Source organism: Urtica dioica, chromosome 3, assembly GCF_054948205.1.
Source record: "Urtica dioica subsp. dioica isolate 48M chromosome 3, U.dioica_male_clone48M_v1_H2, whole genome shotgun sequence".
Classification (NCBI taxonomy): domain Eukaryota; kingdom Viridiplantae; phylum Streptophyta; class Magnoliopsida; order Rosales; family Urticaceae; genus Urtica; species Urtica dioica.
Window position 1 is genome coordinate 34,456,784 of NC_142758.1, and position 72,089 is coordinate 34,528,872.

Consider the following 72,089-nt stretch of genomic DNA (forward strand, 5'->3'; position numbering starts at 1 on the left):
TCGATCATTGCTCAATGAGCTACGTCCGAGAGTGATGCAATGATGACAAGGCCTCCCCTTGGGGGATTGTTTTTCAAAGCTGATCTTTTGGACTAAGTGGTTGGTTGCACACTTAGGCTCAATCCCTAGTAATCCTCCCTTGAGGCTCTGCGAAAGGATGTGAGTGATCAAACCAATTTAAAAGGTGGCTAGTCAAAATAGATGTATTGACATCTTGGCTTAGCATTAATGATGAGTCATTTACTTATAAAAGGAGATTTTTTGCCGCCTTCTCTTGAGGGAGTAAATTATCGTTTGGTTTATAACATCTTTGGATTTTATAAAAGTCTTAATAAAACTTAAATCCTAAACCAAAGACTAATCATAAACTTGTTTCAACTTATATAGGCAATATGTCTCTCAACCATCTCTCTATCTTTCTTTCCTCGATCAAACTCGAAAACGAAAACTACATAGATTCGAAACGTAACCTCGACATAATACCTACCGTTAACAAGCACAAATGGGTACTCACCACCCCGTGTCCTCCTCTGACGAATGATGATTCAACTCAAGAGGACAATGACGCCTTAGCGACCAGGCTTCGATCCGATGAGATTGTGAGGTGCTATATCTTGGCATCTATGAACAATATGCTGAACGAGCAACATCGTGACATCGAGACTGCCGCTGACATGCTCTACAATCTCCTTGAGATGTTTGGAGGGCGAAGGCGTCAAACAAGGCTACAAGCAGTCCGACAGTTTATGAACTATCATATGCAGGCTAGGACTCCTGTTGGAGACTTCATGATACTGATCATTAGTTTTCTAAATAAAATGGAAATCCTAGGATCTGAGATTGATGGGAAGAATATCATAGATATGATCTTAGAAACTCTCCCCGCATCTCTTGATACCTCCAAGATGAACTACTTCATAGACAAGCTAGAGTACACTGTTACCAAGCTTATGAAGGGACTTCACACTGCTGTAGGTCTCACTAAGAGAAAGAGGAATCAAGGAGAGGCACATGCTACTGAGCAAAAAGCCTCCGCCTCTGGAACTAAGAACAGACCTTACAAAGCCGATAAAAAGAACTGTCCTGCCTATCTCAAAGCAAAGGAACATAGTATTCTACTAGTTACCGAAGCATGCTTAGTAGCTGATAATGTATCAACGTGGATTCTTGACTCCGCTGCTACTAACCATATTTGTTGTTCCTTGAATGGTTTCAAGAAAACCAAAAGCTTAGAGGAAGGCGAGTTCTGTTTCAAATGGGGTAATGGGAGCCTGGTGTCCGCGAAGGCTGTGGGATCCGTGACGCTGTCTTTTGAAGACCGCACTTTAAACTTGAATAATGTTTATTTTGTTCCTACCTTTGGGAAGAACTTAATATCCGTTGCTCGTCTTCGTGAGCAAGATTATTGTTTAAAGTTCATTAAGAATGGAATTCGTATTTCGTTTCTTGATAATTCTTTTGTCACTGATGCATGTATGAAGAATGGTCTTTTTTTACATCTATCCCACTCAACCTTCTCTTTCAGACACCGAAATAGATAACGATCTAATTAGGGAGCCAAAGAGGATCAAACTTTCTGAATCTTCGATCTAACAAAATCAACATACCTCTGGCACTTAAGACTTGGTCATATCAGTCTAGATAGGATTAAGAGACTTGTGAGGGATGGTCCACTCCAAGCCTCTGCAATAGGTTCACTACCTACTTGTGAATCCTGTATAGAAGGAAAGATGACTAAGCGACCTTTCTCCGATAAGGGTCGAAGAGCGACTGAGTTGCTGGAACTAATACATTCTGATGTATGTGGTCCGCTCAACCAACAGGCACGTGGAGGATACGAATACTTCGTTACCTTCACTGATGATTACTCAAGATATGGGTTTGTCTATTTGCTCAAACACAAATCCGAGACCTTTAACGTATTTAAGGTCTTTAGGGCTTTAGTGGAAAAGCAAACTGGCAAAGTGATCAAAACCCTTCGATCCGATCGAGGTGGTGAGTATATGTCTGGAGAGTTCGATGACTTTCTTAAAGAAGAAGGTATCGCTTCTCAGCTTACCGCACCTGGCACACCTCAACAAAACGGAGTGTCAGAGAGAAGGAACCGAACTCTAATGGAGATGGTTAGATCAATGATGAGTTACTCATCACTCCCTCCTTCCTTTTGGGGATATGCCCTCGAAACAGCCGCCTACATTCTGAACCAAGTTCCGTCCAAAACGGTTCCTGGTACTCCTTATGAACGATGGACTGGCCGTAAAGTGAATCTTGGCCGCATCCGAATTTGGGGTTGCCCTGCACACGTGCTGAGGCAAAAGACTAGCAAGTTGGCTAGTAGGTCAGAATTGTGCCTGTTTGTGGGATATCCAAAGGAAACCAAAGGTTTTACTTTCTATAGTCCCGAGGACGATAAGACTTTCGTTAGCACGAATGCTCGTTTCCTCGAGGAGGACTTTATGAAAGATGCAAAACCTAGAAGCATAATTGTGCTTGAAGAAAAGTTGGGTGAGGAAGCTTCTACCTCATCTGTAAGAACTGTTCTTACCCCAACTGAAACACAACCTAACTCATCAGAATCTCGTCAAGTAGTACTTAGACGTAGTGGGAGGGCTACTCAAAAGCCTGACAGGTACATGTCTTATGGAGACTCTCTTGTAGCCGTCTCCGACATGGATGACCCTGTTTCCTATAGCCAAGCGATGGCTTGTTCTGAATCAAACCTTTGGCTTGACGCCATGAAAGTTGAAATGCACTCGATGTATGTCAACAAAGTCTGGAAACTTGTAGACCTTCCTGAAGGGATTAAACCCGTAGGGTGTAAGTGGATATACAAGAAGAAAAGGGGTCCTGATGGGAACGTCGAGACATTCAAAGCATGACTTGTGGCGAAGGGTTATACCCAACAAGAAGGGATTGACTATGAAGAAACCTTCTCGCCAGTCGCAATGCTTAAATCCATCCGCATACTCCTATCCATAGCTGCAGCTCTCGACTATGAGATCTGGCAAATGGATGTCAAGACAGCCTTTCTGAATGGCAATCTTGACGAGCGCATTTACATGGCTCAACCAGACGGTTTCGTGGATAAAGGTCAAGAGACCAAGGTTTGTGAGTTGCTTAAATCCATTTATGGACTAAAGCAAGCATCTAGGTCATGGAATATTAGATTCGATGAAACTGTAAAGAGCTTCGGCTTTGAACAGTCAATAGATGAGCCTTGTGTTTACAAGTTAATACACGAAGGCAAAGTTGTGTTTCTGGTACTATATGTCGATGATATACTACTCATTGGTAATGACGTGGGTAAGTTATCTGAGGTTAAGGTCTGGCTAGCAAAGCAATTCGATATGAAGGATCTAGGAGAAGCCGCGTACATTCTGGGAATCCAAATCTTTCGAGATAGGAAAAACCGGACCCTGTCGCTCTCTCAAGCATCTTATATTGATAAGGTGATGGATCGCTTCTCGATGCAAGACTGCAGGAGGGGTCAAACACCCTTTAGGCATGGAGTTTCACTCTCTAAGGACCAGTCTCCCAAGACTGCACAAGAGATTGAAGACATGAGGAAGATTCCTTACGCCTCTGCCGTAGGAAGCCTCATGTATGCCATGCTTTGCACTAGACCTGATATATGTTTCGCCGTTGGTGTAGTTAGCCGTTTCCAATCGAACCCTGGACCCGAGCACTGGATTGTTGTTAAGCATGTTCTTAAGTATCTTCGAAGAACTAGGAACTTGATGCTTACATACTCAGGTACTGACCTGACTATGACGGGATATACCGACTCCGATTTTCAAGCGGATAAGGATTCCAGGAAATCCACTTCGGGATCTGTGTTCATCCTTAATGTGGAGCTGTTGTGTGGAGAAGTATTAAGCAATCTTGCATTGCTGACTCCACAATGGAAGCAAAATATGTGGCTGCTTGTGAAGCATCCAAAGAGGCTGTATGGCTTAGAAAATTCCTTAAGTATTTGGAAGTTGTTCCAAACGTCGACAAGCCCATGACCCTTTATTGTGATAATAGTGGGGCTGTCGCTAACTCAAAGGAACCTAGAAGCCATAAGCGCTCTAAGCATATTGAGAGGAAATACCATTCGATTCGAGAGATCGCGCAACGCGGAGACGTGGAGGTGAAGTAGATCTCTGGCAGATCTATTCACCAAGGCCCTAGCGAACATGGTCTTCGACCAACTTCGAGAGGGATTAGGCATGTAGGACTACTCACATCTTCTTTGAGTCAAGTGGGAGTTTGTTGTCAATGGTCCCCACAAGAAGAGTTGTAGTCTTTATTTTGTACATTTGATGTAATAAAGTCTCATGAAGACTCTTGCTTGTAATTGCCTATCTATTCATTAATAAAAGTTGAAACGTTCATTCAATCTTCCTTGTCTGAAGCTTTATGATAAAACCTTAGTCTTTTAGTCCATAAACAAACTAAACAACTTACGAAGAGACAAATGTAGATTTGCATGAACAAACTCTTCGTAGTTTGCTTAAAACGATATATTCGCAATCTTAGGGTCAAAGGACTATTGACCTCAGTATGATTGTTAGAAGAATCTATGATGTCTGGTTATGAGGCATTGAGAGTTGGGGACTCTATAGTTCTTCTAGGGATCTTCCGAAGGTACTGAATTGACCAGTGCACTTCTAGAGACAATATAAGAACAAACCATTTAACCTCTTATGTCTCGAAGTCACTATGTATGAATTGCATCATGCTTACCTTAATCCTGAAATGAGACATGCCATTTCACACCTTAGTATTCTCATTTGAGAAAGTCAAAGTTCGGACTCACTATGTGATTCCGAACAAGGCCTATTGGTGAAGTACTAAGTTGTGAGTCTGTCATGAGTAACTTTGTGAAGTTCTCATAGATATGGAATTCATGTACAAGATTGCTGAAATGCAATGTATGTCACCTCATGCTTTGTTCCTTGGAGTGTGAATAAATGAACTGGCCAGTGTCCAAATTGAGTCCTGACTCTTTTGGATGAAACAATGTGACTTGTTAGCTCCTCGTCAATACATTGTTTCTAACTTATTCACAAGCGACAAAGGAGTTGAGGAAATAACAGCTAGAAGGGTAAAATGGTAATTTAGTAAATCCCGACTAGCTGATGACATTCATGAAGGGTAAACATAGATAATATTCAGTGGATCCGCTCATCATAATTAGGTCGAATTCTTGAGTAGAAAATAAATTCATTTGAACCGAGAGATTTTCAGTGTCAGCTCTTTAGTGGAGTCAGTTGGCATTAAGCTAAACTTGGAAAAGGTTTGTGAACTTTTGAGACTAAGTGTTTAGCTCAAGCTTTGTTCATTTGGGTCCATGAGGTCACTGTCACGAATCACATCGATAGGAATAGTTAAACTGGAAGCTAAGTCAAAACAAGAACGAAAATTGTCAAAAGGGTATTTTTGTCTTTTGAGACATAGCATGAAATGAATGTCAATAAATTTTTTGACAAGTTCATTTGATGACTTAATGTCACTCGGCCATAATAAGATTAATTGGGCCTTGTGGATTAATTTCATTTCATAAGAATTTTATTGAAAATTCTTAATGGGCCTTTCTCATGTTGTTATGAACAAATGAAGAAGCTTCTAGAAGCTCCTTCTAGATGTGAAATGGGCGCCCAAATACCCAAGAGAAAGAGAGATTATTTTGTGCATAAATGTATCAAGATACTTGCCAAAAGAAAAAGAGGAAACAAATTTGCATGAGGATGCTTTAGGGTAATCGGCCAAGAGAGAGACAAGGCAAGGCAAGGAACAAAAATGGAAACAAATCCAAGCCTTCTAGAAGACATCCTTGGCCGAGCATCTCAAGTGGGAAAAGAGGTAATTGGCTCATGAATATGTGATATTCTATAGAAGAGGAAACTACCTTATAGAAGGTGAGACCTCTCCTATAAATAGGAGCCCCTTTTCCTCACAATTGATTCATCCAAAGTTTTAGAGATTGAGAGCTTCTCTCTCTAGACTTGGCCGCCCCTTCCTCTCTCTCTCTCTCTAGTTTATATTTTCGATTTTTCTTGTCTTGGCACCTAGGTCCTCACTCGACCTAGTGTTTAGCTCTGCGGCTTCAAGACTTGTTCTTAAGTCGTAGTGTTTAAAAGTGCCCACTCACTGATTCCTTTTATTTCGAGTGATTTAGTGATAGAAACTTTCGTGGTTGCTCGAGGTGCCGAGGAAAGAAAGAGAGACGTGCTGCGAGGGGAGACGAGCGTTGCAAACTTTCCAAAAGCTTCTTCAAAGTTCAAGCTTCAAGAAAGGTTAGTAAACTTCTAGCTCATATTAGTTTTTAATTACATGTACTTGCACTTGTCTAGGTTAGTAAAAACTGTTTTACTTGTAAAAGAAAATTTTTAAAATTCCGCCGCTTACCGAAGCGTTAATTATTTTCTCAAACCCTAGATCGATTCCAACATGCCCGTAGTTTACGAGCCCATTGAGGCTGAAGAAGAGGAACCTGTGATTTCTCTTGGCATTGGAAACAAGAGATCTGTGGGAGGTCAAAAACTTTCAAAGAATGTCCATGCTGCTCACATGGACAATGTCTCTTTTCACAAGGAAGATGGGGTTCTCAAGTGGAGATTCGTGTATCACCGTGCCATCTTTCCTGAGATGGAACTATCTCCTGAGGCTCAAAAGATTGATGTGGTCATGGAACTCCTGCATGATGCTGACTTTCTCAATACAGTCACCAACATCGGTGTGTACTACCCTTCTTTGGTAAGAGAGTTCATTATCAATCTATCCACGTCTTTTGATGCTCCTGATGACCCTGAGTATAGGAAGGTCTTTGTTAGAGGTCACTGTTTTTACTTCTCCTTTTCGTCGTTCGAGAACCTCTTCCCTCCTTCCACTCCGTTCCGAAGAGTAACTATGACCAATTCAGTCACGCCTTCATCTAGTTGGAATCTAGGCTCTTCTACTTCAACTTCCTCTGATGCAATCAACAACTATCTTGGGAGGGGAAATTAAGATAGTTACTGCAGACCGTGTTCCCTCCTTGGACACCATTGCCAAGGAAATTTCGGGGGATATGGAAAAGGTCTGGCCTTCCGAAGGGACAATGGCCTCATCAGATTTGACGGCTAAATACTCAGTGTTGTATCGAATTGGCATTGCAAATTCGGCTCCCTCCTCTCACGGCTCCAGTATCAAGTCTGAGCTCGCTTGTTTGATCTACCAAATAGGTACTGGCTCGTCTTTTGATTTCGAGGTTTTTTTTGTTGATCACTTGGTGAAACATGCCAAGTCATATGCCGCGCGTGAAGCTACCAATTGGGTTTCCCTCTCTCATCTCCGTGGTTCTGCTCAAGCAAAACCCAAATATCTTGTGTAGCACGGATGTGGCAGGGAAGCGGCCTAGTTTTCTTACCATCAGTCACAAGCTTTTTGAAGGGAAGCATGCTCGTGACCTTGTCAGACCATCTGTTGCGACATATGTCGCCTCTGGAAGCGCATTGAAGATGGGTTTTGTTTCTGAAGAAGTTTAAAGGAACATTTTGAAAGAGCTCAGTGAGGAGATTGACATCCTCAAGAAGACCATTGAGACTCTCTCTCGCAGGAAGTCCATATGCGAAGGTCTTATTCGCGACTTAACTGCTTCGCCTGGTAATGATGATGTGGCCACCACTCGGTCTGGTCAAAACAATGATGCTGCAGTTTTTGAAGGTGATGAAGACCGTGAAGGGAACGGCAACAGTGACTCAAATGGCCTAGGTAATGAGAGTGATGATGACTCCGCCCAAAATGTTGCCCATTAGTCCCTTTTGTCTATGGTCTGTAACCCTTACACTTTGTTTTTCCTGCTTGTTGATGTTGTGTGCTTTGGCTGGAACTCTTTTACAGCTTCTGTGTGTGTTTAGCTTCTGTTGCTTCTCTGGTTGTTCAAAGACTAAGTTCATACTATGATGATTATATCTCTGCTTGCTTCAGCACCCTTTTATCTCTTCAGTATATTTGTGTTCTCCTCCCTCTGGTGTTGATTGGTTCTTGCCTTTGGTATTTTTTTTTAGGTAATCAGGGGGAGAGGCGTCATGAAGGTCATTTATTTTGACATCTTTCTTTATTCATGACGTTCGGCTGAGAACTGCTCTGGAAGTGCTTGCCTAAAAGATAACCAAAGGGGGAGATTGTTGTTACGTTATGTTGTTGGCTTTATTTTTTAGTGCAAAGAAAGATGTCGCTCTTCATGCTCCAGCTTTTTGTAAGACATCCTTCAGTTTTTTATTTTTGGAAAGTTTCTGGTTTTAACAGATTGCCTCGCTTTTGACTCGCTGATATTTTTATTGCGCAATATTCTCGCGAGTACGGGTAAGAAACCCTAGATACACTTCCAGGATTGTACAGCTGCTATAAAATCTCGCGTTTCCCCTTAGCAGCCTTGACACTTTTTCAAAATACTTAGAGCTCCTAGACGTGCAAGACCGGCGGATTGGGAGGCTTTGTATTTTGATAAGAGCGGTGTTATTCACCAAATACTATTCGAGAAGATTAATTATTTGAGTGATTTGGTTCCTGTGTTTACGTGATTGAAGACTCACGTGCTTTTGAAGACTGAAGTCATCCGAGCATAGGTGTTTGCTCGAAGAGTGGAATTGAGGAGGATCTCAAATTCAGGGGGAGTCCCTGGTCTAGGTATACACTTGTGGTAATAGTTTCCAGGGCCTTGATTTTGTGTTGTAATCATATAAGACCTTGCTTGTACTATTGACTAATATATAGTCTTGTACTATTGACTAATATATAGTGAAATCCTTTCCACTAGCAGAGTGCCCCCAGACGTAAGTGATATTGCACCGAACTGGGTAACCATATTGTGTGTTGCTTATTTATCGCATTTTTTGTTGATTACCCATTATCTGTGTTCAAGCAAATTGTCGGACACATTGTGTGCGACATCTTGTCTTTGTGACTAATCAGAATTTCATTTAATATTTTATTTAATAATAATTTTATATTGTCCTATTTTTTAAAACTTTAATTTAAATAGCGGGCAATGTAGTTTTCTAACCCAAAACAAACTACAATTTTTTATCTAGCCAACGTTTGCAAACATTTAGGAAAATAACCAAACGGCACATATTGACAATTAATTATGCTTGAACTACCCTTTGCCTAGCAACAAATTTTTGTGTTAATTATTAAACAAAAAAAAGGGTAATTTATCAACGTAGCCAATTTCAAACATGGTTTTAAGGATGTAGCCAACGTTTGGTAAATTTTGTAATCTAGCCATTTAGAAAATATCGAAAATACCCTTATGTAACATAAATCATAGAAACCAAATACTAGTCAACGTTTCAGCCAGCCGAAGTTTATCGTGCGTAAAATAAACGAAAATTAACTGAAATTGACAAAGCAGCGGAGATTAACAAAAAATTAGAAAGAAATAAACGCTCAATAACCAACTTTGCCAAATATATAATTTTTTAAAAAAAATCTAAATATATACATGTGTATTAACTTCGAAAATTCGTATTGAAAATTTGATAGGCTTGTGAATAACACCGTATTAAAGGAAAGGAAAGAAATATCAATTGATAACACCATCGACCACTACATGCACATATGTAAATTTACTATAATTAACAGAAATTAACAAAGCAGCGGAGATTAACAAAAAATTAAAAAGAAATAAGAAAACGCTCAATAACAAACTTTACCAAATATAGAATTTTTTTAAAAATTCTAAATATATACACGTGTATTAACTTCGAAAATTTTGGTTGATCAAACGTGGGCTACAAGTTTTGTAAGCAAATTCTAGTAGAGGATATTATAGTAATTAACATCTTGCATAATTAAGACACGTCATCATTTTTTGCTAGAGTGAAAATTTGGACGAAACGTTGGCTAGATTACAATTTCAACGTTTCGGGTGGCTTAGTTCGACTAATTTTTCAAAAAAAAAACATCTACTACGTGTAATGAGTACGTATATCAAGCAGTAAACATTAAATATGCTAACATTATTTTAACGTTATGAATTTTTGAATTCCTTAAATTTCTCTAGCAATAATCATTTTTTCATTATTCCTCTCTCTGCAAAAAAAATAATAAAAAAAAAATAAAAAGGAAAGTCAATCACGAGGAATTTTGCTTTTATATCTTAACTATCAAGGGAAAGTGCAATTCTTTTCATGGATCAGAGGAAAATGATTTTTGTTTAAAGAAAAGTCCAATTTTCAAGTCTTTCCATTTGTCCGATCTTCAAGTGGTTTGATCTTCATGAGTTTAAAATAATATACAATTTTCAAGTCTTTTCATTTCGCACTCTTCAAGAAATGGCTCGCATGGAAAATTTCCATTTATTTTCATAAAATTTTCAAAAATTTTAGTTATTTCCACAAAATATATCTAGAATTTTAAGTTCTTCAGAGAGGTTTCTTCCTGAGCATAAATGATGAAAAACATCATTAATTAACGATAATTATTAGATATTTACAGACGATTCAAAGAAGAAGAAAAAATGAACCCATACAAAAAATTCCGAAGAAGAAGGAAAAGAGAGAAATTAGTTGATGCCTTTACTTGCCCAAATTGTAAACTTCATTTTTAGACCGATGCTGATCAAAAAACGTACCGATGAGCGAACTTCTTCTCTTGAGAAATTTCACAGCAGTAAACAGCAACTTTTATCTAACACCATGGGTATATTTTGGAAGATATTGTCACCACGAATCCATAGGACTTGAAATCACTGAATTTCAAATTTATATAAAGAAGATATTTATTTTTTTAATTTTGAAGTTTAAAAAATAAAAAAAGAAAGAGAGAGAGAGAGTACAGTTATATAATATTCATATATTAATTAATAACACTAAAGGATACATATGGTATTTTATAAATAAATTTAAATGTCAACTCATCACTCTGGTTATTTCCTACTTGTGAGACATAGGTTAGTGGCTAAAACTCTCGCTCCATTAGTGGTGGTCTCCCTCCTAAATTTCTTTATACACTGTGGCTAATCATTCGCGGGATGCTTGTTTCCTATTATATCATTTTGCTTGAATTGTGTTTTGTTTTGATCATTTTGTTTGTTTTCACCTCTAATGACGGAATAACCATCTTACAAAATTCTTTCATTCATGTCCTAATAAATACAGATTTATGTAAGTTTGAGGCCATCTTTCAAGGTCTATTGGTCATGGTACAGCAAACTGACTCTTCAACTATCGTTATTATTTGATAATTGTAGTGCATACCGTTATTATTTCACCACCAAAATTTAGTACCCGATTCTAACGCCGTGACTCGATATCAAAAGTCGATTATATTCAGGATTTCAAAACCACCATGCTAAAGAACATCACTACGTTTGCATTGTGGTAAAAAGAGATGAACAAACTGGACAGAAATTTCATCACTCTTTATCCCCTTGATTGAATTGCTGAATCTGCTCCCCAAAAAATAAAAATACTAAATATATATATAACGTCCTAGTAAAGTAAAACTAAGCCCATTTGGCCATCAATGCCATCCCACCAGCTCCCAAGAGAACAGAAGCATAAGACCAAAACTGAAGCTTCAAATTGGCTTGTAGATTTGGGCCCAAGAAATCAGCGGCAAGAAGCTCCACCAAGGCCATATAATTCAAAAGCCCAGCAGAGCAAGCGTTTAATAGGCCCACAACAATAAGCGCAGTTGGGCTATCGTCACTGTAGATGTTTGAAAGCCCAATTCCCAAAGCGATCCCGAACGGTGTTGTGAAGGCGAAGAAGAACACCATTATTGCCTTCACCTTCATCCCGTACTCAGCCTTTCATCATCCAGAAATATTTCATTATAATATCTTAAAATAAAATTCCACCAAGCCTACAAACTCGCTACGTTTGATGATAATCAACTAGGCACATTACAGATTGGTAATACTAGTTAAAAGGGAATATATCCCCCCATGAAATGTGCACACATTTATAACGACCTCTTGTTTAAACTGGTTAAAATAATTTGAGAAAAATTACATAAAAGTATTTTTAAAAATATAACATTGTTAAAAGAAAAAAGTATACAAAATAGCCATTTGATTAGTTAAATAATCAAATTTACGTTTTCAATTTTTTTTACACTCCATATTAAATTTTTTGACGATTATAATAAATAATTTATCACTTTCAAAAAAATTAATCCTAAGGTATGAAAAAATTTGAAATCAGATTATTTTATATTTTGATTATATCACTAATTTTTGACAAATATTGACTATTTTACAAATTCATAATTTTAAATAAACTATTTAGCTAAATCACATTTGTTGAAAGAATTTTTTAAACTCTTTCAAGAATCGTGGTTTTTTTAATTATATAGTTATTTTTCATATAAATAAAGATGTAACAATACACAAGTAAATGACGCACAAAATAATAAATAGTTATGAATGGTCATTATTTACGGCTTGAAAGAATATATTTTAAAGCTAAATACTCTATAGTTATATAGTACACGTTATTCTTGTAATTTTGTTTGTCAAATATAGCCCACAAACACATAATTGTAAACGCAAAGTCTAAATTTGATACGAAAGGCATCACCACTTTTTCGCATGCATATATACCATGCATAGAACGTTTTACTACTTTCGTGAATCAGTTTTCTTTTAATGGTAATCATATTCTGAGTTTGTAAATTACCTGTAATATGCAACCACCTAAGCCCATTCCTTCAAAGAGTTGATGAAAGCAGAGAGCAGCAATGAGTGGTCTAATTGTGCATGGATTGTCTGAGGCTCCAAGTGATAGACCAATCACCACTGAGTGGACCACTATTCCCAGCTCCAATACCTTAGAAATTGAAATACACTTTTAGTCAAACCATACACATATAAAACTATTATTACTTATTTTAATTAAGAATGCTCAAAATCTTAAACAACGAGAAAATATTGTGCGCTCAAAATCTTAAACAACTAGAAAATAAATTCACCTTCCCAGCTGCAGCACATCGAAACAGTACTTGTAATAATAGTAAACTGTAAAAATTAAATAAAAATAACTACGGCACGAAAAAAAAAAAAAAAAAAAAAAAAAAAAAAAAAACTCGTAATTAAATACCATATATCCTCCTTTGAAATAAAAGCTTCAATTCAATCAAACTCGTACGTAATCAAATCATGCGCAAAAAGAAATCATTACTTATGTAATAATCAAGAATACTCAATGTACGTGAAAGTCCTAATAAATTCATCGTGTATTCAAATACCAAACAAAATAGTTTTATTTTTCTACAATTATTTTATTACGCGGTCATAGTAATTAAACGACGTGAAAACATGACCTAGAGCTTTACGGTAACAAACACCAACGTAAATAATAATAATAATAATAATAATAATATTTTGGTACCACGAAAAAAAATTAAAAAAAAACCTGAGCCACAACGCGATATCGTAGCAAATCCAACGCTTTTCCTTTCTCATCACACTGATCACTGTCAATATTATTATCATTATTATCAATAATATTATTATGATTATGGTTATGGTTATTATTCTCCGCATCATAACTAGCACGCTGATCCCTAGGGATCTTTCTCCGATGAAGGCTCATGGCAACGGAGTCAACCATCAAAGTCGCCACGGCGGAGAGCATGGCGACGAACGCCGCGAAGGGGAACTTCCGCCATGGATTCTCCGGCAGACACGGCGAAGCGAAACAGTCGAAGGAGTCGGGAAGGACGTGCATGTACCCAGTCGCCAGAATCACTCCCGACGCGAAAGCCTTCACCATCGTGAACGCCGCCGTGCCGGGCTTCACCGCTGGCACCGACTTCGTCATCAGCGGCGCGGCAATTCCGGCGGCGCTCGCGGCGAGGATGGACGCCATGGCGATCAGCTTCAAGTTCAGAGAGCCGGCTCTGTCTCGGCACGTTCCGTCGCCTGAGCCGCATTTCTCCGGCGATTCCTGGGCCGACACGTGGCGGAGGAGAGTGAAGAAGATGGAGATGAGGAAAAGTAGGGGTTTTGGTTGAGACCCCATTTTTTTCTTTCCTTCTTTTTTTTTTTTTTTTTTGATAACTTGTCGTCTTCGGGGGACTTTTATTTATTTCGTCGATTTGAAAATGACGGAAATGGGCTTCTGGGTTTGTGTGGTGTTGTGAGGGGTTGGGGAGAGGATTGGGATTTAGGCGGTGGGGTGTGGAGAGAGCGTGTGGAGTGGTAGGCCACGTTTGGTTCGAGTTTGGCGTTTGTGTGACGAAAGTGGGCTGAATGATGACGTGGCTCGTTGACGTCTGCTTTCTAGGGAGTTGACTTGGACTGTACCAGGATTTCACGTGTTTTGCACGTGCCTTGTTTACTAAGTGAATGATAGGGAAACCAAAGATTAAAACATTAATACCACTCCCGATTGATATTCAAATTTTACTTGGATATTAATTACCGTCGAGTAATTTAAATATAATACAAAAATTTCATTATTCAAACAATATCTCCAAATAAAATATTATGAACTTATCGATATAAATATTGTGTTTCTATCAAAAATAAAAACAGATTGAAAAAATAAATATATGACGCCTATTTACCGTTATTAATAGATTCATGAATCTATTGCACGAATTCTTGAGATCAGAGAAAGAGAGAGATTCGTTTTAGAGAAATCAAAACTCGGTAAAACATGGTTTTATTGAAGATAAATTATCATATCTACCACCATTTCAATTACATTTTCCAATAATCCACTAAAACATAATTTTGGCCAAAAATACTACTTGACTTTGTGTGGAAAACTCAAAATATCTTTCACTTTAATATTCCTTACATTTTGACCAAAATCCAAAAAAATAATATTTATTTTTATTTTGAGAAATCGGTGGTTTTTGATAAAGATAAATATTAATTGAGTTTTGGTTTTTGATCAAAATGTAAGGAATATTAAAGTGAATTATATTTTGGTTTTCCACACAAAGTCGAATAGTAATTTTGGCCAAAATTAGTTTTTAGTGGATTATTGAAAAATGTTATTGAAATGGTAGTAGATGTGGCGATTTCTCTTTATTGAATTGTAATCAACCAAAAAGAATAACAGTACAAGAAGCAATATATATAGAACAAAACTAAAAGCCACGTAAGTGCCACATTGGCTTAAAAAAGAAAGAAAGAAAGCGGTGTAAACAAAACGCACGTTTTGTTCACTGCATTATTAGGATACTTGCAAGTCACATAAACTAAAACTCTCGCCTATGCTCGCTCTCGCTCAATACGCCCCCTCAAGATGGAAGGAAGATTTTTTTCAGTGAAATCTTGGACATGAGTGACTATAGAGCTTGCGAAGCTAAAGGCTCCGTGAACATGTCTGCCAATTGAAGTGCAGACCGAATCGGAAGCAGCTTGAAGACCCCAGCTCGAAGATCAGACAAAGTGACAGTCAATCTCGAGGTGTTTGGTGCGCTTGTGAAAGACCGGATTGTTGGTAATGTGGATTGCTGCTTGGTTGTCGCAGAACAGAGCAGCTGGTTGTGTTGTCGCGACAGCAAAATCCTTCAGCATTTGTTGGAGCCAAAGAATTTCTTATGTGACTACTCCAAGCGCTCGATATTCTGCTTCAACGGAAGAGCGAGACACCGTGGTTTGTGCTAGGTCACAATGGTAATCTTGTAGGTAACTTGGTGATCTTTGTGGTCTAGTTGATTTTCTGATGAGTTGTGGTGGTTGTGTTGAGTCAGGTTGGTCAGTTTGTGGTGTGGATGTTGGACTTTGCAGTGAGGTAGGGATTTCAGATGTGGATTGTTCAAGGTGATGTGTTCAGGCATGATGAGTTGAAGGTGTTGGGTCATCATATGAAAGGATATTGGGTAGGACAACTTCTGGAAAAGGGTCAGAGGGTTGAGCAGGATTGGTTAGGCCTGCAAGAGGGAAAAGATGCTCATGAAAAACTACATCTCTAGTCACAAACACCTCTTGACTGCGTAAGTCTAAGAGCTTATATATTTTTAATCCTTGTAGGTACCCAATGAAGGCACACTTGTGAGCCCTTGGTTGAAATTTATCACAGTTGGCCTTGAGGGTTGATGCAAAAGCCAGACATCCATAAGTCCTGAGGTGATTGTAGTTGGCTGGCTTGTTATGCAAGACTTCATAGGGAGTCTTGTTTGATAGAACTTCTATATGGAATTCTATTGATCAAATATATAGTTGTAACAACACAATCCCTCCAAAATTCGATAGGTAAGTGGGATTGAAAGAATAGGGCCCTAACAACATTTAAAATGTGCTAGTGTTTGCGTTCAACCATAGAGTTTTGTTGTGGTGTTTCCACGCAAGAATATTGGTGTACAATACCCTTTTTTCCAAATAATTATGAAAAGATCAGTTGTTTTGCATTATCCGACCTAAAACACTTGACCATGTTGCCGAATTTTGGAATAATGAAGTGTACATCAGACTTTTGTCTCATAAGGAACAACCAAGTATATCGACTATGATCATCAATGAGTGTCAGAAAAGATCTATTGTTGCAATGAGAAACAGTATGAAAGGATCCTCATACATCACAATGTATGAGATCAAGAAAAGAAGTAGACATACTAGAAGAATTAGGAAAGACAAGTCTGCGTTGCTTAGCAAGGGGATAAATACAACAAGGATTGGTATTATGAATAGATTGGAGATGGAGAACTTCTCTGAGGTGATTGAGTTTGGCAGTAGATGGATGGCCTAATCTGCTATGTCAGGTGGCTGCTGAGACTTGGTTGACATGAGCCCAAGGTGAGAATTCAGCTTCCTTCTCCAGCACGTATAGGCCTTCTACCTTCCTACCCTTCCCAATCATCATCTCCTTCTGGATATCCTGTATCACAAAACTAGAACTCTTGAAGTTGACCTCAATATTTGGCAATGATGTTAAGGCATTTACTGACATCAAATTGAATTTGGAGTTAGGACAAAAAGAACATCATGTAATAAGAATTGAGAATTGATCTTGATATCACCAAAGAAATTGACTGGTATGGTTGTGTGGTTTGGTAGTGTCACTGTTGCATTGGATATTTTCTTGAGTTGCAAGAAAAGAGAGCTTTGGTTACATATGTGCTTCAAAGCACCTGAATCTAGGATCCAATCTCCATTGAGATTGTTTATAGACTTCAAGGTTTCAACGAAGCAAATATAACCTATTTCACTCATGGTGAGGCTGACTTCAGTCATGTTGTTGGTTGTTGCCACGAGTCTGTTAGACAATTCATCGATCAGTTGGTGCAGCTGAGTTGGTGTGAGGTGTTGTCAATGGTACCCACAAGAAGAGTAGTAATCTTTACTTATGTACATTTTATGTAATAAAGTCTCACGAAGATTCTCACTTCTAACTGCTGAATCATTAATAAAAGTTGAAACGTTTATTCATTCTTCCATGTCTGTTTGAAGCTTTATGATAATCTATAGTCTTTAGTCCTTAAACAAACCTAACAACATATTAAGAGACAAATGTAGATTTCCATGAACAAACTCTTCATGGTTTGCTTAAAACAATATATTCGCAATCTAAGGATCAAAGGACTATTGATCTCAGTACGATTGTTAGGAGAATCTATGATGTCTGGTTATGGGGCATAGAGAGTTGGAGACTCTATAGTTCTTCTAGGTATCTTCTGAAGATACTGAATTGACAAGTGCACTTCTAGAGACAAAATAAGAACAAACCATTTAACCTCTTATGTCTCAAAGTCACTACGTATGAATTGCATCATGCTTACCTCAATCCTGAACTGATACATGACATTACATAGCTTACATATTCTCATTTGAGAAAGTCAGAGTTCGGATTCGCTATGTGATTCTGAACAGGACCTATTCGTGAAGTACTAAGTTATGAAGATTTCATGAGTAACTTTGTGAAGATCTCATGTTGCCAAATGGTGCCCACAAGCAGAGTAATAGTGTCTATTTATGTACATTTGATGTAATATAGTCTCACAAAGACTCTTGCTTATAACTACTGAATAATTAATAGAAGTTGAAACGTTTATTCATTCTTCCTTGTCTGTTTGAAGCCTTATGGTAATCTATAGTCTTTAGTCCTTAAACAAACCTAACAACATATGAAGAGACAAATGTAGATTTGCATGAACAAGCTCTTCATGGTTTGCTTAAAACTTCATATTCGCAATCTAAGGATCAAAGGACTATTGATCTCAGTTTATTGTTAGGAGAATCTATGATGTCTGGTTATTGGGCATAGAGAGTTGGAGACTCTATAGTTCTTCTAGGTATCTTCTGAAGGTACTGAATTGACCAGTGCACTTCTAGAGACAGAATAAGAACAAACACTACTACACAACGGGTCATTTACAGCGCTCAAAAAGTGATGCTATAGGAGATTTGCGTCACTTTTTGTGTGCCGTTATATCGGCCGACGCTCTTGCTCTAAAGCGTCACTTATTTAGAAGCGACGCTCCACGTGGATCCACGTTGGATTTGGCGCTAGATTGGGTAGGGCGTCGCTTGTTGAAAAGTGATGTTATAGAGTAGGACGTCACTTGTTTTTTAGGTGATGGCTTAGGTAATAAGAAGTGATGTTATAGAGTTGGGCGTCACTTGTTTTTCAGGTGATGGCTTAGGTAATAAAAAGTGCATTTAATTCTTTTTTTGGCATCACTTGTTTATCGAGTGACGCCCAATCTTTTTTTTTTTAAATTGATAAATAATTTCGATTTGCAAATAAAAAAACCTGTAGCAATTTATTCCAAATACGTACGCAAAAAAAAAAAAAAAACAGTAGCAATGAGTCTGGTTTCAAGCCAAAAAAAAAAGAAAGAAACAGCTTTAGATTCACACCGCACTCGAAGAAGCAAATTCTAACGCAGCCTTGCTGTCCTACATTTTGCAACTATCTACAATCAGAAAAATCATATTATTCTTTTATAGGATGGAAACTAGAGTACCTTTTGCACTTCCCCATTAACACGGAAATCTCCGTCTATCGGAACTATTTTACATACATAACTTCCAACCATGAACGCTTCTCCAAATGTCCCTTCTCCAATTTTCACAATCTTCTCTGGGTCGATGAATATGAAATTCCTTTTCAATCAAGCAGGATCCGCAGTAAAAATAAAAAATAAATAAATAAAAATAAAAAATAAAAAAAGCAAACTTGGGCAGAGAGAAAAAACGTGCAAAATGTGACAACGTAAAATTCCATGACAAGTATAATTTCGAGTACTGATTCATTCATAAATAATCAAACACGCTTTGAGCATATAATAAAAGTACATTACATCTAGGGTCAAGCGGCTAAATGGCCAAATAGAACTTAAGGATTTGCAAAATAGCCAAAGTTTATCAAGTATAAGCAAAATAGCCAAGCTGCGATTATTAATCCAGGCAGGATTAAATTTAATCCAGACAAGATATCGGGATTAAATTTAATCCAGGCAGGATTAATTAAGTCCAGGGATTTTATTCAGCCTTCAAATTTAATCCTCGATCTTCTCCGATCTTCTTCTTCTCAGACCTCCTTCCAGTCACCGCAATCGCACAGATCTTACCTCCCGTCGGACTCTCCGTCACGGCGGCGAAGGCGAGGAGATCGACGGAGATTCGCGACTCTCCGTCACGCTACGGCGACGAGGCGGGCTTCCTCGCTGGAAAGGTTCGTCGCCGGAGCTCCTGCCCTCCTTCGCCGGCGAGATAGTCGCCGCCGCCCGCCACATGGCCGACCACCGCCCGCGGCCAGGCCCCGCGGTGCTGCGCATGGAAGTCGAGATGGTCCTCCCGGTTGACAGAATCCCCATCGGCGAGGCGATCGAGGGTCTGCAGGTGGCTATTTTGGCTAACCTAATGAAACTATGGCTATTTTGCAAAAGTCAAGTCATAGTTTGAATTGGCTAGTTCATGCCATTTTTCCTTACATCTAAATGTTGTCCAGATGATGAGAAGAAAATATATAATTTTGACTTTCAGCAGTTCAAAAGGGGTTAAATGGTTTGAACTTGCAAAAGAAAATACCTTTAACTAAATACATAGAGTAAATATAATTTTTAAGACAATGCATGAAACTAAACAAGAGCATATGGTGAAATGAGCATACCAATATTTCGAGAATACGTCCTAAAAAGTTGAAGGAGCTGACTGTCCACAAACTGCTAACAGTGTAGCAAAATTGAACTGATCAGTTTCAAAGATAATGTCGATGCTAGAGAGATTTTCTCGATTGCAAATTCCAGATCTCTAGAATCCACACTGACCGCGTCATCCCCTGCAAAAATGCTTCTACCGCCCGAACTTGTTTTAGGGTCTTGATCACCATAATTCGAAAGAGAGCCGATTTTGCCCAAAGTCCGATCAAGAGTACTTTGCAGAGAAGGTTCAAAGTTGTCACAACGTATAGGCGTCAAGGGGATTAGAGTTCCTAGAATCTTGGACAATGTTGATGCAGGTCCGCATGAACTATTCAGCGTCTTGTAAAACCAGTTATGTAATCTAAAAGTCAATGGTGGCACGGCATTGCAATCCCTTTGGTTGTCCCCGACCCATGTTTTGTTGGTCTTGGGCGAGGGAGACTCCTCCATTAACTCAAAAGCATCTACTTCTTCGAAGTAAACCCGTTCCTTCTCAAAGTTTGGAGGTCGCCCAAGTTTTCCCTACAAAAACAAAGCATTCTAACTATCTATTCCAAAAAAAAAACGTTTGAAATAGTACGATCAAAGTTTAACCAGATAAAGATATACCTAAAGTCAACTTATAAATAATTGGAAAAAAGAAGGAGAACTAACAAGGTCTGTAAGGTTATGAGTTAATCCTCACATTGCTAATTGATTTTAAGATGAACCGTCAAAAAACCTATACGGGTTTCCAAGCCAATTATTTGAGATTCGGCTCAAGATGACGAGTCATTAGTTAAACAAAAGTCATCATCATGATGGAATTTTAGGAATCCTATATAGAAAAAAAAGAATGGGAACTAACAAGGTTATGAGTTATAAACTCTTGTCATTAATTTTATAAGGGGAACTTCATGATACTTGATATAGTTAAATGCAATATGCTACACACAACATAGAACCATTAAAATCTCACTTTGGGTAGAGGAGGTTTGCCTCTTTTTTGGATTGTTTAGCTTGGGGTATGTCAACAACGCAATACGCTACAGCAATAATCGTTCTTCCTCTGCATAATTTACCAAACAGAACTTCAAATAAAAGCTATCAGTTCCAAAGAAAATAGCTATTTAAAGATTCACAATTCACACGAAGTCTAAAACTTGACCAATGGCCATCCACAAACTCACATTTCAAAAGAGTCTTTGTCAACTAGGCAAACTTAACAAGGTAAAAAAAAAATCTCCGAAATGATAAAATCCAGCTAGGATGGGGAAAATACTAGTCGAACATAATTCAACACTCAAAACAAATCCTTTCCATTTTCAAGTTCCTGTGCAAAAATTTCCGAATCTTCATATCCAACCCTGTGTTTTACTCCTAATCAACACGATATCGCAGCAAACATTATACCTGTAGAGTTATTATTGCAACATTCTCCATAGAGAATACGAAGGATCGATTCCTGAGAATGTTGTCACGCGAGAATTCGTCCACTCATTTCCTTCCTGCTACAACCATTAATAATCAATGATTAGAACTCGCTCACCCAAACAAATACACAAACACCTACGTGAAAACCATTCACCTGTTCTGCAAATGCTCAAGTTTTTTTTCCCGTCAACAATCTTTTTGACGAAGGTAATGAGGCTGAAAAAATGTTTTTACAGGAAAATTTAATGGCCCAAGAATCTCTACCTTTCTTGCTTGTGAATTGGCTGAGGTTTTCTCTGTTCTTTGTTCGTGTAAACAGAGAAGAAGTTTTAGAGGCGTGAGCGATGGAGCGTGTAAAAAGTCATAATACAAAGTCTCTGTCCCATCTCATGTGAAGCGTCAAATAGGATTGTGATATAACTATATGATGGTGATATTGAGGATACTAAATCTTTATTGTACTACACTCAAACCAGTCGAAGATGACGAAATTGTTAAAAAAAATAAACCCCCAAATCTCAAAGCACACAGTCAGAAGAAATCGACATCAATAAACACAATGAAAAGCCAGAGCGTGGAGACGCGCGCGAACCAGAGCACCGGAAAAGTAATGAAAAACAAAAAAAATCAAGATTTCAAATTGGGATAAAAAAAACCCTCAAAACAATTATAAAGACTCACAGATGTTTTCCTGACCGAGAAGAAGAAAATACGGCGGCTTGAGTGTGACGACGACGGAGAGAAAAATCGGAGAAGAATGAACGGTCGGCAGCGTGGATTTGATGAGCAGCCGTATGTTTGAAAATAGGAAGAAAGCTTAGCTACTGGAGGCGACCAAGAAGCTGCGCCATCGAGACGACCAAGACGACGGCCTCGGTTCGAAGAAGCGGCCATCTGCTCCAGCGGTTTCTTTTGTGCTTTTTTTAAAAGGAATTTCTTTTGAGCTTTTTTTTTAATTTAGAGAATAAAAGAGTAGGATGAGTAATATGCGTCAAACAGTTACGAGTGGCCTTAAAAAAACAGTTACATGCTCGGCCATGATATTTGATTTATTTGTTTTTTTTAATAAAATTTTGACTAGGTCATGTGATACAGTAGTCTTTAGACTTGTTTATAAAGCTGCAAATCGGTCTAATGCCAGCTGTGACAGGTATATATATATTATATCAAATAATTTGATAATTATTTATGTTAATTATTTTTTATCTTTTCTATAAGTTTGATTACGTAGTGAAAATATATATCTTTCAGGACATTTGTTCCTTGCAAGACCACATATCCAACTAATTAATCGTACTTATTATTCTCAATTAACAGAAAAAAATAAACTTCACCTAATTAAGTTATTTTGCGCATAATCCAAATATATATATTGTTTTATTTTATGTGTCACTAGCGATTAGTGACTTTCAACATCTGTGCTAATATATAAAATTTCTCAAAAGCATCACACATCTTTTACTTATTGCATCACTTACAAAACAGGTGATGTCTTTTACTTATTGCATCACTTACAAAACAGGTGATGCCACATGTCTCATCTACTTATTGCATCGCTTATAAATTGAATGATGCCCCGCCACATGTCGTTACCAGAATCATCATCATCTATCTTATAGCGTTAAATGTTATAAGAGCGATGCAAAATCCCATTTTGGCGGGATTAAAAAATGTGGCGTCAGTTGTGCACATAGTGACGTCGAGATTCGTACACGTGGCACATTCATAAAGATGCCATGTCAATTTTTAACGCAAAAAAAAAAAAGTAAAGCGTCGCTCTAATGTGCCAGTGACGTTATATGGGCGACTTAGAAGCCCATTTTTGTACTAGTGAAATCATTTAACCTTTTATGTCTCGAAGTCACTACGTATGAATTGCATCATGCTTACCTCAATCCTAAAATGAGACATGTCATTTCATAGTTTACGTATTCTCATTTGAGAAAGTCATAGTTCAGATTCACTATGTGATTATGAACATGACCTATTGGTGAAGTACTAAGTTATGAAGATGTCATGAATAACTTTGTGAAGATCTCATAGATATGGAATTCATGTACAAGATTACTGAAATGCAATGTATATCACCTAATGCTTTGTTCCTTGGAATGTGAATAAAGGAACTGGCCAGTGTCCAAATTGAGTCATGACTCTTTTGGATGAATCAATGTGACTTGTTAGCTCCTCGTCAATACATTGTTTCTAACTTATTCACAAGCGAAAAAGGAGTTGAGGAAATAATAGCTAGAAGGGTAAAATGGTAATTTTTCAAATCCCGAATAGTTGATGATATTCATGAAGGGTAAGCATAGATAATATTCAGTGGATCCCCTCATCACAATCAAGTTGAATTCTTGAGTAGAAATTAAATCCATTTGAACCGAGAGATTCTCAGTGTCAACTCTTTAGTGGAGTCAATTGACATTAAGCTAAACTTGGAAAAGGTTCGTGAACTTTTGAGTCCAAGTGTGATAGCTTTGTTCATTTGAATCCATGAGGTCACTCTCACAAGTCATATCGAGTAGGAATAGTTAAACTAGAAGCTAAGTCAAAACAAGAACGAGACAAGTTCTACGAAAATTGTCTAAAGGGTAATTTTGTCTTTATGGACATAGGACGAAATGAATGTCAATAAATTTTTTGACATTGTGATATGATGACAAATTCCACTTGGCCGTAATAAGATTTTTGGGCCCTGAGGATTAATTTCATTTCATGAAATTTTACTTGATAATTCGTAATGGGTCTTTCTTATGTTGTCATGAACAAATGAAGAAATATCTAGAAGCACCTTCTAGAAGGTGTTGGCCGTCCAACCCAAGGAGAAAAGGGAGACCAATTTTTTAAATTGATGTATGAAGATACTTTCCAAAAGAAAAAGAGGAAACAAATCCAAGGCTTCTAGAAGCCATGTTGGACTCGAAAGTGCACAAACTTTTTCCAAGTTTAGCTTAATGTCAACTGACTCCATTAAAGAGTTGACACTGAAAATCTCTCGGTTCAAATGAATTTATTTTCTACTCAAGAATTCAACCTAATTGTAATGAGTGGATCCACAGAATATTATCAATGTTTACCCTTCATGAATATCATCAGCTAGTCGGGATTTACAAAATTACTATTTTACCCTTCTAGCTGTTATTTCCTCAACTCATTTGTCGCTTGTGAATAAGTTAGAAACAATGTATTGACGAGGAGCTAACAAATCACACTGATTCTTCCAAAAGAGTCAAGAAACAATTTGGACACTGGCCAGTTCATTTATTCACATTCGAAGGAACAAAGCATGAAGTGATATACATTGCATTTCAGCAATCTTGTACATGAATTCCATATCTATGCGAACTTCACAAAGTCACTCATGACATTCTCACAACTTAGTACTTCGTTAATAGACCCTGTTCAGAATCACATAGTGAGTCCGAACTCTGACTTTCTCAAATGAGAATACGTAAGCTGTGAAATGGCATGTCTCATTTTAGGATTAAGGTAAGCACGATGCAATTCATACGTAGTGACTTCGAGACATAAGAGGTTAAATGGTTTGTTCTTATCTTGTCTCTAGAAGTGCACTGGTCAATTCAGTACCTTCGGAAGATACTTAGAAGAACTATAGAGTCTCCAACTCTCAATGCCCCATAACCAGACATCATAGATTCTCCTAACAATCATACTGCGATCAATAGTCCTTTGACCCTTAGATTGCGAATATATCGTTTTAAGCAAACTACAAAGAGTTTGTTCATGCAAATCTACATTTGTCTCTTCGTAAGTTGTTCAGTTTGTTTATAGACTAAATACTAATGTTTTATCATAAAGCTTCAAACAGACAAGGACGGATGAATGAACGTTTCAACTTTTTATTAAATGAATAAGCAATTACAAGCAAGAGTCTTCGTGAGACTTTATTACATCAAATGTACAAAATAAAGACTACAACTCTTCTTGTGGGCACCATTGACAACAAACTCCCACTTGACTCAAAGAAGATGTGTGTTGTCCTTCATGCCTAATCCATCTCGATGTTGGTCGAAGACCTTGTTCGCTAGGGCCTTGGTGAATGGATCTGTTTGGTTGTCCACCGTTGAGATCTTCTTCACTTCCATTTCTCCGCGCTGAACGATCTCTTGAATAAAATGGTATTTCCTCTCAATATGTTTAGAGCGCTTATGGCTTCGAGGTTCCTTTGAGTTAGCGACAGCCCCACTATTATCACAATAAAGGGTCATGGGCTCGTCGACGTTTGGAACAACTTCCAAATACTTAAGGAATTTTCTAAGCCATACAGCCTCTTTGGATGCTTCACAAGCAGCCACATATTCTGCTTCCATTGTGGAGTCAGTAATGCAAGATTGCTTAATACTCCTCCACACAACAGCTCCACCATTAAGGATGAACACAGATCCTAAAGTGGATTTCCTGGAATCCTTATCTGCTTGAAAATCGGAGTCGGTATATCCTGTCATAGTCAGGTCAGTACCTGAGTATGTAAGCATCAAGTTCCTAGTTCTTCGAAGATACTTAAGAACATGCTTAACAGCAATCCAGTGCTCAGGTCCAGGGTTGGATTGGAAACGGCTAACTACGCCAATGACGAAACAGATGTCAGGTCTAGTGCAAAGCATGGCATACATGAGACTTCCTACGGCTGAGGCGTAAGGAATTTTTCTCATGTCCTCAATCTCTTAGAGAGTGAAACTCCATGCCTAAAGGGTGTTTGGCCCTTCTTGGAGTCTTGCATCGAGAAGCGATCCATCACCTTATCAATATAACATGCTTGAGAGAGCGACAGAGTCCGGTTTTTCCTATCTCAAAATATTTGGATCCCCAGAATGTACGCGGCTTCTCCTAGATCCTTCATATCGAATTGCTTTGCCAGCCAGACCTTAACCTCAGATAACTTACCCACGTCATTACCTATAAGTAATATATCATCGACATACTGCACCAGAAACACAACTTTACCTTCCTGCATTAACTTGTAAAGGCACGGCTCATCTATTGACTGCTCAAAGCCAAAACTCTTCACAGTTTCATCGAATCTAATATTCCATGACCTAGATGCTTGCTTTAATCCATAAATGGACTTAAGCAACTCACAAACCTTGGTTTCTTGACCTTCTTCCACAAAACCGTCTGGTTGAGCCATGTAAATGCGCTCGTCAAGATTGCCATTCAGGAAGGCTGTCTTGACATCCATTTGCCATATCTCATAGTCGAGAGCTGCAGCTATGGATAGGAGTATGCGGATAGATTGAAGCATCGCGACTGGAGAGAAGGTTTTTTCATAGTCAATCCCTTCTTGTTGGGTATAACCCTTAGCCACAACTTTTCTTCAAGCACAATTTTGCTTCTAGGTTTTGCATCCTTCATGAAGTCCTCCTCAAGGAAACGAGCATTCGTGCTAACGAAAGTCTTATCGTCCTCTGGACTATAGAATGTGAAACCTTTGGTTTCCTTTGGATATCCAACGAACAGACATAATTCTAACCTACTAGCCAACTTGCTAGTCTTTTGCCTTAGCACGTGTGCGGGGCAACCCCAAATTTTGATGCGGCCAAGATTCACTTTACGGCCATTCCATCATTCATAAGGAGTACCAGGAACCGTTTTGGACGGAACTTCGTTCATAATGTAAGCGGCTGTTTCGAGGGCATATACCCAAAAGGAAAGAGGGAGTGATGAGTAACTCATCATTGATATAACAATCTCCATAAGAGTTCGGTTTCTTCTCTCTAACACTCTGTTTTGTTGATGTGTGCCAGGTGCGGTAAGCTGAGAAGCGATACCTTTTTCTTTAAGAAAGTCATCGAACTCTCCAGACATATACTCACCACGTCGATCAAATCGATGGGTTTTGATCACTTTGCCAGTTTGCTTTTCCACTAAAGCCCTAAAGACTTTAAATACGTTAAAGGTCTCAGATTTGTGTTTGAGCAAATAGACAAAACCATATCGCGAGTAATCATCGGTGAAGGTAATGAAGTATTCGTATCCTCCACGTGCCTGTTGGCTGAGCGGACCACATACATTCAGAATGTACTAGTTCCAGCAACTCAGTGGCTCTTCGACCCTTATCGGAGAAAGGTCGCTTAGTCATCTTTCCTTCTATGCAGGATTCACAAGTAGGTAGTGAACCTATTGCAGAGGCTTGGAGTGGACCGTCCCTCTCAAGTCTCTTAATCCTGTCTAGACTGATATGACCAAGTCTTAAGTGCCAGAGGTATGTTGATTTTGTTAGATCAGAGGATTCAGAAAGTTTGATCCTCTTTGGTTCCCTAATTAGATCATTATCTATTTCGGTGTCTAATAGAGAAGGTTGAGTGGGATAGATGTAGAAAAGAGAATTCTTCATACATGCATCAGTGACAAAAGAATTATCAGGAAACGAAATACGAATTCCATTCTTAATGAACTTTAAACAATAATCTTGCTCAAGAAGACGAGCAACGGATATTAAATTCTTCCCAAAGGTAGGAACAAAATAAACATTATTCAAGTTTAAAGTACGGTCTTCAAAAGACAGTGTCATGGATCCCACAGCCTTCGCAGACACCAGGCTCCCATCACCCTATTTGAAACAGAAGTCGCCTTCCTCTAAGCTTTTGGTTTTCTTGAAACTAGTCAAGGAACAACAAATATGGTTTGTAGCAGAGGAGTCAATAATCCACGATGATACGTTATCAACTACTAAGCATGCTTCGGTAATTAGTTCAATACTATGTTCCTTTGCTTTGAGATAGGGAGGACAGTTCTTCTTATCGGCCTTGTGTGGTCTCTTCTCAGTTCTAGAGGCGGAGGCTTTGTGCTCAGTAGCATATGCCTCTCCTTGATTCCTCTTTCTTTTAGTGAGACCTTCAGCAGTGTGAAGCTCCTTCATAAGCTTTGTAACAGTGTACTCTAGCTTGTTCATGGAGTAGTTCCACTTGAAAGTATCAAAAGATTCGGGGAGAGTTTCCAAGATCATATCTATTTTGGTCTCCTCGTTAATCTTAGATCTTAGGATTTCCATCTTATTCGGGTAACTAATGATCAGCATCATATGGTCCCTGACAAGAGTCCCAGCCTTCATGCGATAGTTCATAAACTGTCGAACTGCTTGTAGCCTTGTTTGACGCATTTGCCCTCCAAACATCTCATGGAGATTGTAGAGCATGTCAGTGGCAGTCTTGATGTCACGATGTTGCAGTTTCAACATATTGTTCATAGATGCTAAGATATAGCACCTCACAATCTCATCGGATCGAAGCCAGGCCGCTAAGGCGTCTTTGTCCTCTTGAGTCGAATCATCATTCGTCAGAGGAGGACACGGGGTGGTGAGTACCCATTTGTGCTTGTTAATGGTAAGGATGATATCGAGGTTATGTTTCAAATTAACGTTGTTTTTGGTTTCGAGTTTGTTTGAGGAAAGGGTGATCGAGAGAGGTTTGAGAGACATATAGCCTAATTAAGTTGAAACAAGTTTATGATTAGTCTTTTGGTTTAGGATTTAAGTTTCTTTAAGACTTGATAAAATCCAAAGGTGTTATAAACCAAACGATAATCTACTCCCTCAAGAGAAGGCCGCAAAAAATCTCCATTTATAAGTAAATGACACATCATTAATGCTTAGCCAAGATGTCAATACACCAATTTTGACTAGCCACCTTTTAAATTGGTTTGATCACTCACATCCTTTCGCAGAGCCTCAAGGGAGGATTACTAGGGATTGAGCCTAAGTGTGCAACAACCACTTAGTCCAAAAGGTCAACTTTGAAAAACAATCCCCCAAGGGGAGGCCTTGCCTTCATCGTATCACTCTCAGACGTAGCTCATTGAGCAATGATCGAAGCAAAAATGCCTTAGAGTACTCCCATTTAAGAGAGGGCCACAAGAGCGGCTCTTAATCTCACGTTAATTGCTTCTTTCATTAGTGTTGGGGATCGTGGGTTACAAACAACGAGTATAATCCTCCCACTTAGTTTTTGGAGTTGATACATCGACTCTTATAAGTTCGGAAACGGATTTCCTAGTTAAAGAGCGATAAAGTGGACAACTAGAAAAGAATCCTAGATCTTCATGTTCAGAGTAGTGTTAGTGCATAAAGGCACAAGGGACATACTCGGATCTTTTCCTATCTTCTATTTCGGTAAAGTGCATGAGGGAAGTGTGAACTTCAACTCACTCAAACACTTGAAAGTTTGAGATTACACATCTTTTTATTTGTCGGCTTGTCTACAAGGAGACCTCCCACTCAAATTTTCAAGAGCATATAGATTTTGAACATATGTGATATAGATATAGTTTTGAAAACATTTTGAAAATTTATTTGATTAGGATGACAAAATATTTTCAAGTTTGAAAACGAAAACGGTTTTTCAAAATTCAAATTAGTTTTATAAAAATTCAATTTCAATTAAACTTTCAAAAATCAAAACATTTTAATTTTTGACATCATGTTTATAATCTTATGAAAAACATTTTTGCTCAAGAAAAGTTTCTCATTAGAGTTCTATAACTCATGGTAGTGGGGCTGAAAATCCGGATTTCTAAAAAACTGGACTTTCGGGACAGCCGCGCACCTCGGAGTAAAATCGCCATAACTAGCGGCTCGGATGTCTTTTTGACCTAAAACCGGTGGCGTTGGAAAGAGGACAGACAGAGCTATAATTTTATTTAAGAATCGTTAAATTTTGAATTCTGAACAGAGAGTTATGCGACTTTTACTGTGGATTTTACTCCAGCTCGAAGAAAACAGAAATAATTAAAGTTCGGTCTTTTGGGTGCGTAAAAAGAATCGAGTGTAACAGAACGTTTTAGGAAGTTATTAAAGCTTTTATTTTTGTTTTATTAGCAAGGTAATAACATGATATAAAAGAAATAACAACAAGCATAAAATGATTCAAGTAAATAAAAGAAACTAGTAAGACAAGAAAACTAGTCACAAAATTTACTCGAAATTTTCTCAAACTTAAAAACACGTTTTTTAATATAAAATATTAAAAACTTTTAAAACTGATTCTAATGTGTTTTAATATCATCCCAAACTCATATAAAAACAACATGTTTTTTAATTTAAAGGCAAGAGCAATAAATTAAAAAAAAATCTAAGAAAACAATTCTAACTTGTCACAAAATTAGTAAACTTTCGAAAACGATTTTCAAGCTCATAATTTTAATTACATGTACATGCATATCTTTGACCATAGCTCTGATACCATTTGTTGGAATTGATCTAGGCTCTAAGAAAAAGTTTAACGCTTCGGGTAAGCGGCAGAATTTTAAAAAATTTCTTTTGACAAGTAAAACGATTTTACTAACCTAGACAAAGATCAAGTACACATAAATAAAAACTATTATGAGCATAATAAATTTACTAACCTCTTTAGAAGCTTGAACGTTGATAAGCCTTCGGAAGGTTGGAAACGTTCGTCTCCCTCGCAGCACGTCTCTCTTTCTTTCCTCGCCAACTCGAGCAACCACGAAAGTTTCTATCACTATAATCACTCGAGAAAAATAGGAATTAGTGTGTGGGAACTTTTAAACACTACGACTCAAGAACAAGTCTCAAAGTCGAAGAGCTAAAAAATCTAGGTCAAATGAGGACCTAGGTGCCAAAACAAAAACGAAAAGAACTTAGAGAGAGAAGGAGAGAGGGGCGGCCAAGCTAGAGAGAGAAGCTCTCAAATCTCTAAAACTTGGGATGAATGAAATGAGAAGAATAAGGCTCCTATTTATAGGAGAGGCTTTACCTTCAATAAGGTAGTTTCCTCTTCTATAGAATATCACATATTCATGAGCAAATATTGTCTTATTCTCTCATGAGTCACACGGCCAAGGCAGCCTTCTAGAAGGCTTGGATTTGTTTCCTCTTTTATTCCCTTGCCTTGCCTTTGACTCACTTGGCCGATTCTCTCTTGCTATGCATGGGAAATTTGTTTCATCTTTTTCTTTTGACAAGTATCTTGATACATTCATGCACAAAATAATTTCCCTTTCTCTCTTTATGTTGGGCGCCCAAGACTTTTCTAGAAGGAGCTTCTAGAAGCTTATTCATTTATTCATGACAACATGAGAAAGGCCCATTAAGAATTTTCAATAAAATTCTTATCAAATGACCTTGTCAAAAAAATTATTAACATTCATTTCATCCTATGTCCAAAAGATAAAAATACCCTTTTTGACAATTTTCGTAAAACTTGTATCGTTCTTGTTTTGACTTAGCTTCTAGTTTAACTATTCCTACTCGATGTGACTTGTGACAGTGACCTCATAAATCCAAATGAACAAAGCTTGAGCTAAATACTTGGACTCAAAAGTTCACAAACCTTTTCCAAGTTTAGCTTAATGTCAACTGACTCCATTAAAGAGTTGACACTGAAAATCTCTCGGTTCAAATGAATTTATTTTCTACTCAAGAATTCAACCTAATTGTAATGAGTGGATCCACAGAATATTATCAATGTTTACCCTTCATGAATATCATCAGCTAGTCGGGATTTACAAAATTACCATTTTACCCTTCTAGCTGTTATTTCCTCAACTCCTTTGTCGCTTGTGAATAAGTTAGAAACAATGTATTGACGAGGAGCTAACAAGTGACATTGTTTCATCCAAAAGAGTCAAGACTCAATTTGGACACTGGCCAGTTCATTTATTCACATTCCAAGGAACAAAGCATGAGGTGATATACATTGCATTTCAGCAATCTGGTACATGAATTCCATATCTATGCGAACTTCACAAAGTCACTCATGACATTCTCACAACTTAGTACTTCACCAATAGACCATGTTCAGAATTGCATAGTGAGTCCGAACTCTGACTTTCTCAAATGAGAATACGTAAGCTGTGAAATGGCATGTCTCATTTTAGGATTAAGGTAAGCACGATGCAATTCATACGTAGTGACTTCGAGACATAAGAGGTTAAATGGTTTGTTCTTATCTTGTCTCTAGAAGTGCACTGGTCAATTCAGTACCTTCGGAAGATACTTAGAAGAACTATAGAGTCTCCAACTCTCAATGCCCCATAACCAGACATCATAGATTCTCCTAACAATCGTACTGAGGTCAATAGTCCTTTGACCCTTAGATTGCGAATATATCGTTTTAAGCAAACTACGAAGAGTTTGTTCATGAAATCTACATTTGTCTCTTCGTAAGTTGTTAAGTTTGTTTATGGACTAAAGACTAATGTTTTATCATAAAGCTTCAAACAGACAAGGAGGAATGAATGAACGTTTCAACTTTTTATTAAATGAATAAGCAATTACAAGTAAGAGTCTTCGTGAGACTTTATTACATCAAATGTACAAAATAAAGACTACAACTCTTCTTGTGGGCACCATTTACAATAGATTTTGCAGTGTGTGCAGTAAGGTCGATCCTTCTTTGGAGTCTTCTTGTTTCTTGAGTCTTCTTTGGCCACCAACGCCATTGTTTTGACTCCTTCAGATCACATTGCTTCCATTCCCATCGTTCTGTGTTGCTCTTCTTAAGTGATGAGCGAGAACACCTTGGTGATGGGAGGGATCGGATCCATGAGCAAGACTTGAATCCTTGTGTTGGCGTAGGTGTCACTGAGGCCCATCAGGAAGATCATGACATAGACATTGTCATTAAATTCTGTCATTCGCTTAGTTGCTCCACATTTGCAGTCTCCGCATGAGCAATCTGGTTTGAAGCTTTGAAACTCCTCCCAAAGCGCTTTGACTCTCGTGTAGTGATTCACAATTGACCTCTGATCCTCGAGAGATTCACCAGATCGCGTAAAGTCTAAAAGATTCTTGGTCCATTGCGTTGTTGATATCGCTCTGCGAGTTCGTTCCAAACAGTATGGGCAGAATCCCTAAATTGGATGCTCGCTACGATTTCTTTCGTGACGGCGTTGATGATCCAGCCGACGACGACGGTGTTGCTTCTTTTCCACGCAGTGAGAGTCGCGATCTCCTCCTCTGGCGGTTTGACGATCGATCCATCAACGAATCCCAATTTGTTCTTCACCGAAAGTGCCATTAACATCGATCTTCTACAAGAAGCGTAGTTTTCTCCATCGAGCAGCAGAGAGACAATCACAGCTCCTGGATTGTCGCTGTGATGAATGAAGTACAGACTCATCGGATCGTTGAAGAGAGCTCTTGATACTGCGTTCACGACCTCGAGTTGATCTGAATCCTTTGTAGTCTTTGAGTAGAAGAGAAGAGAGGAAAATTAGCAGAAGATCTGCTCTGATACCATAATAGATTTTTGAATCTAGGGCACGAGTTCTTGAGATCAGAGAAAGAGAGAGATTCGTTTTAGAGAAATCAAAACTCGGTAAAACATTGTTTTATTGAATTGTAATCCACCAAAAAGAATAACAGTACAAGAAGCAATATATAGAACAAAACTAAAAGCCACGTAAGTACCACGTTGGCTTAAAAAAGAAAGAAAGAAAGCGGTGTAAGAAAAACGCACGTTTTGTTCACTGCATTATTAGGAAATAACATGACTTGCAAGTCACGTAAACTAAAACTCTCGCCTATGCTCGCTCTCGCTCAATAGTTATTGCTAAAAAAAACAATAAAAATTCAAGATGCTAATTTCATAGTGACTTGGTAGCTATGGATCATGTCTGACATTGGTAAATAGTCATCATTTGGTAAATCTTAAGTAAATAGTCATTTTCAGACGTAAATCTTAGGTAAATAGCTACTTTCATATATCAAATGTTGACTATTTACTTAAAATTTAGGTCTGAAATTGTCTATTTACTTAAGATTTATCAAACGTTACCTATTTAGTAATGTCAAACATTTAAATTAGCTATTTTCCTAATTTTGTAATATTTCAAACATTGTGAAAAATCTGGTAAAAATTAAAGAAAAACTCATATGTAAAGTAAAATTGAGAGACCGTTTCATTAAGTAAGACAAGCTAAATCGGTTGGAATTTACGACGCAGTACACAAAGCTTTGCTACAAACACGGGACGAACACACACTAGCTTGGAATTCAAACACTTGTGAGCAAGTTTGTCTGCATTTTTTTTTTTGTTTTTTTTTTTTTTGCCTCGAGAGATATACAGTTACATGGGTCACGATCAAACTCAAGACCCAAACGACAAATGTCACATACTACGGATTCTAAGGAAATCGGAGTGTTTCCACCATTGAATCGCCAAACACTTTTGTGTAGCCAGATAAAAAATGCTCAACGTTTTGATACATAACGCCTCAAGTACCATGCTAAGGCCTTGAAAACTTTAATATCTAATTTGGTTAATAATATGGTAAACAACATACAAATATAAATTATTATTTATCTTATAAAATGAATAACTATTTACCATTTGATATGATAAGCAATGGTCAAATATATAATTATTATTTACCTTATTAAATTAAGAACTATTTAGCATTTGTAAAGGGTTAGTTTTGTTACATAGTATTTTCTTTGTGCATCCATTTGAAAAAAATAATAATAATCATATATGATATATAAAAACTTGAAAAATATGTTGCAATTAATCAATATCTTCGTTTCTTTTAAGATTGAGAAATTGACAGCAATAATATCAATTGTTTGTCACTTACCAAAAATTAACCAAAATCTAAATATTGACACATTTAGTACCAAATTTATCACGGAATCAATCAGTTCGTAACCGATTTAGTACTAGATATTTCAATATTTGAATTTTGATTGATTTTTGGTAAGTGACAAACAATTGATATTATTGATGTCAATTTTCCTTTAAGATTTTAGCCAAAATTTCATTTTATTAACAAAATAGTTCATTAAGTCGAAATAAATTAAATTAACTAGAATAGTTAAATTAATTTATTTTGGTTAGATGTACTATTTTCTGAATAAAATGAAATTTTGGTTATTTCATTAAAAAAAAAAAAAAAAAAGAGACTCCTAATTGTCCATGTAAACTTTCCTCTGTTTAATGCAAAATCACGTTTGTAATATATGTTTTAAACAAGAAGTAAATAACAATGAATTAAACCTTATAAAATAAAAAAGTATTAAAATACAAAATTATAAAAAAAAAATTATTGACAGTGATGAGCACTTATGATCAATTACAAAATCATATCTTATCCCTACAAATGCATTGGAAGGGCTCGTGTGTGACTATGAATTATTCGAAAAAGAAACGTAGTTCTTAGGGAGGACTAGTAGAGACCACAAATAAGATAGAAAATATCATTAACTTTTTGCCAAAAAAGTCAAGCATCCAAACAAAATAATATTTTAATATTATATTTTTTTTTGGTTTTTTGTTTTTTGTTATTGTTTTAATCGATAAAAACTTGTACTTCTTCTTTAGAAATGAACAAGTAATAAATGGTCGTGCGTCGCTGCAGAATAATTAATATATTTTAGTTTGAAAGAAGAAATATACAAAGATATGTCCATAAATTTTTAAGTTTAAAAAAATATATTTAAAGTTTTGTGAAAACATTTTTATCTTTCTGATAAAAAAAATCGGTACGAATGAACTTGTATTTAAAATACAATCTTTTATTTTTTTTCTTTAAAAAAAGTAAAAAAAAAAAAAAAAAAAACACACACGATACACGAAACACTGTTCATTGAACAATGTTTCGTGAGAGGGGCCCTCTCCTCTCCTTTATATTGCTGCAGAATAATTAATATATTTTAGTTTGAAAGAAGAAATATACAAATATATGTTCATAAATATTTAAGTTTGGAAAAAAAAATATTTAAAGTTTTTTGAAAACATTTTTATCTTTCTATTAAAAAAAATCGGTACAAATGAACACGACTTGTATTTAGGATACAATTTTTTTTAAGTTAAAAACAAAAACAAACACACGAAACACTGTTGATTGAACAGTATTTTGTGAGAGGGGCCCTCTCCTCTCCTTTATATTGATGTGGAATAATTAACATATTTTAGTTTGAAAGAAAAAATATATAAATATATGTCCATAAATATTTAAGTTTGAAAAAAAATGTATTTAATGTTTTATGAAAATATATTTCTCTTTCTGATAAAAAAAAAAAAAGCGATGCGAATGAACACTACTTGTGTTTAGGCTCAATCTCTTATTAAAAAAAAGTTAAAAAATAAAAAATAAACGGAATACTGTTCATTGAAAAGTGCTCCGTGAGAGGAGAGGGGTTCCTCTTCTTTATATATATAATGTATTTAGGATACAATCTTTTATTTTTTTCTTTAAAAAATAAGTTAAAAAAAACACACACACGAAACACTGTTTATTGAACAATATTTCGTGAGAGGGGCCCTCTCCTCTCCTTTATATTACTACGGAATAATTAATATATTTTAGTTTGAAAGAAAAAATATATAAAGATATGTCCATAAATATTTAGGTTTGAAAAAAATGTATTTAAAGTTTTATGAAAATATTTTTATCTTTCTGACAAAAAAAAACAGTGCGAATGAACACTACTTGTGTTTAGGCCCAATCTCTTATTTAAAAAAATAAAAAAATAAAACGAAGTTTTTCAAAAAAAAAAAAGGGAACACTGTTCATTGAACAGTGTTCTGTGAGAGGAGAGAGGTTCCTCTTCTTTATATATAATAAAAATAATAATAATAATATTAATAATAATAATATACTAGACAGTATTGATCAGGAGCATAGTCAAAGCTTTAAATTTTAAGTCTAGCTGAATAACTTTTATGAAGAGAAAATGGTGGCAAAACTACCTAAAGTTTTTCTTTGGATACACTTAAATACTCAATCTTATTTTTTTCTATGGGTAAAATACTCATTGTTAAAGTTTGGTATCGCCGTTACTACCTAATAAAAAAGAACGGCCTATAGTTAACGTCAGAAAAAAATGTATTAAAATGAATACAAATGAGTAAATTCGAACAATGTAAAATACAAATGAATAAATATGTTTGGTATTTAGAAGAGGCATTTGAACGAAATCCCTAAATCACATAATCACAAAATCTTTTACTCGAGTTAGCAACGATGGACGAAAGTGGCGGCAACGAAGATTTTGAGCTCGCGTAGGAAGAGTACAATGACAAAGGAGAGCATGAGGCTGACTTTCAGAACACGACTCACCCACAACAATGGTGGTCGGTAGTGAACGAGGTTTGTAATGACCTCGATGGTGGCGATGAAGACTCTGACGGGTTAGGGAATGAGAGCGAGTTGGAGAGTCTCTGCAGCGACGAAGATGAGCAGTTTGAGAAGGTGCGTAGATCAGAATACAATCCACGCTCAAATGTAGAGGATTTCAAATTCATATTGGGTATGTCATTTCCAATTACGGGTCATTTTAGGCCTATTCTGACAGAGATTTTCATTAAGGAAGATCTAGATTTCAAGTACACAAGTATAAGAGCTCGTTGTAGAGGCAAAGGGTGCAAATGGGTTTATTATGCTAGGGTTAACAATGCTGATAAGAAGACAGTGAAGATTAACACTCTCATAGATAATCATGATTGTGGCATTGTGATTGATAATAAGCATGTCACATGCCCTTGGTTAGCAAGGCATTTTATGGAGCAGTTTCGTCTCAATCCAAACATGGACTACCAAAGCTTCAAGGAAATGGCTTGTGCACAAAAATTCAGCAATGTGTCGAAGATCATGTTTTACAGGGCCAAGAAAAAGGAAGGAGAGGCGTTTGAGGATTCGGTGAAGGATCAATATGCCATTTTAGAGGACTACTGCAAACAGCTCACATCAACTAACCCAGGTATGATGTATATGCTTAAATTATACAAGCTCTTGATTACTTTGTACATACATAGATTTTGATGAGACTCTTATATGCATAGGAACCACTGTAATGTTGTAGACAACTCTTGAGCATGGGAAGAGAGTATTTGAAAGGATATATTTTTGCTTTCAAACTGATGTTCAATTAAAAGAAGAAGAACTTCTCATGTTCAGATCATATGTATGCATTTTTGTATACCTTTTATTTGCAGACATGTATGCATTTTTGTATACCTATTATTTGCAGACATGTGTGTGCATTTTTATATCCACATTGCAGTCTTCAAACATAGATTATGGCCACATATTATGCACACATAAGAGTCAAAATACATAACAAAACATACTAATTTCCATTTCTCATATTTCATCACAGTCGCAAAGTGAATAACAACAAACATTACTGCCTCATTACAATATAGACGCAATAACAACAAACAATACTGCCCCATTACAACACAAACTCAATCAGACTACTTCATCAGACTACTCAAACAACATTCCAAACACTGAACCACTACTCAAACAACTGCAACATTTCAAAATATTACAACCATATCTATTGTTGTCGCAGTTTTTCGGACAACGATTTAGGAGTCGCAGACGGTTAGACCCAAGGCCGGACCAAGTGGTCTCGTCTCGACTCGAGCGTGTCGGGCTTGGTATCCCAAGCCGTCCCTTAGCTGTAGGTGATCTCTGTCTCGTCCAAGCACCTGAAAAGTAAGCAAAGAAGGTGTGAACTACAAAGGGGAAACAGAGGGGTTGCCTCTGTTTACCTCTCCGACGCTCAACATTAGTAGGATTGAGGTGGTTTGTAGAGGGTTTAGTGTTTAGAGGTCGAGACTTGAGAGAAACGAGCGAGGTACGAGTTCGACAGCGTTTCAGTACTCAAATTCCGATTCCCTGGGTCGAGGGAGAGACCCTCATATTTATAGGCGGCCAGAGGGGGTTTGGGGAACCCCTCGGCCGGGCGCCGGCCTTGGAGAGCCGGCCTTGGAGTGCCGGCCATGGAGAGCCGGTCCTGGAGCGCCGGCCCTGGAGCGCCGGTCCTGGAGCGCCGGCCTTGGAGCGCCGGTCCTGGAGCGCCGGCCCTGGAGAGCCGGTCCTGGAGCGCCGGCCTTGGAGCGCCGGTCCTGGAGCGCCGGCCCTGGAGAGCCGGTCCTGGAGCGCCGGCCTTGGAGCGCCGGCCCTGGAGAGCCGGCCTTGGAGCGCCGGTCCTGGAGCGCCGGCCTTGGAGCGCCGATCCTGGAGCGCCGGCCTTGGAGCGCCGGCCCTGGAACGCCGGTCTTGGAGAGCCGGCCGTGGAGAGCCGGCCATGGCGAGTACCGGCCCCGGGCGAGCGCCGGGCTTAGGACGGCCGCCAGCGTGGCCGTCGTCGATCTACCGGACCGAGACGGGCCGGTAACATTAACCCCCGAGTTTATCATCGATTGTAAATCGCGTGGTAAACTCAAAGTCCAACGTTGGCCCATCGGAGAAGCCCGCCGACAATAGGTATGCTCCGACGTCCTTTCATATTATTTTTATTATTATATTTTTTTTTATCGACCGTGCTCGCCTCGCTATTCGCGCCCATGGACCCCATTGACCACCTATCGGGGTGTGGGACCATTGATGACGGCTTACACGATTTGTTTGAGGAGAACCACGTGGATTTGGATGCTTTTTGGGCTCAATTTTCGCCCCCATCAACACCTCCCGACACACGACACTCGTCGCATTCGTTCAACGTTACCGAGATGACCGGAGAGGATCTTTCATTGGTGGAAGCGTGGTTGGCCGACGAGGGCGAGGGCGCGCGTGCCGGAGACGGCCAGCGTCGGCAGGGAGACGCCGGGGGGAGCGCGCGCGCTGGAGGAGGCGCCCAGGACCGGGACGACACCGGCGGCGCTGGAGGCATCGGGGAGAACCTGCCCAGGCCGGGAGGTGAAGCCCCTTCGCCCGCTGGTGGCCCGGGCGGCGCGCGCGTGCCGGAGACGGCCGCGCCTGGAGCGGCCGGCGCTGGAGGAGACGCGCCAGAGGAGGGCGACGTCGGGGGGGACGCGCTGACCAGGCAGGACGCGACCTGGGTCGACCCCAGCCCTGGGGAAGCCCTACCCCGTCTGGGCCGAGCCGACCAGGCGCCCACCAGGCGCGCCGACGAGGGGGAACACCCGGGCGACGCGAGAGACCCCGGGGTGGCTACGCGTGGCGAAGCCGGGGCCGACAGGGGCGCGCCGGCCGGTCTCGGCGCTGTCTGGGCCGGTCCTGACGCGGGGGAGGCCGATGCTCGGCTGATGGCGGCCGCCGGGCGGCCTGCAGGTGACGCGCGGGAGCATAGCCCACCGGGCCCGGCCGCGCCGGCGATGGCGCGCGCCGCTGAAGGACCGCCGGCGCCGGGAGACACCGCCCAGGGAGGGGCCGGCGCCGGGCAGGAGGTGGCGCCGCCGGGTAGCGCCGGCCAGGGGGCGGCCACTCGCCCAGCCCTAGGGCAAACCCTAGGCCCCATTGGGCCGGGCCTGGGCGAGGAGAGTGCAGCCGGCCAGGAGTCGGGCCGGGCCGGTGCGCGCGAGGAAGGTCCAATAGGCCAGAGGCCGGACGGGGCCGCTGGGCTGTGCGCGCGCGAGGAGGGCCCAGCAATCCATGAGCTGGGCCGGGCCGAGGGGTCGGACGGGCTTGGGACGATCGCTGGGACGCCCGGGCAGGCCTCAAGCGCCGGAGACCCAATCGGCCGAGGGGCAGGCCGGGCCGACGGGCCTGACGCGCGCGCCGAAGGTCGAAAGCCGCCTGGACCGCGCGTGGAGGAACCACCCAGCCAGGAGACGGGCTGGGTCCTCGGGCTTGACGTGCACACGGGAGGGAACGCTGCCGGCCACAGGATGGGCCGGCCCGAGGGCAGTGACTCGGCCGGCCGGCAACCAGTCGAGCGTTCGGGTAACGTCTCGGGCTCCGAACGTTCCGGCGACTCGTCGAGCCATCGTGCAGCACCTACGGCGAGGGGACTTTCTTCCACCGCGCATGAGGAAACGCGGACCTCAACCTTCCCGATAGGAGAATCAGTCGTGCGGGGCAACCTCGACTGCTCGGGTGTCGATGTCCCGAGCCTAATCTCCATCGTCAGCTTCAAGAGTCTTAGGAAACGCTACAGTATCCCGGATTCTGTGTCAATCCTCAGACCGCTGCCCGATGATCTTCCGTCCCGCCCTCGAAAGGGGTATGCCGCGGTCCACGAGGCGAGTCTTCGCGGGGGACTAAGGTTGCCTTTTCAGCCGGTTATCCAGGAGTTGTTAGCTCGACTGGGGGTTCACGCTTTACAGATGTCCCCGGCCTTCTACCGACTGGTTGCGGCGTGCCATATGATGCTTTATCGGGCGAAGAAGAGGGCCGTCACCGCCGACGACATCCAGGGCCTTATGACGATACGAGGGGTGTCGGGGAAGCCGGGCTTCTACCTAGCGCTACATCGCAAGCGTTTTGTCATCGTCAGCAATGTTAACTCGAAGCACAGATACCCTTGGATATGGGTGTCCGAGTCAGCCTTCGGGGTCGCGCCTCTCTCCTTCGGTCTCGCGGCCGATTTCCCACCTGTGGGCGATATCGAGGATTCTGAGCTCCATGCGGTGATCAGGGCGATCCCGGAATCGAGGCGGCAAGGGCCGCACTTCGAATCCCCAGACATAATGGCAAGGACTGGGTGGTTCACGCCCGGAGGTGACGCTCCTCCGTGCCCGAGTCTCGGCGCGGAGGCTACGGAGGACCCTGAATCAGAGGCGGGGGGCTCGTCTGCCCCTCCCCCTGACGTGGGGGGTACCAACCAAACACTTGCTTCCAGTTAGTGCACGTTCCGTTGTATTGTACTCTAACCCGTCATCTCTTTATTTTTTTCAGATACGATGACCCGGCAACACCGACCACGCACGCAGGCACCGAAGGTGGCGCCCGACGTTGAGGCCGTGACCGCGGCTCAACCACAAGCTGAGGCCCACCATGGAGGGCTTCCAACGCGGGCGAGGGCCGAGGCGAACTCCTCGAATAAGCGACCGTCGTCAACGATCCTCCCCGGCTCGTCCTCCAGCCATAAGCGCGCTCATACGTCGGTGACGTCAGACGGCATGGAGTCGATGCTCTTGGCGGAAGCGGCGGAGCTGAGGGACCAGTGCTCTCGAGGGATCCTTGAAACCTCTCTACGGGATTTCAAGAGTCTCCTGACGGTGAGCGACCTTGAGCATTTCCAGAGTGGGATCGGCGACGCCCAAAAGGTACGATTTGCTTGTTTGCCTTATTTGTGATTATTATGCTTATTTCGATCGCATGTGCGTTGTTTGTTTCCACAGATGCTCGCGCGCCAAGAACGGAGCGACCGTATCCTCCGGGACTTGCTGCGTCGCATGCAGAACATGGAGAAAGACAAGGAGAACACGGTGGCCGCCCATGCTGCTGCTTTAGCGGGGGTCCGCACCGTCCAAGAATTTCAAGCGCTTGAGGAGGAACTGAAGCAAGCTCGTGAGAGGGCGGCGGCCGAGAAGGCGTCTCGGGAGAAAGCTGAGCAGGCGGCCGACACTTTCTTGGGGGAGACAAAGAAACTCCAGGCGGCACTCTCGAGCCGAGACGAGGAGCTGAACATTGTCCACGCCCGACTGTCGGCGAGCGAGATCTCCCGGGTTAAGGCCGAGAGGGAGAGGGAAACCTTGCGAGCGGAGGTGCAGACCCTCGTCGAGGAGAAGGATGACGCCGTGCGATCCAAGACGGAGTTGGAGGAGGACTGGGATCTTTCGCTAGAGGTGGCCCGTTACGAGGTGGCCATGCGGGTCAAAGACGCGACCGCAGAGGAGAACGCGTCTCGAGGGATCACATTTTCCTTCTTCGACGCCATGTTTCCTCCCTTGGAGGACGAGTTGCCAGAGGACGATCTTCCTCCCGAAGTCCCTGCGGAGGCCGCCCAGTCGTCAAACTGTCGGTCCGGTGGAGGAACCGTTGGCGCCCCTCGCCCTGAAGACGACGAAGAGCAGGTCGACTACGGCTCAGAGTAGCCAAATTTCCTCTGGTTTTCTGCGCATTTGTTTAGCGCTCGCTTTACATTTTCTTTCGGATTTCTTTTGTGTTTGACATGTGCTGTATTTTTGCACTTTTCTCGTCGGGTCGCTTGTGTAACATCGTTTTGCTTTGATGGAAGCTTTTCTTTTTATTGTGCGTCTTATTATCTCGACTTGCTATGCTTAGTGTAATCGATTTGCGCATTTTGATTGGTGCGTGTCTTACGAACTCGGCTTACTATGTTTAGCGTAGCCTGCTGGCACGGCTTATTGCCGCATTTGGCGGCGATGTTTCCCGCGGACGCTGGCTAGACCAGTTTCATCCGGCGGGCGCGATTCTCGGCCATCCATTAGTGACTCGCTGCCTATCGGCGCGTGCGAGCTGGGTGGCCGTCGCGCTCGTTTCCCAGTGAGTACGCTACCTATCGGCGTGCGTATCGTGACGAGCTCGCAGTTCCCAGTGAGCGTGGTACATGTCGGTACGCGTGTCACGTTTTGGGTTTTGACTGCCGGGATCGACCATCCGGTGCACGGACGTGATCCGTCGACGCCTTGCTGCCTATCGGTGTGCAAGGTGCATCGTCGCGTGAGAGGGTCGCAGCAAAAGACGTGCGAGGTTGGAGGTCCGGTGCACGGATCCAACTTGACGACGTTTCGCTATCTCTCGGTCATACGACCTCAACCCGTGCGAGAGCGTCGCACGAGGAGGGTACAAAGTCGGAGGTCCGGTGCGCGGATCCGACTTACGGGTGTTTTGTTACCACTTGGTGTGTGAAAAGTGAAGTAGGCGAGCTTGTTATTCTCATCTTATCCTCCTTAGCCCCCCGAGTTTCTTGGGTGCTCGTAGAGGAGGCTAGAAACTAGGACACAATGTTTTGAAGTGAAATGTAATTCAATATTATTGAAATGGCTCAAAAATTACATCTCAGGCCGTTGGCCAAACTTGAAATTTAAAAATTTGTCTTTGCTAGAATTGAAAATTACATGAAAATAACAAAGCGAAAAAATGGACGAATGAACATCTACTGGTAATATTGCCTAAGGTGCTCCGCGTTTCATGGGTGTGTGAACACGAGTCCCTCCATGTTCTCGAGCTCGTATGTGCCGTTGTGGATGGCTCGGCGCACACGGTACGGGCCTTCCCAGGTGGGGCCTAGAACTCCCGCACCTTGCACCTTGGTGTTTTGGAACACCCTTCGAAAAACGAGGCTTCCGTCGGCGAACTTCCGCAGCTTGATCTTCGAGTTGTAGTACTTCTCGACCTTCCTCTTTTGCGCAGCAAGCCGGGTGAGTGCGTCCGCCCTCCTTTCGTCTATGAGGTCTAGCTCGAGCCTGATCGCGTCATCGTTGGCGGCTTCGTCGTACTCCTAGATGCGCAAGGTTGGCAACTTGGTCTCGACGGGTACCACAGCCTCGACGCCGAACGCGAGAGCGAAAGGGGTTTCGCCGGTCGCGTTTCGGGCGGTGGTGCGGTATGCCCATAAGACCATGGGGAGCTCGTCGGCCCAAGCCCCCTTTCTTGCCTCCAGCTTCTTTTTCAGGTTCTCCTTGATCGTCTTGTTCACCGCCTCGACCTGACCGTTGGCTTGAGGATGGCGGGGAGAGGAGAAAGTCTTGCTAATGCCAAGTTGTTCGCACATTTCTCGGAGGCGCGCATTGTCGAATTGTTTCCCGTTGTCGGTTACAATTGACGCAGGGATCCCGAAGCGGCAGATGGTGCTTTTCCAAATGAAGCTTGTCGTGTTCGCCTCAGTGATCTTCGCTAGCGGCTCGGCCTCTACCCACTTCGTGAAGTAATCGATAGCCACGATCGCGTGCTTGTATTGTCTCGGGGCCGTAGGTAGCTCGCCGATGAGGTCGATTCCCCACTTCGCGAAAGGTCGCGGCACGATGATTGGACACAATGGGGCCGGTGCTTGACGCGGGATGTGGCGAATCTTTGGCACTTATCACACTTTTTGGCCCACTCGTGGGAGTCCTTTTTCAAGGTCGGCCAAAAGTATCCAAGTCTCAGTAGCTTCAGTGCCAACGATTGCCCGGCGGCGTGGTTTCCGCACACCCCCTCGTGCACCTCGCGGAGTGCCTTCTTCGCCTCGACTTCGGTCAAGCAGCGAAGGAGGGGCATAGAGTAGCCTCTCTTGAACAAGTTGTCCTCCCTCATTGTGTACTTCGGCGCCAAGCTTCTCAGCTTTCTGGCCTCTTCTCTGTCTTCGGGAACGACTCCTCGCTTAAGGAATTCCACGAGCGGAGTCATCCACGAGGGAGGCGGAGTCTCGTCAACGACCCCTACGTCGCCTCTCGAGACGTAGGGTCGGGTCAGCACTTCGATTGGGACGCTACCCTCACCCTCCTCGTCTATCCCAGACGCGAGGCGAGCCAGGGCGCTAGCGTCAATGTTCGCCTCTCGAGGGACTTGGACGATCTCGAACCACGACAGGGCTTCTAGATTCTTTTGGGCCTTGGACAGGTATGCGATCATGTGTGGCTCTTTCGCGGCGTAGTCGCCCTTAACCTGGTTCACAATCAATTGCGAGTCGCAATGGATGCGCAGGTTTTGGGCGCCCAACTTGTTCGCTAGCTCCAAGCCAATGATCAAAGCCTTGTACTCTGCCTCGTTGTTGGAAGCCTTGAACTCGAACCGCAGGGCGTATCTTAGCTTTTCCCTATCGGGATTTGTGAGCACAACGCCGGCGCCAGCCCCCCGGGCGTTTGACGCGCCATCCACGTGCAAGTCCCAAATCGGCCCTATCGGGTCGTTAGTTCTCTTCTTCGACGACCCGACGTGATCGTCCTTCTTCTCTTCCGTGCTCTCATTATTCTCGTCGCCCTCGTCGGTTGGGGGCGTGCTTGTGAATTCGGCGATGAAGTCGGCGAGGGCCTGACCCTTAATGGCGGTTCTCGGTTGGAACTCGATCCCATACTCGCCCAACTCTTGGGACCATATCGCCATTCGAGAGGAGGTCCCTTTTTGAAGGGCCTTCTCGATGGGATGTCCCGAGCGGACCACGATGGGGTGCGCTTGGAAGTAGGGCCGGAGCTTTCTCGCGCTCATGACGAGGGTGAGGGACAGTCTCTCGATTTCCGAGTATCGAGTTTCGGCGTCGAGGAGCGCCTTGCTAACGTAGTAGACCGGCCATTGTACCATGTCCTCCTCGCGTATGAGGACCGCGCTCACGGCCCTATCGGAAACCGCGAGGTAGAGGAACAAGGTTTCGCCATTCTTTGGCTTCGCGAGGAACGGGGGGGAGGTGAAATAGGCTTTCATATCGCGGAATGCTTCCTCGCACTCCACCGTCCATACGAACCCGTCGGTCTTCTTCAGTGCCTTGAAGAATGGTTGGCACCTATCAGTGGCTTTGGAAACAAATCGCGTCAGGGCGGCGATCCTTCCCGTCAAGCTTTGAACTTCTTTGACCTTTTGTGGCGACCTCATCTCTAAGATCGCCTTAATCTTCTCAGGATTGGCCTCGATCCCGCGGTGGCTCACCATGTAGCCCAGAAACTTTCCAGACTCGACCCCGAAAGCGCACTTGTTGGGGTTGAGCTTCATCTTGTAGCGTCGCAGGATTGTGAACATTTCCCTGAGGTCTCGAACGTGGTCGTGGGCTTTGAGGCTTTTGACAAGCATGTCATCCACGTAGACCTCCGTAGTTTTGCCAATTTGATTGGCGAACATGCGGTTCACCAACCTTTGATACGTCGCTCCCGCGTTTTTGAGGCCAAAGGGCATGACCTTGTAGCAGTAAAGTCCGCGGTTCGTAACAAAGGTGGTTTTGATCTGATCTGGCTCGTGCATGCGGATCTGGTTGTAGCCTGAGTAGGCGTCCATGAAGCTTAGCAATTCGTGGCCCGCAGTGGCGTCCACGAGCTGCTCGATCCTCGGGAGAGGGAAGCTGTCTTTCGGGCAGGCTTTGTTGAGATCTTTGTAATCGATACAGATCCGCCACTTCCCGTTTGGCTTCTTGACCATTACCACATTGGACACCCACTTGGGGTGCTCCGCCTCCCTGATGAAGTCGGCGGCGAGAAGTTTGTCAACCTCTTCGCCAATGGCTTGGTACCTCTCCCCACTGAACGCCCGTCGCGGTTGAACGCGCTCGGCCACCCTCTTGTCATCGTTGAGACGATGAACCATGATTTCGGGGTCGATCCCCGGCATGTCGGCGTGTGTCCACGCGAAGACATCTTTGTGCTCTCGGAGGAAAGCGGCGAGCTTGGTTCGGACTTCAGACGAGAGTTGGGCGCCTACCTTGACGACTTGGTCAGGCTTGGCGTCGTCCAACACGACGGGAACGAGGTCGTCCGGTGTCTCCACCTTTCGACGCTCGACTTCGTCCCTTTGGTCTAGCTCCCCGAAGGTGCCTCCCTCCTCTAACTTGCACGGGAATTTGTCCCCGAGTTGGAAGACGGTGCTCACCACCTTTCCTTTCCCTTTTCCGTCCACGCCCTGGATGTAGCACATCCTCGCCATGGATTGGTCTCCCAACATCACGGCGATTCCTTTCTCGGTCGGGAACTTCATCATCAAGTGGTACGTGGACGTTATGGCCTTCAACCGATTGAGAGTCGGGCGGCCGACGATGATGTTGTAAGCCGAGGGCTGATCCACTACTAGGAATGACACGATGTGGGTAACCTCGAGCCCCCCCGGCGTACCGAAGGTAACCGGGAGGTCGATAGTTCCCTCCGTCATAACCCTTTCCCCAGAGAAGCCGAAGAGCGGGGTTGAGATTGGGGTCGGTCTTACCCCGGATAGCTTCATCCTGTCCAACGCCGACTTGAAGATTATGTCGGCGGAGCTCCCATTGTCGATCAGGATTCTCCGGACGAGGTTGTTGGCGACCGGGGCAGAGACGACTATCGCGTCGTTATGTGGATGGAGTACTCGCGCCGCTTCTTGTCCAGTGAAGAACATGGACTCAAAGGGGGCCGGGGGAGGGACCTCGTACGTATGGTTGATGTAGTGCACTATTTTCCCTTGGGAAACTTCGCGCACGTACTTCTTCCTCTGCGTAGCCGAGTCTCCGAACTCCGGGCCGCCTAAGATCGCGTCCACGACGTGAAGTTGCGAGCTCTCTGGTTCTTCGGTTGCCGCGCGGTCCGTGACAGTCACCGTCGCCGGACCTTTCTTTCCTTGCCGCGGGCGGCCTCCGTGCGCCGCGGCCGTCCCGATAGTTCTAAGGACGTATTCTTTCAGCTTCCCATCTTGAATCAGGGCCTCAATCTGACGCTTGAGTTGATAGCATTCAGATGTCAGGTGCCCGTGATCCTGATGGTAGTCACAGTACTTGCTTTGATCCCTCTTGGTGGGATCCTTCGTGAGAGGGGTTGGGCTTCCCAACTTGTCACGGTGCAGAGCTAGGATTCGCTTCGGCGAAGTGTTCAGAGGAGTGAATGGCGAGAACTTTCGGAAGCTATCGACATGTGGCGGCCTTGGCCCGGGGAGGGAACGGCCGTTAGGGGCCTGGCTTCCCTTATTCCTCCTCTTTCGGGGGTCGGGACGATCTTCGTCTCGATCGTCGCGGCGGCGACTCCCCTGCCCTCCTGACTTTCGGCCATCTCGGCCATCGAGATAGTCCTCGACTCCCATGTACGTGCGGGCTCTTGTCATTAGCTCCGCCATGTCACGCGGGACTTGGCCAACAATAGACTTGAGGAAGTCACTCGTGCGTACTCCCTCAGTGATTGTCGTGATGGCGTCCCTGTCGTCGAATCCTTCGACCTTGTGAGACTCCTCGGTGAAGCGAGCAAGGTATTGTCTCAACGTCTCGTCTCTTCCTTGTCGGATAGAGAGGAGGTGGGTCTTCGGTTTCTTTTGCGCAACAAGGGTGGCGAATCGGGCGAGGAATGCCTTTCGCAAGGCCCGGAAGGACGGGATGCTTCCCGGTCTCAAGCTTCGGAACCACTCAAACCTCGACCCTGTGAGGGTCAGGCTGAAGGCTTGGCAGAGGGTGGCGTCCGTCTGTCCTTCCATCGTCATCCACGTCTCGTAATGTTGGACGTGGAAGTGGGGGTCCGTACGTCCATCGTAGGGGGGAATGGACGGTAACTTGAAGTTTCCCACGCATGGTTGCGCGAGGACTTGCGCGGCGAAGGGAGAGTATGATTCCTCGATCCCTCCGTACGGCCTTTGCCTCCCCGACTCTCTCATTTCGATGATTTGATTATGGAGGCTCTGAATCATCGTGACCATGTCGAGGCCATTAGCGGGGCCGACCGTCGGGGCCACGGGAGTCACCGGTTGGCGTTCGTTGGACGCTTGGTCCACGACGTTGGCCTGAGGCCGGCCGAGAGTTGCAGCGGGGAGCGCGTCCCTTCGAGAGTTTAGCCTTTGGCGGAGATCCTCCCCTCGGGAGTTTCTCTGCGCCGTCAAGTGCTCTCTAAGGTCCGCGCTTGGTGCGGGGCGAGGCGAGGTCGCCCTTGGTCGGACCGTCCGGCGGACGCTTCGGCTATCGGCCCCATCATCGACCAGAGTCGCTCTCTCCTCGGCGAGGGGCCGTGTCCGGCCGCCTCTTGAAACCGAGGGGGCGAGTCCCCGGGAGTGTGACCGTGCCTGCTGCCGCGCTGGGTGAGACGGCCCGGCCAGAGCATTGTTGGACCTCTCGGGCCGCAAAGGGGCAAGGCTAGGCGTTGCCTCGTTGGTCCTCGACTCCCCCACATACTCGGGGTCGGAGTCGTCTTGGGCGGACCTATCTTCAATGTCATAGCCGAGGAGGTCGGCTATGAGCGTACCGTCGACGCCGGGGCGGTCAAGGAGCTCCGCAAGCCGCCGGGCCGTGTCCTCTCGGAGCACGGCCTCGGGGTCAATCATCGGGTCTTGGGGCTGGCTCTCGCTATCGCGAGGTTGCCCTTCAAGACGATGTGCGAGGCGTCGAAGACCGTACCTCGAGCTCGTCGCTCGGGTACCTGCGGAGGTGGCGGGAATGTGACTCATCTCTCGAGAGTCGTGAGAACAAAGGGAGGAGACTGGTAGAGGGACTTCGTCGTCAAGGTCGAGAGATCCCCTCCTTCTAGCGCCAAAATGTTGTCGCAGTTTTTCGGACAACGATTTAGGAGTCGCAGACGGTTAGACCCAAGGCCGGACCAAGTGGTCTCGTCTCGACTCGAGCGTGTCGGGCTTGGTATCCCAAGCCGTCCCTTAGCTGTAGGTGATCTCTGTCTCGTCCAAGCACCTGAAAAGTAAGCAAAGAAGGTGTGAACTACAAAGGGGAAACAGAGGGGTTGCCTCTGTTTACCTCTCCGACGCTCAACATTAGTAGGATTGAGGTGGTTTGTAGAGGGTTTAGTGTTTAGAGGTCGAGACTTGAGAGAAACGAGCGAGGTACGAGTTCGACAGCGTTTCAGTACTCAAATTCCGATTCCCTGGGTCGAGGGAGAGACCCTCATATTTATAGGCGGCCAGAGGGGGTTTGGGGAACCCCTCGGCCGGGCGCCGGCCTTGGAGAGCCGGCCTTGGAGTGCCGGCCATGGAGAGCCGGTCCTGGAGCGCCGGCCCTGGAGCGCCGGTCCTGGAGCGCCGGCCTTGGAGCGCCAGTCCTGGAGCGCCGGCCCTGGAGAGCCGGTCCTGGAGCGCCGGCCTTGGAGCGCCGGCCCTGGAGAGCCGGTCCTGGAGCGCCGGCCTTGGAGCGCCGGTCCTGGAGCGCCGGCCCTGGAGAGCCGGCCTTGGAGCGCCGGCCTTGGAGCGCCGGTCCTGGAGCGCCGGCCTTGGAGCGCCGGCCCTGGAACGCCGGTCTTGGAGAGCCGGCCGTGGAGAGCCGGCCATGGCGAGTGCCGGCCCCGGGCGAGCGCCGGGCTTAGGACGGCCGCCAGCGTGGCTGTCGTCGATCTATCGGACCGAGACGGACCGGTAACATCTATAATCATCAGAACACACACAAACAGGGCTACTTGCAGCTTCAAAACCCGGACACGAAGTGAGCCAATATCATATTCCATCTTATTCTTCTTCTTGATCATACCAGGAATTATTTGTTTGACTCTCTCGCATATTTTTGGGTCTTTCCAACAAAAAAAGATACATCCACCCTCGCTCTGAGACAGAGAACAATCAAATATTTTTTTTTTCAAAAGCTACACTTACAAGGATTCATGAGTCACTTAGGTTCTTACCTTCTTCTTGATGCACGTGTTGAACCTCCTCCCAGGATTCGCACTGGTCGACAACGATAGTTCAACAATCGGCACACGACAATCGCACACCCTATCATCGTCCATGAGTTCAAATTCACGATGGCTAGAGGAAGACGGAGAGTTCGAATTCGCGATTTGAGGAAGAAGAATGAGACTCAGACGAATAAAGACGAAGACTTAGTTGAAGAAATGGATTTGTTGTGTGAAGACTCGAATTGGGGTTCATATATCAGATGAAGACTCGACTTCTCGATTTGGATTTGAAAGAAAACATTTGATTTATGAATTTAGGGTTTAAATTGTGATTTCTTTAAAATACCAAATAATTAATAATTTTTTGAAAGAATTTTATGATACAATTGTTTTTTTTATATATTAAACGTTCATTTCAAATAGCAAACACGCACACGATATTGACACGTGGATTTCCGTCCATCATAACACCGAATGTAGTAACGACGATACCAAATTTTAACATTGGGTATTTCATTTTATGCAACGTTTAATTAATAATTACAAATTAACCACTCAAATTATTAATTAGAGAAAAAAACCACTTTGACAAATTTTAAATTAAAAATTAGGGAGATTGACACTTATAATACCAAATGGATGACATTTATCAAATATAGTCTAAAACCCAAAATTTGACACAAGTAGTACTAGAGGTAAGTGAAAGGATTAATTTTTTCCTTAACTACCCTCAATTAAAAAATTTCTCCAACGTTTCTCCTGGCTTCTTCCTTGCTCAAACTAAACGCAGTTTTCATTTTCTTGACCGTTCCTTCATCTTGCTCCCTCTTTCTTCGGTATTCGGTCGTCGGAATCCTTCTTCACGAGGCTCGCCGGAATCCTTATTCACGAGGCTCGTCAGAATCCTACTTGACGAGGCTTACCGGATTCCAAACGCACGTCTTGTTTCTACAAATTCAAGGTTTGTACTCTAAACCCATTTTAACAGTCGAAACTTGAAATAAATGTGCTCATCTTCTTCGTTGGTCACTGTCTGAGCGTGGGTCGGGGTTAGATCCGTCTTCTTCCTCGCAAAATGTGTTTGAAGAAATTTTGGATCTCGACCAGAACCTCCTGACCAACGAAGAAGACGAGTTCAGGGCTCCACAACGAGGAAGAAGATGGATCCAACCCCTACCCACGCTGAGACAATGACCAACGAAGAAGATCAGCATATTTATTTCAAGTTTGAACTTTTAAAATGGGTTTAGCATTAAAACCTTGAATTGCAGAAACAAGACGTGCGTTTGGAATCCGGCAAGCCTCGTCAAGAAGGATTCCGACGAGCCTCGTGAAGAAGGATTTTGTCACGACCCGCGAGCATTAGCTCACCCACGAGCCGCAGCAGAGATCTTCGTATATTACTTAACATAAAATAAAATTCATAAAAACCATGGTGGAAGCGCTTCCGGAAAACATTTTCTAGAAAAAAATTTAAAATATTTACATAAACGTCTCAAAAATATGGGCGAATTTTTCGCTTTTCCTATAACATACTATTTAAAACTTTGCAAACAAAAAGACTCGTCTTTAAAAACAAAACAGACCAATTCACCCTTAACTTAGCCACATGTCGGCTGCCGTACATACACACGCCCACTTACTTACCGGTTTCTGCTGATGCTTTGTTTAGTCCTCTTTAGCCTTGCATTTATCTACAATATCAAGATAATAACTGTGAGTCGAAAGACTCAGTAAGTGGATACATACGTATCTAATGCGCCATGCACATAACACATAACAATACATAACATAGAATTCATATCTTATCATAACTTGCGGAAGTATCGGCTTAGGTCCCGATAAATCCACCTTACTTAAGAATTTATCGGCTTAGGTCCCGATTGATTCATCTTACTTAAGAATCAATCGGCGTAGGTCCCGAAAGATTCATCTTACTTACAAATTCACCAGCTTAGGTCCCGGTGATTCACAATCGTTACATATTTACTTATATCATAAACTATGGAATTACCAACTTAGGTCCCGGTAACTCCTACTTACTTGAGAAATTGCCAACTTAGGTCCCGACAATTCCCATCATACAATACATGTCATGCTCGGGATCCCTTAATGATATCCGCACGACACATATCTTATTGGCGCCAGACAGGAGTGTGCACAATCTCCTGCCAAATCCCCTGGGGTATATGTCGGAGGCGGTACCATTCAATATCTTCTCTTTAATTAACTTACATGAGAGACTACTTAGTTCGGGTTCAATCCTGATCTTAACATATATTATTTTCGCTTATTAACTCGTGACTTATAATATCTCAGGATGTGACTCCCAGAGATCCTATCATAATATCATCGCTTTTGAATACGAGTCTCAACCACAGTCTCTCATAACCCAATTCACTAGGACTGGATCTTTTGGGGAAGCTAACTAAGCACGTAACAAAGGCTTGGGTTCCTAATCACCTCTAGCCATTTTTATAAGCCGGACTAATTCTGTTTTCCAATTCGTTAGTGGCTTAAAGCCCTTAATCTTGATAGTGATTTATCTTTTCGCTTATCCTACTCTTGCTTACTAGAAAGCGCATAAAGAGATGCACGTACAATATATGTATATATATAAAGATATATATATATATATATATATAATATTTCTTTATATTGTAGGTGCCTAAAATCCACTTACCCGAATATGATTCTCTTCTCTTCCAAACAAAAGGGTGTCCCCCAGCTTTACTTAAAGAAATTCTGTCCACGTAAGCTCCTTCCTGCTCGCTGCTAATCCTTATAGCAATCTGGACTTATCTATGGAAGAGAAAGATCGAACATCGAGCGTACTTAGTATCTCATCCATCGATATACTAACGTACATAGTTCTACTGAAAAGAAAACTTACTAAGAACGTATTTAAAATGTTCTCCTATCTCCGATACTAAGAGCATTTCAAAAACGAGCATCAGAGAATACATGAGGACAGAACAGAGATACAGAAAAGAATCAACGCCTAAAAATAAGGCCTTGACATTACTTCTCAGATCTAAGCTAAGAAACGTCTCACACTATTCGACCACCTATTCTTTTGACTGGGCAAAGCCCACTGCTTAGAATAATTCCCAAGGGTCGAAACTAAGAGAAAGAACGTATAAAGAAACTCTCACTAAAAATCTATAGCATACATAAGTTATACGATAATAACTCGAAACAACACTTCTCAAATATGTTCTAGAAATATTTTTGACTTGTCTCTTTTTATTGACAAGTTATAAACATTTGAGAAAGTAAATAAATAACGTAAGAACCTTTTCATTTAAAATAAACCAAGTCGTTTATTTTAAACGTTCAACCATATATAAATAACTATTGGATTCGATTTAGAAAAATGTTCACGAAATAATTGAATCTTCGGTTCGTATTTGAACCTTTCTTATATTTCTTGCATAAATAAAATGTTTCTCATTGATATTCTTTTTTTATTCAAAAAAGTCGAGCTTATAGTCGAACTCGGTTTTTAATACATAATTAAATAAGGATATTAAGTAATTAATGGGATAATCAACGAGTTTAATAATAATAACATATTTCTTAAATCGAAATCAATTCAAAAATTAAAATACTTAACCATTAACAACATAATAGTACTATAATTAACAACATATCCAATGACACATAAAACTAATCAATGGTTCGCGACTAGCTCGAGTCGAGACTCAGGAAATTTTGACTCGCTAACACTAGGCAAAGACTGCCGTAAACAGCCCCCGAGAGCCGCCACAGCGGCACTACCGCTTCTGGCTCATCAGCTCGTCCTAACCGAGCCGATGAACCTCACTGACCAGCCCCGCTTCATCATCGCTCGCTCGGCAGCTCCGCCACTTCCCGGACAGCCTCCTCGCCGTCCCGAGCCGCAGCCCCGAGCCCTATTCAGCAAATACAACTCACACGGCCAAGACCAAATCAATTGCAGATAAATAAATCCACGAAATAATCTAGAAAACCATACTACTACAAATATAGTTTTCCGGTGCGGATGACTTTTGGGTGCGACTTTTCGCACCTAAAAGTCGTACCCAAAAAGACTTTCGGGTGAGAAAAGTAGGACCCAACACTCAAACAAGCACTGGAAAATTTTCGCGATTTTTTTTTAAAGTTGGGCGCGACAAGTCGCACCCAAAAGTCCGTCAAAACTTTCGGATGTGACTAAGTCGCACCCAATACTTTATCCAAACTATTAGGTGCGACTTAGTCGCACCCAAATGTCCTAAATTTTTCTGCGGCCAAATTTTCCTCCTCTTTTTACAAATATCAGTGGGTGCGACTTTGTCGCACCCAAAAGTACTGACACAGGTCATTGGGTGCGACTTTGTCGCACCCAAAAGTCCGTCACAGGTCATTGGGTGCGACAAAGTCGCACCCAAATTCTAGGTCAGGATATAAAAGAAATTTTCAGTGCGATTTTCATTCATATAAACCGAGCCTCTCTCTATCTCTCTCACATTCTGACCCTCTCTCCTCTCCGAGTTCTCTCCTACCACCACCACCAGTCCACCGTCTCTCTCCGACCACCACCGACGGGTACCCCTCTCGACCTCTGCTCCCGTGGCGAGCGATCACCACTGCGCTACCGGTCCTTCTTCTTCGACCACCACCAGACGACACCGTCTCTATCCGAGTTCTCTCCTACTACCACCGCGCGATGGCTCTCTGCGCTCGAGACCCGCTTCATCTCCGCCGTCGGCCTCCTCGTCTTTGGCTTCGGCGCTTGGGACCCGCTTCATCTCCGCCGTCGGCCTCCTCGTCTTCGGCTTCGGCGCTCGGGACCCGCTTCATCTCCGCCGTCAGCCTCCTCGTGTTGGCTTCGGCTCGGGCTCGGCGATTTCAAAACTGTAGTTTTTTTTTCTTTTTCTGTTGGTTTTTGTTAGTCTGCAGGTTGATTTCGAAACTCAGTGTGTATGTGTGTTTTTTTCTTTTTGTTTCAGTTGGTTTGGCTAAACCCAGGCAGCGACGCCCACGAACTCTCGTGGAACTCTCGGGCTCTGTCGCAGCATCGCCGTGCCCTCCTTCCTCTCGCAGCCTCGCCGTGCTCAAGCCCTGCCTACAGGTTAGCCTCTCGCAGCCCTTTTAATTATGTGTTTTTAATTACTTTAGATTAATTGTAATTAGTATAATTAGTCAGATTCAAACTCATCAACTTCAATCCCATACTCAAAATAACAAACCAACAGTCTCGGCCATAACAGATCTACACCCAAACACAGACAGCCAGCCTTAATCCAAAGAATTCCAAACTAAATTCGGGTTTAACTCAAGAGAATATTCAAATATCGATTCCAAACCAAGAGATAATCCGGAAACAACACTAATCCACGTCCATAATCACACAAAATCAATTAGAGAGAAAAGCCCCAAGTTTCAAAATTCAAATCCCTAGAATCCGGATTCAAAATTGGGGAACCAAGAATCTGACCTTAATTCCGAGGAATCCATTCTCTCTGATACTCTTTCCTTCTGCTTTCGGCGTTTTCTCTCAGTCCGGTGCCCTACGGCGTGCTCGTGGTGGCTGTGGGGGATAAAAACAAATCCTTTTATTTAAAATAAATATCTCAGGTGGGCTTCGGGTCCGCCAAAGCCCATTATCTATTTTGTAGGTCGGCCCACGGAATCAATCTTGGGCCCAGTTTGATCTCGACAGATCGGCCCAAGTCCAACCACGTCTTCCAGTTCGACCACGTCCTCCTGGCCAGAAGAATTGGTCAGTCAAAGAGAAGACCACGTCGTGAAGACCGGATCTAAGATGACTTCAGCCTTGACAAGGAGTGCGGATCAAAGAACACGTGTCTTCGGCAAGGAAACTCCAACTCGCCTACAAATAGAAGAAGACCGGATTTTCACACATGCATGCTTACAATTCCAACTCTCGACCAACCATTTCTTATATTTGTATAGTTTACAGTCTTGAGCTCGTCATCTTGAGTTCGCCACTTTGTCCTTCTTTGTAATTCAGTTTCAACAGTAATAAAGTTTATTATTGTTTTCCCTTCGTTAATACTTTCCATTTCTACATTGTTTCTTGTACGACGTCTTCTGAGACCCTTATAAAATAAATATAAAATATTAGCATATATTATTATTTGTGATTGTTGAACGATCCAAAAATCGACATCAACAATTTGACGCCGTCTGTGGGAATTCTTCAGAAAGATAAACCTCGTAAGAAACAACTCGTAAAAAACTTTACCATGTCTTCCACTCCAACTCATTATGAATCTGGAGAGGAGATTCCCCCGGGGGATCAGGGCAATCTTGGATATGCTGTCCCAAAAAATCGATGCACAGGCAGAGACTAACCGAGCTTTTAACGGCCGGTTAAATACTCACTCGACTCCTCGAAACACTCTTGACCCTCAGGCGGGATCCGGAGATACGACCGCCTCAGAATCTGCTCGTCAAGCAGCCTCGGCTACGCAGACGAGCCAGGCTCTCCCTCCTAGAGTCCGTCTGGATTTCTCTGGGATCCAGGTCACCCAAGGAACAGACTAGTCTCCCGGCACAAGCTTCCAGCTTGGGGGGACTGCTGGCAAAGTCGCGACAGAAGTCACGATCGACCTTTCCGCTCTCCCTCCGCCTCCCCTAGGGGGAGCACCATCCGGGTCTTTCCCGACTAATGCGGAACCTCGCCCTTCGGTGACCTTTTGAATGTTCACCCCCCAACATTTTGGTGGGATGAATCAGACCCGTCATAGCCCGGTCTAGGAGATCGCGGTCACACCTACCCGTACGGGACCTCGCCTCTTTCACGGGGACGAACCCAGCATGACCGAACTAGATCGATTTAAGGAGTCAATAACGACTAAACTGAGAGCTGTTCGTTCAGAATTTCATTCCGCAACCAGTTCGGCCTCCGAAATAGATTGCCTCGTTGAAGAAATAAGGAGAACTTCTTTTTCCAGAAACATTACCGAAGTGCAGCTGGGAGATACCGGAAAGGTCCGCCTGTCGCGGTATAATGGTACTTCGAGTCCGAAAGCTTTTATCTTGTCCTTCAGAGTCGCAATGGGACGGGTTATGCTCGCAGAGAGAGAATTAGAGGCGGGTTACTGCCAACTATTCGCAGAAAGCTTATCTGGGTCCGCTTTAGAGTGGTTCTCCAAACTCGAGCCGAACTCTATCGATAGTTTTGACAAACTATCGGCTACATTCCTGAAACACTATTCGATGTTCGTGGAGGACGATCTGACCGTAGCAGATTTATGGGGAATTCAACTGAAAGAGAACGAATCCTTGAAGGATTTCCTGATCCGTTACAAGGATGTGCTCTCATAAATATCTAACGTATGTCACGAATATGCAATAACCTCTCTAAGGAACGGGTTAAGGCACGACTCAAAGCTGAAACTAGAGATGACTGTTAACCGTCCCCTCACATTGGAAGATGCGATTCACAAAGCCACGAATTACGCGAAAGCCAAGGAGGAATTCGCTTCCTACGAGAGGCAACGAGCGGCTGAAAAGAAACCGCCCTCCAATACTTGGATAAGGCCTGTAAATGCTGGGGGCAACCCTCACAGGGTCAATCCCCACGATGCTACGCCTCATGCCAGAAAGCTACAGGGCCCTCCTAATTACACCTTCAACGTCGATGAAGATATTAAGGAGGGAGGTCCCCAGGCAATGAAATGGACACGGGACCCCAATGCGTATTGCAGTTTTCATAAGGCTAACGGCCATGACACGGTTAATTGTGAAACCGTGCGCAAGGCTCTAGCAAAAAAATATGCAAAAGGGGAATTAAAAGACGTTGATCTAGGACCCCCGCCAAAAAAGAAGGTCTTTAACAACAACAACAAAGGAAGGGGCAACCCCTCCCCCAAGATATCAATACCCGTTGAGGAAGGGGAACCAAATTCCCAACCGACCGTCGCAAAACACAGAGTTGACTTCATAATGGGCGGCTCAAAGTTTTGCAACGGATTGGTAAACTCAATCAAAGCATATCAACGTCAGTTGAGTAATCAAACCACAAGAATCAGACCAGAACAAGATGTCCAAATCTCGTTCTCCAAAAAAGAAGCCATAGGGACAACCGATCCGCACGACGACGCACTCGTAATCACGATTGACGTGTCAAACTGTGAGGTCGCAAGAGTTCTAATCGATGGAGGCAGCTCCGTAGATCTTATCTTCAAGGATACCCTGGCCAGGATGAGAATCAGCGAGGACGAGATCAAAAGAGAATAAACCCAATTGACAGGTTTCAATGGGTCAACTACTCCATCCTTAGGAACGATCAGGTTGCCCGTAAAAATGAATGGAATCAATAAAATAGTAGAATTCCAAGTACTTGACTATCTCTCCCCCTACAATATTATCTTGGGAAGACCATGGATACATAGGATGAGGGCTGTGCCCTCAACCTTTCATCAATGTATTCGCTTCCATACGCTTGAGGGGATAAAAGAGATCCGGGGCAATCAGGCGACCTCCCGCAGCTGTTATCTCACCAGTCACAGACATTGCGTTAAAGCGATTAAAGAAGAACAATAGCAATTAATGGCGTGGAGTCGGCCGAGAGCGTTTCTGCACTGGAAGAACCACTCTCTTGATGCACCGAATGCCGAGATGATAGTCCAAGTGCAGCTCGATGGCTCTGATCCTTCCAAGTGTGGCGGAATCGGGGCCGAGCTTAAAGGTGGTATCAGGTGAGAGCTAATCTGTTTCTTAAAACGAAACAATTCCACCTTTGCCTGGTCAACCGAAGATATGCCAGTACTAAGCATCGACGTTACGTTTCACCAACTTAACTTCGATCCCAGTTTTAAACCTGTAAAACAAAAAAGACGAAAGCTCGGTCCCGACAGGGCACGGGTTGTCAATGACGAAGTCGAAAGACTGCTAACTGCAGATTCAATCCGCAAAGTAAAATACCCGGATTAGCTAGCAAACACCGTCGTCGTGAAGAAAAAGAATGGGAAATGGAGAGTATCTATTGATTTCAACGATCTGAATAAAGCATGCCCCAAGGACAGCTTCCCGTTGCCCCATATCGACTAGCTAGTCGAAGCAACTGCAGGACATAAGATCTTGTCGTTCATGGACGCATTCTCAGCATATAACCAAATCCAGATGCATCCAGACGACCAAGAAAAGACAGCTTTCATCATCGACCGAGGCACGTATTGCTACAAGGTCATGCCCTTTGGACTAAAAAACGCTGGTGCCACCTATCAAAGGTTAGTCAGCAAAATGTTCAAAGAAAAGATAGGAAAAACGATGGAAGTATATATCGACGACATGCTCGTGTCTATGATAGAATAATGGTTGAGATATTCTTTTTCTCTTAAATAAGGAAATAAGATCTTGTCCTTTATTCTCTCTCACGGATAATTTTGTTGTCAATGGTGCCCACAAGAAGAGTTGTAGTGTGTATTTATGTACATTTGATGTCATATAGCCTTACGAAGACTTTTGCTTGTATCTGCTTATTTATTAATAAAAGTTGAAACGTTCATTCAATCTTCCTTGTCTGAAGCTTTATGATAAAACCTTAGTCTTTAGTCCATAAACAAACTATACAACTTACGAAGAGACAAATGTAGATTTGCATGAACAAACTCTTCGTAGTTTGCTTAAAACGATATATTCGCAATCTAAGGGTCAAAGGACTATTGACCCCAGTATGATTGTTAGAAGAATCTATGATGTCTGGTCATGAGGCATTGAGAGTTGGAGACTCTATAGTTCTTCTAGGTATCTTTCGAAGGTACTGGATTGACCAGTGCACTTCTAGAGACAAGATAAGAACAAACCATTTAACCTCTTATGTCTCGAAGTCACTACGTATGAATTGCGTCGTGCTTACCTTAATCCTGAACTGAGACATGTCATTTCACACCTTAGTATTCTCATTTGAGAAAGTCAGAGTTCGGACTCACTATGTGATTCCGAACAAGGCCTATTGGTGAAGTACTAAGTTGTGAGAATGTCATGAGTAACTTTGTGAAGTTCTCATAGATATGGAATTCATGTACAAGATTGCTGAAATGCAATGTATATCACCTCATGCTTTGTTCCTTGGAGTGTGAATAAATGAACTGGCCAGTGTCCAAATTGAGTCTTGACTCTTTTGGATGAAACAATGTGACTTGTTAGCTCCTCGTCAATACATTGTTTCTAACTTATTCACAAGCGACAAAGGAGTTGAGGAAATAACAACTAGAAGGGTAAAATGGTAATTTTATAAATCCCGACTAGCTGATGATATTCATGAAGGGTAAACATAGATAATATTCAGTGGATCCGCTCATCATAATTAGGTTGAATTCTTGAGTAGAAAATAAATTCATTTGAACCGAGAGATTTTCAGTGTCAACTCTTTAGTGGAGTCAGTTGGCATTAAGCTAAACTTGGAAAAGGTTTGTGAACTTTTGAGTCCAAGTGTTTAGCCCAAGCTTTGTTCATTTGGGTCCATGAGGTCATTGTCACGAATCACATCGAGTAGGAATAGTTAAATTGGAAGCTAAGTCAAAACAAGAACGAAAATTGTCAAAAGGGTATTTTTGTCTTTTGAGACATATGATGAAATGAATGTCAATAAATTTTTTTGACAAGGTCATTTGATGACAAGTAACACTCGGCCATAATATGATTAATTGGGCCTTGTGGATTAATTTCATTTCATAAGAATTTTATTGAAAATTCTTAATGGGCCTTTTTTCATGTTGTCATGAACAAATGGAAAAGCTTCTAGAAGCCCATTCTAGAAGGTGATAGGCGCCCACACCCAAAGAGAAAGAGAGATTATTTTGTGCATAAATGTATGTAGATACTTGCCAAAAGAAAAAGAGGAAACAAATTTCCTCTATGAGGAAAGTAGAATTTCGGCCAAGAGAGAGTCAAAGGCAAGGCATGGAATAAAAGAGGAAACTAATCCCTTGGGGATGTGTTTGATGTAGGCGCCCATTTAGGAGATTTGGGCAATAAAAGATTTCTCAAAAAGGCTTGGAAAATAAGAGGAAACTACTTCTTTCCAAGGCCAACCCTTCTCCTATAAATAGGACCCTCATTCCTCTCATTCTATTCATTCCACACAAGTTAGAGATTGAGAGACTCTCTCTCTAGACATTGTGGCCACCCCTCTCCTCTCTCTCTCTCTAGTCAATTTCGTTTTATTGTTTTGGCACCTAGTGTTGGAATCGATCTAGGGTTTAAGAAAAAGTTTAACGCTTCGTTAAGCTGCGGAATTTTAAAAATTTTCTTTTTAAGTAAAACTAGTTTTTACTAACCTAGACAAGAGCATATGCATGTAAATAAAAACTAATATGAGCTATAAAAGTTACTAACCTTTTTTATGCTTGAACGTTGATGAGCCTTTGGAAGGTTGGCAACGTTCGTCTCCCCTCGCAGCACGTCTCTCTTTTCTTTCCTCGGCACCTCGAGCAACCACGAAAGTTTCTATCACTAAATCACTCGAAAAGAAGGAATCAGTGAGTGGGCACTTTTAAACACTACGACTTGAGAACGAGTCTCGAAGTCGCAGAGCTAAACACTAGGTCGAGTGAGGACCTAGGTGCCAAGACAAGAAATAATCGAAAATAAACTAGAGAGAGAGAGAGAGGATTTTCGGCCAAGTTCTAGAGAGAGAGTCTCTCAAATCTCTTAAACTTGGATGAATGAAATGTGTGGAATGAGGCTCCTATTTATAGGAGAGGTCTCACCTTCAATAAGGTAGTTTCCTCTTCTATAGAATATCACATATTCATGAGCAAATATTGCCCATTTCCTTCTTATTCCACACGGCCAAGGCAGCCTTCTAGAAGGCTTGGATTTGTTTCCTTTTATGTGCCTTGCCTTGCCTTTTTCTTACTTGGCCGAAATTCTTAAGCATCCTTATGCAAATTTGTTTCCTCTTTTTCTTTTGGCAAGTATCTATATACATTTATGCACAAAATAAACTCTCTTTCTTTGGGTATTATGGGCGCCCAACATGTCTCTAGAAGGAGCTTCTAGAAGCTTCTTCATTTGTTCATAACAACATGAGAAAAGCCCATTAAGAATTTTCAATAAAATTCTTATGAAACGAAATTAATTCACAAGGCCCAATTAATCATATTATGGCCGAGTGACATTAAGTCATCTAATGAACTTGTCAAAATTTATTGACATCCATTTCATCCTTTGTCTCAAAAGACAAAAATACCCTTTTAACTATTTTCGTTCTTGTTTTGGCTTAGCTTCCAGTTTAACTATTCCTATCGATGTGATTCGTGACAGTGACCTCATGGACCCAAATGAACAAAGCTTGAGCTAAACACTTGGACTCAAAAGTTCACAAACCTTTTCCAAGTTTAGCTTAATGCCAACTGACTCCACTAAAGAGCTGACACTGAAAATCTCTCGGTTCAAATGAATTTATTTTCTACTCAAGAATTCACCTAATTATAATGAGCGGATCCACTGAATATTATCTATGCTACCCTTCATGAATGTCATCAGCTAGTCGGGATTTACTAAATTACCATTTTACCCTTCTAGCTGTTATTTCCTCAACTCCTTTGTCGCTTGTGAATAAGTTAGAAACAATGTATCGACGAGGAGCTAACAAGTCACATTGTTTCATCCAAAAGAGTCAGGACTCAATTTGGACACTGGCCAGTTCATTTATTCACACTCCAAGGAACAAAGCATGAGGTGACATACATTGCATTTCAGCAATCTTGTACATGAATTCCATATCTATGAGAACTTCACAAAGTTACTCATGACAGACTCACAACTTAGTACTTCACCAATAGGCCTTGTTCGGAATCACATAGTGAGTCCGAAATTTGACTTTCTCAAATGAGAATACTAAGGTGTGAAATGGCATGTCTCATTTCAGGATTAAGGTAAGCATGATGCAATTCATACATAGTGACTTCGAGACATAAGAGGTTAAATGGTTTGTTCTTATATTGTCTCTAGAAGTGCACTGGTCAATTCAGTACCTTCGGAAGATACCTAGAAGAACTATAGAGTCTCCAACTCTCAATGCCTCATAAACAGACATCATAGATTCTTCTAACAATCATACTGAGGTCAATAGTCCTTTGACCCTAAGATTGCGAATATATCGTTTTAAGCAAACTATGAAGAGTTTGTTCATGCAAATCTACATTTGTCTCTTCGTAAGTTGTTAAGTTTGTTTATGGACTAAAAGACTAAGGTTTTATCATAAAACTTCAAACAAAGAAGATTGAATGAACGTTTCAACTTTTTATTAATGAATAAGCAATTACAAGCAAGAGTCTTCGTAAGACTATATGACATCAAATGTACATAAATAGACACTACTACTCTTCTTGTGGGCACCATTGACAACACCTAGGTCCTCATTTGACCTAGTGTTTAGCTCTGCGACTTCAAGACTCGTTCTTAAGTCGTAGTGTTTAAAAGTGCCCACTCACTGATTCCTTTATTTCGAGTGATTTAGTGATAGAAACTTTCGTGGTTGCTCGAGGTGCCGAGGAAAGAAAGAGAGACGTGCTGCGAAGGGAGACGAGCGTTGCAACTTTTTAAGAGCTTCTCAAGGATCAAGCTTCAAGAAAGGTTAGTAAACTTCTTAGCTCATAATAGTTTTTAATTACGTGTACTTGCTCTTTTGTCTAGGTTAGTAAAAAACTGGTTTTACTTGTAAAAGAAAATTTTTAAAATTCCGCCGCTTACCGAAGCGTTAATTATTTTCTTAAGCCCTAGATCGATTCCAACAAATTTCCTAATATTTAGGAGAATAATAATGATTGATATATTATCTCCATTAAATAAGAAAATAAGATATTGTCCTTATTATTCTCAAATATCTAGATTTCTTAAATATATGAGAAAAATAAGAAAATATAGTATCCTGGATTTTGATTTGATGGATGAGAGAAAAAGTAGAATTCGTAGTCAATATCCAATGGTTCATGTTTAACTACAAAATATGAAAGAATATAAGAGAATAAGGAAACCCTAATGGCTTCCTAAAATATCTCCATCTTACCGCTATAAATAGGAGTCATGGAGAACAGAAAAAGACACACGTGTGATGGACGAAAAACGAGGAAAAATTCGACCACTCTCTCTCTATAGTGGCCAATTTTTCTCTCTCCCTCTCCCTTGGAATTCATGATTCCAATCCCAAATATACTACGCGACCCGAACTCCTAAACTGGTAGTCGTGAGATAACAAGAGAGCCCACACTTGTTCATTCGAAGATTACGGCTTGGAAGATTACAGTATACTCCATTGAAGATTCAAGGCCGGAGACCAAAACTTGAAGATCGAGTAATCGGAGCTCATAATTGAATCTTGAAGAACTCGTTTGGAAGTTTCTATAGCTGAACCCAAACCTATAAGTGTTATGATATTCCCTTCATCTCTTATAAATTGGTTTCTTGGATTACTCTCTAGCGTTTACTACCCATTCAAACAAATCTAGATCATATAATCGTATAATTAATTAGCCAGATTGTGTAATTATTTATATTTCACACGGTTATAGGGACATGTATTCTCAATAAGGGTATTTCACTAATCATTTGGTGTCAGAGAGATTATTTGTGACAGATACCAACATGTTTAATCCCCAACAATGTACACATCTACCACAAGCTTATCTGAGCCTTGTGAGCTGATTCAAATGCTCTTCGAACGTCCATTTAAATCTAAGTGATATTTCTCAAGTTATTTTATTATTAATAACGTTTTTTTTTGTAAAACTTCCTTTTACGTAACAAAAAAGTGATGCAGTTAAATGGATTTGTGAGCTTGTAGTCAAGTATAATACTTACTACTAGATTATCCTTGTCCGTCTTGTCGGGCTTAACTTTCGTTTAATCAAATCTTGATAATATTCCACCACAATCCCATCTAGGTTCAGCTCGTGGCGTGATGGGTCAAAATTACCTTATATCATCGAGCCACTTTTAAGCCTCGAGTTCCACCGACACCCTATCAAAACATTTCTTTGCTACTCGTAGTGCAAAGGTGCAGGCAATCTAACAGTTCTAGAATCGATTATCAAGTGAACAAACATAAATTGTCTTTCTTAAGAGGTGGATTCCCCTTTTGATATTTCCATTGCTTCACTAATTATACCCCTGGTCTCGCAAAGCATAAATATATAAACATCTTTTGTAGCCGTGAACAAATGAATCAAAGAGTCAAGTATATAAATCTGAATTTCAGGAGCACCTTATGATTAAAGTGTATCAATATTGTACCATCATTTGTGATTGCAATAAGTCTCATCATAACGGTTACTTAAACGATGTACTTAATTGTAATCTGTCCAAGTCATGTACAGACCCTCTGCACAAAATGTTCCCACTCAGTGAAAACCTATTCACTGGCGAACCGCGTATTTGATCTCAAATCTAGCAACCCAGACATAGATTGATCACTAGTTTAAGCGCTCCACCCATTATTACTTATACTTCTCACATCAAATGTAGATGTATAATCACACTTTATGCAAATGGTTAAGGGTTTGATGAATGTTGTTATACAATATCATGTAGTGAACGATCTATTCTTTTATTGATTATGTCTTTTATCTCATTTAGTTGGCAATTTAATGTGATTACAACAATACCCTTTTATAAGGAATTACTATAATACTCTTTTGTAGCAACACTCCTAACAATGAGGACCGCTTATGCTCCTCGGTGGTCAAAATGGAAGGCCACCTCTTTAGAGTCCGCTCTTTTGCATGGCCCATTTGCTTGAATTCACCACGTCACATTATGTGGCCCTCATATGAGGTGGTTGTGGGGTGAAGATGATCAATTACTACATGATCGATATAGTAATTCACAACATCACATTATGTGGCCCTCCTATAGGGTGGTGTAAATTGAAGGCCACCTCTTTAGACCCCGCTCTATTCCATGGCCCATTTGCTTGAATTCACAACATCGCAATATGTGGCCCTCCTATGAGGTGGCCATGGGATGAAGATGATCAATTAGTACATCATCGATCCGAAGATATTTATGAGGCCCCAACTCAATTGTTAGGTTTTTAAGGAACATTCAATATAATGTGATTGGCCAAACACACAAAGACGATAGGATTTTGAGCAAGAAATAAAGAGACACAAAGGATATTTCCCGTGCTTCGGTGTAAAACACACCTATTGCACGTTGAGCTCCGGTGGTGGAACTCGTTCACTAGTATCGGCAAATCTTACTCTCAGACCCTAAGTTTCTCAATACAACAATAATATAGAAAGGCAAGAGACTCCAGAAGATTACAATAATCAAGAATACACAAGAACACTCAACCGTGTCTCACTCTCACAGATCACAACTTCAACCTTTCACTTTCACAGAGAAACCCTAAAACGCTCAAGAAAAAGACTAATGAGATTAGGTCTTCAAAGATCGCCGAAGAGCCTTTATGTGTGTGATATCCCTGATGCTCAAATCCTGACCATCAGTCTTCATTAACCATCAACGGTTCAGATCTGCGGCACATGAAACGACTTGACGAGCGTCTGTCCTGGTCAACACTTTAAGTCTGTCGTTTCTCCACTTGCAGCCTAACTGGGCCGGGAAGAAGCATTTGGGCTTCCAATCCAATATTTCTCCACCTTGAAGTCTGAATGCTCGTCTACTCGATACTAGTTACATTCGCTCAACACCACCTTCATAGCTCACTAACCTGAGATCAACCTACAAACAACAAGTTTTAAGCAGTGATTGAACTTTGTGTTTGTAACAAACTTCGTTCCCATATCTATTGGGTTGTCCTCTGTTGGCATCTGCTTCAAGTCTACCTCACCTTCTGCTATGCGATCGCGTACAAAATGGAATCTGATGTCCACGTGCTTTGGTTCGCTCATGGTACACTGGATTTTTACTGAGGTGTATGGCGCTTTGACTATCAAAGAACATTGTCACTTTGTTGTCCAACAGTTTCGCTTCCCGGAGCAGACCTTACAGCCAGATGGCTTCCTTGACTGCATCAACGAGAGCCACATCCTCTGCCTCTATTGTAGACAGAGCTACTAGTAGGCTGTAATTGTGACTTCCAGTTGACACAATTCCCTCATAGCATATAAAAATACATTATGGTTGACTTCAGAGAGTCCCTGTCACCTGTAAAATATGAATCTACATACCGTACAAGATCAGGTGTGTCAAATATGCATTTGTAAACCAAACATGCATTTAAAGTACCATTAATATAATTAAGAACCCATTGAAGGGCCTTCCAATGTTCATGACCAGGATTTGACATAAATCGATTCAGTAAAAATATAGCAAAGGACAAATCTGGTCGGGTACTTATCATAGAGTACATCACAGAACCAATGACATTAGAGTAAGGCACATTCTCCATTTTGTGGATTCTGACAAAGAATTTGGGCACTGATGTTTACCTAACAAGAAATGCCCAGCCAAAGGGACCTTGACTGGTTTCTGATTCAAATGCCTAAATATTTCAATCAGTTTGGTTAAATAAGTAGTTTGACTTACTCCTATAATGATCTACAAACATCCCTAATATCTTTCTAAAAGCCCCTAGGTCTTTCATATCAAACTCAGAACTCTGCTTATTTTTTAGCTCATTTATCTGGTACCTAGACTTGCTGATTAATAACATGTCATCAACATAAAGAAGCAAGTAAACAGGGATATTATCATGACAGAAATAAAAACATGAGTCAAATTGACTTTTACAAAAACCAATACTAATCACAAAGTTATCAAACCTTTTGTACCACTATCGTGGTGACTGTTTAAGCCCATATAAGGACTTTTGCAACAAACACACACAATCAGCAGACTTACTCTCCACAAATCCCTCAGGTTGAACCATATATATGGTCTCATCGAGGTCATCATGTAGAAAAGTTGTCTTAACATCCATCTGGTCAATCTCAAAGTCAAAGTGACCTGCAATAGACAACATGATTCGAATAGTCTTATACTTAACCACATGAGAGAAAATTTCATTGAAATCTATTCCCACTCTCTGGGTGAAGCCATTTGCAACCAGTCTAGCCTTATACCTAGGAGGTTCACTGGGAGTCATGCCTTCTTTGATCATTATACAACCATCTACACTCAACAACTTTCCTATCCTTAGGTTTAAGAAAAAGCTTCCAAGTGTTATTGACCCTAAGGGAATGCATTTCCTCTTTCATGGCATCAAGCCACTTACCGTTGTCTTTAGACCTTATGGCTTCTTGGTAGCAGCTCGATTCCACCACTTGGATCTCATGAGCTGCCACCAAAGTCGTGAAGACAAGGTCGGCGTAGGAGAACTAGAGGGAGGTCTGATTTCCCTTCTATTCCTATCACTGCTAGCTAGAAGTTCTCTAAGGGTTCTTGATCTATTGGCTCTAAGTGGTCAACATGAAGATGTTCTTCTTCACCATCTTGAATACCTATAGAAAAACCATGTTCATGTTGGGGGTTTGGTTCTGGCTGAGGCTCTCTAGGGTCAGGTTCTAACTTCACCTCAAGGTTAGTAATCTCGGCTTGGTTGTGTTCACTAGAGGATACGGGTCGATGGTTATCAGTGTCATCTAAGGCCTTACAAGGGAAAACACTCTCATTGAACACAACATCATGACTAACTATGATCTTTTCCCTTCTAGAACCTAATTCCCATAGCCTATAACCTTTGGTGCCAAAGGGTATCCTAAGAACACACACTTAATCGACCGAGGGTCCAGTTTTCCTTCTCTGGTGTGAGCATAGGCAGCAGAGCCGAAAACTCTAAGGTGTGTTAGGCTAGGATTCCTTCCAGACCAAACTTCTAAAGGACATTAAAACTCTATAGCACTAGAAGGGCTGAGGTTAATGAGGTATGTGGCAGTTGCAAGGGCTTCACCCCAAAAAGACTTGGACAAACCAGAAGTGAATAAAAGACACCTTACCTTTTCCAGGATGGTTCGATTCATGCGCTCATCTAAACCATTCTGATCTAATGTAAGTCGAATCGTGTGATGTCTTGTAATTCCCTTATCATTGCAAAACTTGTCAAATAAATGATTGCATAATTCTAGGCCATTATCGGTCTTAAAGTTTTAACATGCTTATCAGTTTGGTTTTCAACCAAGACTTGCCAGTTTTTGAAAAGCTCAAAAGCTTCATCTTTAGATTTTAGCAAACAAGTCCAAACCATTCTAAAGTGATCATCAACAATAGATAGAAAATATCTAAAACCACCATGTGTAGTAGTCTTATCAGGGCCCCATAAGTCAGCAAGCATGTATTCTAAAATATGTGTAGAATAATGGTTTCCTCTAGAAAACTTATGCCTATGTTGTTTACCCATGATAGAAGTCTCACAGAAGCTAATGTTATGAAACTGGTCCTTACCAAACTTACCTTCCTTACCTAAGAATGCAAGACCATGTGACCGGGCCTAAGGTGCCATTTGTCTGGACCTGCATGGTTAGTATTAACAAGAGTAGCAGAGATGGCAAAGAGCATTGAGCACCACAAAGAATATACAAGCCATTACATTTCAAACCGATAAAGATAAGTTTTCCATCTTTCCTAACAATAGCTACACTATTCTCAAGACTAGTAGAACACCCAAGATCATCAAGCCAACCAATAGAAATCAGATTTCGTTTCAAACCACGATTTAAATGAACATCATTGAGAACAACTTTCCTATCATTCTCAAGTTTGAAGGTAATGGACCCAATACCTTCAATCTTCTTGCAAAGATGGTTGTTTCCTATATACACTACCAGAATCAATAGGTTTCAAATCAATAACCACTCTTTGTAAGGACACATGCGAAAGGTACAACCAAAATCAATAACCCACTCCCTAAACCTAATCTGATCACTAACATACAAAACATCACAACCTTGAGACTCAACAGCATGATTTGTTGGTGAACAATCGAGTGGTATCAGACACGAACAATCGCTATGATACCATTTTTTGGGAACGAACGAGTGGTATCAGACACAAACAATCGCTCTGATACCACTTGTTGGTGAAATATGTAGGATATCAGATATGAACAATCATTCTAATATCACATGTTGGAGAATGCAAGGGTGGTATCAGACACGAACAACCCCTCTAATACCACTTGTTGTGATTACAGAGGTGGTATCAGACACGAACAATCGCTCTGATACCTCGTGTAAGGAAGGGGAGTATTGAACACGAACAATCGCTCCGATACAACTCGTCGGGATTATGTACTCACCTTGATAACCATATAAGTTGCGGAATAAATTAATTACACTAAAAAAGTTAAATAAGAAGATGGTTATCTAACAAGATCTAGATATACTCTATTAATTAAATAATGAAAGCATTCAAACATGTCAAGCAACCAATAAGATCAAAGAACAAGGCTCATAGAGAACTTATGGATTGAGCTCACGAACAGAATCTTCTAGCTTTCACAATTCGTCTTCAAACGCCTTGATCTCATTCTTCAAGCTTTCAAATCCTCGTCTTTGAACGCCTTGATCTCCTTCTTCAAGCTTATAAATCCTCATACTCCTCTTGATGACACCGTAGTCTTCCGAAACGTAATCTCCGGATGAATAAAGAAATACGGCGTAGGGCCACACTCTTTAATCTCACATGATCAAGAAATAAGTATTGTTTCAAGATCTCACTTATTTTCTAAGAACGGGATAGAGCAATTCCAAGGGGTAGAGAGAGAGAGGGGGAGAGAGAGAGAGAGAGAGAGAGAGAGAGAGGAGAGAGAGAGAGAGAGAGAGAGAGAGAGAGAGAGAGAATCAGCCAAGAGAGAGAGAGGGAGAGCCTCTTGGTCGATTT

At 41.9% G+C, this 72,089-nt stretch overlaps 2 protein-coding genes and 1 pseudogene across 2 annotated transcripts; 1 reads left to right on the plus strand and 2 right to left on the minus strand.

Moving 5' to 3' along the window:
• Positions 1-11,281: 11,281 nt before the first annotated feature.
• On the minus strand, positions 11,282-14,038 carry LOC149402636 (fe(2+) transport protein 1-like). The gene is made up of 3 exons (XM_089610026.1): positions 13,389-14,038; positions 12,654-12,803; positions 11,282-11,782 (listed from the first exon to the last, which is right to left on the minus strand). The coding sequence occupies exons 1-3, from the start codon at positions 13,995-13,997 to the stop codon at positions 11,477-11,479; spliced, it is 1,065 nt and encodes a 354-aa protein (XP_089466152.1). The 5' UTR covers positions 13,998-14,038; the 3' UTR covers positions 11,282-11,476.
• Positions 14,039-18,784: 4,746 nt separating this feature from the next.
• LOC149402637 (serine/threonine-protein kinase haspin homolog) lies at positions 18,785-33,102 on the minus strand (annotated as a pseudogene).
• Positions 33,103-58,700: 25,598 nt separating this feature from the next.
• LOC149402638 (uncharacterized) lies at positions 58,701-59,537 on the plus strand. Its single transcript, XM_089608468.1, has one exon. It carries the CDS (start codon positions 58,701-58,703, stop codon positions 59,535-59,537), a length of 837 nt encoding a protein of 278 aa, XP_089464594.1.
• The last annotated feature ends 12,552 nt before the right edge of the window (positions 59,538-72,089 follow it).

Coding starts and splice junctions, on each gene's coding strand:
- LOC149402636 (XM_089610026.1), bottom strand. CDS start 13,997: ATGGGGTCTCAACCAAAACCCCTACTTTTCCTCATCTCCATCTTCTTC. Junction 12,804..13,388: donor GATATCGCGTTGTGGCTCAG/GTTTTTTTTTAA, acceptor TCAATTTCTAAG/GTATTGGAGCTGGGAATAGT. Junction 11,783..12,653: donor TAGGTGGTTGCATATTACAG/GTAATTTACAAA, acceptor GGATGATGAAAG/GCTGAGTACGGGATGAAGGT.
- LOC149402638 (XM_089608468.1), top strand. CDS start 58,701: ATGACTGTTAACCGTCCCCTCACATTGGAAGATGCGATTCACAAAGCC.